At 35.6% G+C, this 72,089-nt stretch overlaps 4 protein-coding genes and 1 long non-coding RNA gene across 5 annotated transcripts; 2 read left to right on the top strand and 3 right to left on the bottom strand.

The window, feature by feature from the left end:
• Positions 1-1,409: 1,409 nt before the first annotated feature.
• LOC118644440 lies at positions 1,410-2,045 on the top strand. The gene has a single exon (XM_036283019.1). The coding sequence runs from the start codon at positions 1,410-1,412 to the stop codon at positions 2,043-2,045; it is 636 nt and encodes a 211-aa protein (XP_036138912.1).
• A 3,730-nt stretch (positions 2,046-5,775) lies between these two features.
• On the bottom strand, positions 5,776-7,242 carry LOC114255139 (retrovirus-related Pol polyprotein from transposon TNT 1-94). The gene has a single exon (XM_036283020.1). It carries the CDS (start codon positions 7,240-7,242, stop codon positions 5,776-5,778), a length of 1,467 nt encoding a protein of 488 aa, XP_036138913.1.
• Positions 7,243-17,228: 9,986 nt separating this feature from the next.
• Positions 17,229-19,785, bottom strand: LOC118644498. Its single transcript, XM_036283144.1, has 2 exons — positions 18,036-19,785; positions 17,229-17,944 (listed from the first exon to the last, which is right to left on the bottom strand). The coding sequence occupies exons 1-2, from the start codon at positions 18,080-18,082 to the stop codon at positions 17,362-17,364; spliced, it is 630 nt and encodes a 209-aa protein (XP_036139037.1). The 5' UTR covers positions 18,083-19,785; the 3' UTR covers positions 17,229-17,361.
• On the top strand, positions 19,082-21,395 carry LOC118644441. The gene is made up of 3 exons (XM_036283021.1): positions 19,082-19,571; positions 19,695-20,202; positions 20,279-21,395. Exons 1-3 carry the CDS (start codon positions 19,082-19,084, stop codon positions 21,291-21,293), a joined length of 2,013 nt encoding a protein of 670 aa, XP_036138914.1. The 3' UTR covers positions 21,294-21,395.
• Positions 21,396-53,764: 32,369 nt separating this feature from the next.
• LOC118644474 lies at positions 53,765-70,833 on the bottom strand. The gene is made up of 2 exons (XR_004962247.1): positions 70,349-70,833; positions 53,765-54,518 (listed from the first exon to the last, which is right to left on the bottom strand). It is a non-coding gene; the product is annotated as an uncharacterized LOC118644474 (long non-coding RNA).
• Between the last annotated feature and the right edge of the window lie 1,256 nt (positions 70,834-72,089).

A 72,089-nucleotide genomic window follows, 5' to 3' on the forward strand; every position in this document is an offset into this window, starting at 1 on the left:
CGAAGAAACATTAACACTACCCACAGGTGCGACGAACGTGCAATTGACGCAACTAGCAAAACGCGCGCGTATTCCATATTTCAGAGGTGTTTTTATGCGTAACGCGTTACCGACGAGTGGTGCGCGTCTAAACGAGAGTGGTATCGTAAATTTGGACGATACGACGAGCCCCGGTACTCACTGGGTGGCGTACGCAAAGAGGGGTAACCACGTCGCGTATTTCGATAGTTTCGGAAATCTTCGACCGCCTAGAGAACTAGTACGATACTTTGGGGACGGAGTGACAACGATTGAGTATAATCGAACGTTCTATCAAACGTACGATCAGAGCATTTGTGGACAACTCTGCCTGTAGTTTCTTCAACGCGTATAAATTTAAAAAGCTGAACTAGTACCGCAAAGACTCAATATTTCACCACCATCATGTCGCTGACGTTTACCCTGAGCGGCAAGAGCAGCGTTCTCGCGGCACACTATTCTCCGGCTATAGATTTGAGCGACGATGATTACGAGCTCGGTCTAGCGATTTTTGAAACCTATAACACGATACCGAACGTGAATGCCTCAAACAATACGTTTTACTTTGACAAGGATAACACGGAGATTACGATTCCCGAGGGATCGTACGAACTGCGAGCTATAAACGAATTTTTGAAACGCACAATTTCACGAAAACGTCCGCAACACGACGGAACTCATTCCGGTGACGTTACGCGTGGGGGCAACGATGATGATGATAATGATGGGGAGTATCCGATAACGCTTCGCGCCAACTACAATACAATGAGATGTGAGATCAAATGCGCCTACAGTATACATTTTGGTAAACCCAACAACATAGGATTGCTGCTAGGATTCTCACCGAAGCGTGGTGTACTGCTACCGCGAAAATAGCACGAATCGGACGTGTCGATCAACATAATGAACGTGAACATTATTCGCGTGGAATGCAACGTGACCGCGGGCGCGTACAGCAACAATAAGAGTGTACACACGATACATGAGTTTTCACCGAGCGTGCCACCAGGATATAAGATATCGGAAAGGCTCACACAAATCATTTATCTGCCAATCATCGTGCGGTGCATTACGGATCTGACAATACGCGCCGTCGATCAGAACGGACGATTACTTGATTTTCGAGGAGAAGAAATCACCGTCAGACTGCACGTGCGACGACGGTTGCAACAATAACGCGAACGTGAGATGCTCGTGCTAAACACATCGCAGCGCGCGAAAAATAACGTTATCTCCACACCAATGCCAACATTCCAACAGTCACCCGATACTCTTGCAACAACGTTTAATAATATTCAATCATCTTGTTGTCCCGAGAAAAAGAAGCTCAACGCGTCAAACGTTAAATTTTTACAATCTCTGGGATTCGCGGTGCGAAACGTCTGATAACGATGACTGACATTCTAAACATCGGAGACGAGCCGATCTTTGATGATCGCATCGTCAAGATCGAGACTCATACGTACAATCCGTTTGCCAACACAACGTTCGGGCACAGCGACGAAATACGAATACCCATACACCAACAGAATCTGTACACATTGCCGTTCGAAAGTTTTCTATACATCGAGGGAAAAGTGACAATAAAGAACCCAGCCGAGGGATTTTCGGTGGTACTGGGAAATAATTGTGTCGCGTTCATGTTCGATGAGATTCGATACGAACTCGACGGTGTAGAAATTGATCGCAACAGAAATGTTGGAATAACCAGCACACTGAAAAACTATGCAATGGTGTCGTCAGACAAAAACGTGATTCTGAGGAACGCCGGATGGATTTCGGGTTGGGACGTGAATGGATACTTTAATTATTGCGTACCACTCAACATGTTGTTGGGGTTTTGCGAGGATTACAGACGCGTGGTGATCAACGCTCGTCACGAGTTAATTTTAATACGCGCGCGTAACGATAACAACAGTCTGATGGGAAGTTCAGAGTTGGAACCCACGATTGATATATTCAAGATACAATGGCGCATGCCTCACGTACTGGGGTGCGTTCTGAATGAAAATTTTTCACCCAGATGAGAGTGTCCATGGGTAATATAACGTCACACGGTTGAACATTTTTATTCTGAACGAGTAGAGGTGTGATATGGTTTATACGGTGCGAGTAGCTGAATTTTCTGTTACGACACAAAGTATTATAATACATTGTATTAATATAATGGCATTAATTAATTGTTCAGATTATGAATTGGTTCTAACCATTGATAATACTTTGATCAAAGACGACAAAGGAAACGTATTACTTCAAAATAAAAAAGGTATGATTTGTATTGTAGGTTAGTTTTTTATTTAGTAATGTGATTTTTAATTACAGATCAATCAGTGACGTTTGTGGATTATTCAATAGCTGTTAAAGCTTTTAATTGTTTAAGAGAAGATACAGAATATGCACTGGAAACATCTGCATCACAAAATTCAACGTATGATTCATGTTCAGCATCGTCAATGCCTGACAAAGAAAACCGCAATCCTTGGACCCAAAAACGAAATATTACAACTTTTGTCGCTTTACAAGACTCATAATCATTTATTTAAAAGCATTACTATCAAAAACAATAAAGTATGGTCTATGATAAGTGCAAACTTAAAAAGCCATGCCACTGAACAGTGCCAAAATAAATTTAAATATTTAAAACAAAAATATATTGAGAAAAAAAATAATATGAGTACAAAAGCAAGTGGTGCCGCAAATATAAAATTTGAATATTTGAAATGGACAAAATATTTAAAAACGACGCAAACATAGTGCCTGTAAGCGTAGCCTCTTCTTCTAAAGGTGAACACAATTTAGATGATATTAAGGAAATTGCTGAATCAAATGAAGAGTCCGATTCCACAGATAATAGTAACAATGTAAAAGATGATCTATCCATGAAATCCCTAAAAAGAAAGAGCAAAGATGATCCACTCCTGAAATCTCTAAAGAAAAAAAAGACTGAAATAGAAAACAAATTGGATAAATTAGAGCAAAATTTTCAACAAAGAGAAGAATTAAAAAATCGGAGACACAGAGAATTGATAGAAAGACAAGATAGTGCCTTAAAATTACTCGAAAAGATGACGGATTGTTTTATTAACATTGCAAACAAAAAATAATAGGTATGTACATCATCATAAGTTTTTAATTACATTACTGATGCTTTATCAAATACTATATTTCATTTAGTTAAATAAACTAACTTTACTTTCAAAAAGTTTCCAAATATTGTCTCAAACTGTTGCTGAAAAACACTACATTTTATCTTATAGGTATTTTTCTTTCTTTCAGATGCAAAAACTTATCGGAGTTGTTAATGGTCGGATTTTGAATATTTTTGTTGTTGTTAGCGGTAGCCAATGAAACAGCAGCTTTCCAGCAAAAACTCCGTGCTTATTGGATATTGATAGCTAGTGGTATCGGAAAATAACATTTTTTTAAATCCGATCATAAGAAATTAAATGATTAACGCTAACCAACGTTGAAAAAAGTAGCCCTAAAGCGCATATCTAGATTGTACGCTTATGATCGATGCTGATGTGTAATGTTATTATCTTTGATTTTAGTTTTAAATATTATGTTTAATCTAAGTAAAGAAGTAAGATACTTATTTTTATTACAATTTTGTTACATATCAGTTTTAACATATCTTGAATTCTATTATATAAAAATATTTTATTATTAAAGATTACTTCTAAAAAGTATTTGTAGTTTATAGCGGATAATTAACATTAAGGGTGCTTTTTATTTACTGTCGACTTGTGTTACTAAATGGAAAGCACTCTAAGTAAAGATATAACTTTAGAACTGAAGGTGTTGAAATCCTTCAATTGTAAAAAAAATACTTTAAAATGATTTATGATAGCCTAGTATTCTCTTAAAATATCTGATAAAATTGGCTGTTGCAGACAATGTGATATTTTTTCTAAAAAATTGTATTTTTGCACAGAAAAAATACTTTTGTTTTTGTTTGTAGAAAATAGCTTTCCTATTTTTGTATAGAGAACATTTAATTTCTATTTTGTTTATGTTATAAAGTAACCAAAGTTAATATTTGTGCAATATATTAACAAGATCTCTATTAACTGTGATCAAAATTATTATACTTTAATATAAGGTAGATTTAAGTAATATTAAAATAGAAGATGCTTATCCAAAGATTGAATGTAAAACTATGTGTTCATCTGAATAAAGACTTTATTCAATATTTTAAATTTTCTTTATTAATGTTAATATAGCGTTATATAAGAATTACAAATTAACAAAAAATACCACACTTTAATAAAATTTTTTTGTGTTGCAAATAAACACTTGTGTATTTATTAAATCTTTCTTAATATTCGATCATGTAGCGTGTAAAAAATTACATATATTTATTTCTATTTATTATAAAAAATAATGTTTAGTTTTATTCTTTTTATTTATTAACATTTGTATACAAAAAGTTATAAACATAAATATCAATTGCATTTGCTATGTTTGTGTTTGGATACAATATGTTTATTCAAAAGTATTACACTCTTAATAATAATAATAATGAATGAAAGAAAACAGTTTATCTCAAAGTAAAGAAAGGTTGTGTGTATGTGTAACAAGGACTCTCTTAAGGGGATCCGGGAGTGACAGAGTTACCGACATTTTTTTGGGAACTTGGATTTTCGAATTGGAGTAACAGAATGCAAAATCCTTTTACAGGATTAAAGTACGCACAAAAATGAAGGGGGCGACGTACGATTTGTTCTGATAAATAAAAAAAAATTGTTATTTATTAGTCACCTAACGACAATATTTGCTTCATACAAAAAATCTATAGTTTATATGTATAAAATAATCACGTCGCCCCCTAGAAAAAACTCTCAGGAATAATATCGTGCAATTAGAAATAAGATTAGAATCCTAGAAAAAAAGATTCGCATTCCGCAAATTGGAAAATGAAAAAACGAAAATTTGGGTTATGTACACGTAAAAAGTCGATAAGTAGAGCAATATGAGAAAAATTTTTTTCGTTTTCAATATAAAATCCAATTTATAGATTAATATTAATATGTGTACTTTAATTCTGGAAAAGGATTTCTAAATCTATACAAGAAATACATATAAAATCTCATTAATGATGTGCACGAATGACTCTACCATATCGACCTCGATCAAATTTCAAAGGCACTCCTGGATCCCCTTAAGTAAGTGTTGTTGGTAACAGTGACCGCTCGAACAGCGCCTTCTCCAAGATGTCGCCATCCAGATTAAAAAGAAAGTTCCTAGATAAGAGTCACGAGCGCTCTTATATCCTTGACACTCCCACTCGTGAGTGACGTTAGACCATTCCAAGGTTGTTTTGGTTAGTTATAAATTTTTCCCGAGTTAATGATTTTGTGAAGATATCTGCAAGTTGGTCCTCACTTGCTACGTGCTGAATTTGATTTTCTCCTCCTTCATAGGCATGACGCACATAGTGAAATTTTACATCTATGTGTTTTGTGCGTCGATGGAATATAGTGTTTGTAATTAATTTTTCAGCTGCTGCATTGTCACAATTTAATATTGTCGGTAATTTTTGAGATATTCCAATCTCCTCAAGTAGACCACGAATCCACACGACCTCCTTTGTTGCGTCATGAGCTGCCACATATTCAGCATCTGTTGTAGACGTTGCTACAATTCCCTGTTTACGAGCCGACCAGATCACGGGTCCACCGTTTAGCATTAGCACAACGCCACTCACTGATTTGCGAGAGTCGACACATGTTGCAAAATCCGCATCTGAATATGCGATCAGAGTGTGAGACCCAGTTGGATTGTTCCTTGTAAATAGCGTAGTATTCGTTTTGCTGCTTTCCAATGCTCGAACGATGGATTGTCAAGAAATTGTGATAAATTGTTCACAGCGAACGCGATGTCTGGACGGGTGCCAACAGCAAGATACATTAATGATCCTATGATCTGACGATAAGGAACGTCTGCTGGTTCTTTTACGTTTCCATTCTCATCTTCATTTCGACGCAATACTATGTTTACTTCTGAAGGAGTTGATACTGGATTTGATTCATCCATCTTGAATCGTCGTAACAGATTGCGTATATAAGCCGACTGATGTATCCGAGTCTTCTTTGCTTCAATATCACGATCAATTTCAATCCCGAGATAACATTTGGCTTCAAAGTCAATAGTTTTGAATTTTTCCTTTAATTTCTCAAGCAGTTCAAATACTTTACTTTCGGATTGTCCAGCTATCAATCCGTCATCCACGTATAAAGCAAGTAGCAGAGAGCCATCGGGATTTGAATAGATGCATGGATCATACCTGGTTGATTTCATTCCAAACATTTTTAGTGCGTCGTCCAATTTTTGATACCATTGTCGTGGTGCCTGTTTTAATCTATAAAGACTTTTGCGTAGATGACACACACGACCGCTGCCATCATCGAAGCCTTCGGGTTGAACCATAAATATCGTTTCGTTGAGATCACCATGCAAAAAGGCAGCTTTGCTATCGAATTGTCGTATAACGAAATTCTTTGTTGTTGTAACAGACACTAATATTCGAATAGACTCGAAGCGTGCAACTGGAGCAAAAGTTTCCGCGTAGTCCATTCCGGGCTTCTGTGAACATCCCTTGATGACCAAGCGTGCCTTATATCTGTCTAACGTACCGTCAGACTTCAGCTTTTTGCGAAAGATCCATTTATTTTTTATTGCTTTTCTATGTTCTGGAAGATCAGTCAATTCCCAGGTATTATTTTCTTCAAGTGACGTGATCTCTTCTTTCATTGCTATTTCCCACTGTTTAGCATCGGATGATTGCTTCGCTTCTTTTAAGGTTTCTGGTATTCCTTCAGCGAGTAGGGCTGTTGCGATCATAGTAGACTGTGGTACTTTGCTTCTTGTTCGACTAGCAACCGAATCATCTATTGATTGATGTACTCGTACACCTTTTTGAACTCCCACTGATTTGTGGCTATTGTTATTTTGTTTCTCGGAATGTGATGTTTCACTTTCTTCAACGTATTCCGACTCAGTCTTTATGTCCACTGACTCTGTATCTTCAGTCCCGATAGGTTGCGGTAATTGTATTGATTGCTTAGGTAATGATTCAGCGATAATCACGTCTCTTGATACAATTACGTGTTTCGTACCGCGTTCCCACAAACGAAATCCTTTTTGACTAGGAGAATATCCTACGAGCACCATCTCTTTGCTTTTGTTGTCAAGTTTCTTTCGTTGAGTTTTATCAATGTGCATGTATGCGCGACTTCCAAAGATGCGTAGATACGAAACGTCCGGTTTTTTGCCTGACCAAATTTCGAATGGAGTCTTTCCGTTTAATCGAACAAGCGGAATTCGATTACGAATGTTCGTAAGTTCGCACTGCTTCACTCCACAGACTTCTAGGTAAATTTGCCGCTGCCAACATACTTCTAGCCATTTCCATAATGGTTCGATTTTGTCGCTCCACATGACCATTTTGTTCTGGGCAGTATGGTGTTGAGTATTCGTGAATAATATTATTTCGACGACATACATTCTGCATTGCTTCCGATAGAAATTCTTTTGCGTTATCAGACCGGATTCGACGTACCTCATGTCCACTGGATTTCGTAAGTGCTATTACTTCCTCCAATTTTTGAGTTATTTCTGACTTGTTACGTATTGGAAATACTATAACTATTCCGCTGCAATCGTCTACAAAAAGTGCCATTAATTTTGAGCCATCCAATGCTTCAATTGACATGGGACCGCATATGTCAAAATGAAATAACTCGCCTGATAACTTTGCTCTATTTGTTGAATCTTTGAAAGATTTACGTGCCATTTTTCCTAGTACACAGCCTTCACAAATTTGTTGACTTTCGTGGTCATTTGCCTCAAGAGTAGTTACCTTAATTCCTGTAACGGTGTCGCCGGATATCAACTCACGTATTGTCTTGAAATTAGTATGCCCAAGTCTCTCGTGCCATGTCCTGACAGATGCTTCATTGCTTGCAACATTTGCCTCGAAACATGGAACCGCCTTCATTTTGATGCGATATAAACCGCTTCCAGGTCGATATCCCTTTACAACCATGCGTCCGTTTTTCCTTAATGTCATGCTGTATTTATTAAATGTAGCGACTGCACCACGATCTGTTGATGAACCTATGCCAAATAAATTTTTACCCAAGTCTGGTACGTATAAAACGTCTGCAAGCGTTTGTTGTTTGGTGTAACCATCCAGATAAAAATTTGCATCAATCATGCCACGACCCTTAGCATAAATGACTTCCTCGTTGCCTACTGTGATTGGAAATGAATTGTCATTAATTGCAACAAAATTTCGAAACAATTCACGTCGTGGTGACATATGATGTGATGCCCCGGTGTCGGCAAACCATACATCAGAAACATCGTTGGTTTCATTCGCTTTTACCATTAATAAATCATTGTTGACCTTTAGAGAAGCTTCTCCAGCTGCCGCCTCGGACTTTGGTTTCTTGCATTCTGATTTGCGATGACCATGCTTACCACAATTGTAACATATGCCATTAAATTTCTTTGATTTTTGTTTAGTATTATTTTTCTTTGATTTTACCTTTGAATTATTATCAGAACTCTTTTTGTGAAGTAAAGCCGCCGGTGTTTTATCTTCGAGTGACATCTTTTGCGTAAATGACACTTCAAGAGCCTCTTCTTTGAGTAGACGTGATAACAGATTTGCCATTGTTTGCTGATTTTCTGGCATTGAGTCCCAGGCGGAGATAACATGACGATAATTAGACGGTAGACTATGTAATACCTTTGTAACGATTGCGACCTCCTCTTGCTTGTGGCCAAGATCCTCCAGTTTTCTGGCCATTTCCTCGATTTTTGCTATGTGTTGACCTATTGTCATGCCTTCTTCCATTCGATAATCGAAGAACTTTTGTAGCAGCAAGTGAATGGTCGTCTTATCACGTAATTCATATAGGGATGAGAGACATGTCCACATTTCATGTGCCGTTTGTAGATTCATGATCTGACGTATCCCAGGTAGCAAGGTGACGTTAATACGACGTCAATAATTCGTCATTTAAGGTCGCAGACGTCATGTTACCAAATTAAGACGTAATAGTAACGTCATTTTTTGACTTATTAATTACGTCAGTCATTTATCCATCCTATAACGTATTTCCGACGTCATATTCTTGACTAATTAATAACGTCAGTTAATTGATCATTTTACGACGTATTAATAAGATTTTATTAGTGACTAATTACTGACGTTAACTATAATTCTTTGTAATAATTGACGATTTGACCTCAAATGACAAATTATTGAGGTCTAGTGGACGACACCTTGCTACCTATAACTATCATTATTTAAAGATTGGTTAATAAACAACATTATTAAAATTAATATAATATTTTATATAATTAATACTATCAATATTTTAGAATCATCCCAGGCAGCACATAATATTTATGATAAATATTTATTAATATTTATTAATATATATTTTTTTAAAATATTATATAAATATTTTACACATATTTTATATATACGAAAAAAAAATCTTTATTCAACATATTAAAATATAAATTAAATATTTTATATAATATTTATGATAAATAAAAGATAAAGATTTGTATAAGTAATATTTTGTAAATATTTATAAATATTTCATAAATATTTTTATAATATTTATGATAAATTTTTATGATTTGTCAAATCTAAGACCACAAAAATATTTATAAAATATTTAGATAAATATTTATAAAATATTTAAATAAATATTAAAAATATTTTATAAATATTTTATAAATATTGCGTTTTGTCTGAGGTATAATTTAGCTTTATCAAAAGAACAGAGCAAAAACATATTTTTATAAGTTATTCCACATGTTATTTTGCATATGTAAAAATCAGAAAAAAAAACTGTAAATTTATATTTATTTATAAAAATATTAGTTAACTACAAGTTTCATGTTTCTCGCATCTATTGAACTGATCTATAACAAATATGTATTCATGATCATCAAGTGTTCATGGATCATCACAAAGGGCTAAGTAGCGTACGATCTTCGAAGTCAAGCAACGTCGACGGCGGTTCAGAGTTGGATGGGTGACCGCGGAAGTTAGGCAATTCCAAACGTGACTATGCACGTGGGTGGGTCGTGATGCTTGTTGAGAAACAACGTAGATTTTTTTTTACATAATAATTATGTTATTTCGATATTTTCATAATGCAAGTACTGCATATATAGGACATGTACCCGAAATATTTTCTAAAACGTCAAAATAACGGCTTTTACTATCTGGGATAGTCATAAAAATGACGTTAAAATGTCGTCTTTATTAAATGTAACCTAAAAACCTATGTTTTTTCATAAAAATAACAATAAAATACCGTCAAATGTACGATACTAGCTTCTTGAAAATGACGTCAATAATATGAAAATAATGACGTATTTTTGACGTCAATATATGACGTCGTTAAGATGAGACAAATGTACGTCAGTTTTACGACATTTAGACGTCATTTTATCTCGACATTATGACGTCTGGTTCGTCATAAAATGACCAAAAAATGCCGTCAATTAGACGTCACCTTGCTACCTGGGATAACATTTGCTTCAAGGGCACTTCCGATGATCAATCGAGCTTTTCTGTCGAGCTTATTCCACGCAGCTATTTCCTCTGCTTTATCTGGGCATTTCGCAGTGCCATCAACAACATCCAGAAGATCATGCACTGCTAAATACGACTCGATCTGAAATCGCCACACCGCGAAATCTTCACCGTTGAATTTCGGTAATACTAATTTCTCCATTTTTCGTTTCGAATAATTATAACACGAGACGAAATATCTTCTTGATTATTTCGTAGTGCGAACACAACCTCAAAAAAGGTACGTGTACTTGCTTCGAACGAACCTTGAGAGGAACACGCAGTGTGAGCTCAATTTTTGATTAGTTCTGGGCCCATAACCTGTTTGGATACAATATGTTTATTCAAAAGTATTACACTCTTAATAATAATAATAATGAATGAAAGAAAATAGTTTATCTCAAAGTAAAGAAAGGTTGTGTGTATGTGTAACAAGGACTCTCTTAAGTAAGTGTTGTTGGTAACAGTGACCGCTCGAACAGCGCCTTCTCCAAGATGTCGCCATCCAGATTAAAAAGAAAGTTCCTAGATAAGAGTCACGAGCGCCCTTATATCCTTGACAGTTTGTTTAATAAGTATATATATATATATATATATATATATATATATATATATATATATATATATTATTTGTCATAAATTTGATATATAACTAAATAAATATTTTTTTTTATTATAATAAACATATAATAATGCGTTTAATAAAAAATTTCTAAAAAAAATTGTAAAAAAGTACATTATATATTTTTATATAAAATCAGGAAATGTTAATTCAATAATATACTACAATAAAATATGCGAAAATTTTATACATAATTTATACATGTATAGTAACAATAAGAGAGTTTCTCATTTATAATAATAATATACTAAATTCTCTATTTTTGTAGCAGTATATTTTTAAATTAACATTTCTTAAAATTTCAAAAATCCTTTATTATTTTTTTTTACACCAAAAAGCAATTCCTTTTTGTACTATAAAAAAATCATAATAAATTCAAAAAAGTATCTCGATAAAGTTTTATTAGAATACTATTAAAAAATAATTTTAATTTCAATGCGAATTCTTATAGAACATAAAATGAACTTTATATGCATTACAAAAGGGGCTCAGAATTTGTAACATACAAAAGAACTTTTTTTGAACTCTTAAGAATTCTTTTGGTGCAGAAATGGGTTAGAAAAAGATTTCATTTCAAAATTTGGGTGTTCAAAAATAATTCTTTTCGAATTCGTTGTGCTATCTGGGAAGTCATCTTTTCGTCACTAAGTAGCAGATACTGGAGTCAATTTTTGGTCATACAAAAAATGCGTGACTATTTTGAATCAAAATAAAGTCATTTTGACTTTTTGTTGACTTTAGTGTGTTCCTTGGGAAGCAGAACATGAAGTCATGATGAAGTCATGAAAATGACATCATAATGCGTCAAAGCTTACGCAATTGTGGATTACCGTGCGCGCCTGCGCGCATAGGCAACCCGTCATACTGACCTATATGTTACTGCAATACTCTGTACATACCGACTCTTCCGGTTAATCTGAAATCGTTTTCTTCAAATTTCACAACGGTCTATTTTTTGTTAAAAGATGTAAAAGATAAAAAATATCAAAATGATTGTAAAAAGTAAAAGATAATAATATTGATTAATAGTGGTGCCATTCTGTAAATTTTACTTACTTGCCATTCTGTAAATTGTTCCATATTAAAAAAAAAAACTTAGTGTCTAGACTCTAAGTTAGTAACAATACTGCCAATTTTATTTTTACTTTAAATGTTACACTTTTGACGTTTCGGCCAGACGTTTTCTCGTCTTTATCAAGTGTATCTACAAAAGACACAAAAATACCAAAAGAATTCAAAAAACTACGATCGAAATTTTTATACAAAATTTTAAATAATATTATTACCTACTTGTATAAATCAAGTTAAATGCATTACAAAAATTAATCCATTATGCTTTCACAAAAGTACGTTGAGTGATGTAATGAGATACGTGTTAGACGGGTCTGTACTCCACAATTTTGTCATTGGAAAGAGAGGATCGTCGAAAGTGAAGATATCAAGTTTAACAACATTAGTTCGAGAAACAGTTAAAAATAACTAATCAGAAGTAACTACACTATTCTTACTCCGTTGAAAAGATGAGATGGAAATTCAGATGGTTATTCACATGTATGTGGATTCCTATGGATTTTAGATAGTTTTGTATGAATTCCGTACAAACCATCTAGATTTCCATCTTATCTTTTCAACAGGGTATAATTCTATCATACACTGCATTGAGATTCCCCGTGTCTTTTTGAAGATTAATATTATTGTTGAATTTTTTTATGTAAAACATTTCGGTGAATTCTCTCTTCCTTTATGTTTTTCTTTATACAAAATGTTAGGTTTTAACCAGTCAAATTCATGATTCATTGTTAATCGATGATTAGTGACTACATTGTGGCTGACAGACGAGCTTTTTATGTTGCGCTGGTGTTCTTTAATTCTATTCTCTAAATGTCGTTTTGTCTGTCCAATGTAGACCGAATCACAGTCGTAACAATTAGTTTTGTAGACAAATCAAGTTCGGTCTTCTTACAATTGTTTACTTTATCCTTTCCCCTTTTTATCACGCTATTGAATGTTTTAGGTACAATATACCGTACGTACATCTATAAATTTGTTAAGCATACGTCTCACATCTTCGCTAAATTTTTGACATATGGCAATGCTATTACTTTACTTATGTCTGTCTCTTTACTAAACAAATTATTATTCGTAGTATCTACATTTTCCTGGTTCATCAAAAAATTGAATCGTTTATTGATCTGTTTATTAATTATTTTGGTCGGATCTTTTCAAACTTAATTTTTATTTTAATTTAAGTTAAATTAATCTTAACGTAACTTTAACTGAATTAGTATTTTATTTATGTAAATTTTAACTTAAATGAATTAATTTTATAATCCATTAACTTCAATTTAATATTTAGTTAAAAAAATATATTAACTTACCTAACCATGGATATGTTTCAAGTATACCTTTAAAAAATTTTGTGAAAGAAAACTAACATTTTTATACCATGTTTGAAAAAATTACATTAATTGCACACAGGTGCAAATTCGTATCGATTTCAAAATTCAATAGTGATCTGCTCGAAGGCTTGGCTGAGAATTTTTAAACATGGAATATATAGTATAGAATGCTTACTTTTTTACGTAGATGGCTTTACATCATAGAATTAGTTCTTGAAATAGTTTTATAGTTTTAAAAAAAGTGCTGATGCAAATTTGCACCTATGGATAGGATGCCCTTCAATCATTATTAATGATAGATTAATTTTATATAATAAACATAAGAATTATTCTTAATTAAATAAGTCTTTTTATCAATCTACTTGCATGCAACGCAGCACAAAAGTACAATAAGTTTTTCATAGAATTTTGAGATTTTATTTAGCAGATTACGATATAAAGAGGGTGGAAGGATAGAATTAACTTATTTCTTTTGTTAACGGAGAAACAATCAATTAAAACGGGGAGAGCAAGAGACCAAGTGCTTGAACGGCAGAATGATAATGAGAGATAGACGCGGGCTCGACGAATGAGTCAGATGGTAAAAGAGTCAGATGGTAGGAGAAGCGCGGCGGAGCCAACGCGGAGGCGAGACTGTGCCGAGCAATGGGTCTCTGCGGGAGTCGCCTTACGTCGCTCACACATGTCACGTCGCGCTAATTGAATTTTAACAAGACAACAGTCATTTGCTTGACCACGATACACAGACGAATTCGAGAATCATTTAACGCATCTTTACCCACCAACGTTTCTTTCATAACTGCGCAAGAACGCGATTCGACGTGGATCTCTCTGGATCACATAATCCATACTAATAGTAATCAGTTTGAATCTTTGTGTGTGTGTGTGTGTGTGTGTGTGTGTGTGTGTGTGTACGCGCGCGCGCGTCGTGTATTAGTAGCAAATACTATATTTTTATTGTTTCTAAATCTTTTCTAGTATATAACATAATTATTATGGTTTTATTTCCAGCTGCCACCTATCGAAAAAATTAATTTCACATGAATTCGTTAGTATTACGTTAGTATTACAAGAGTTTAAGACTTTATTAAAATTTTTTAATTGAATTAAATAAGAGACGATATCTTTCTCGAGCAAAAGCCGCGAGAAACGGCGGACGGATTGAAAGGGGGGTGTCTAATTAAGAATTTGCGAACGCAGAAAGAACGAGCAGTTTAAGAGGGACAAATGGTCGATCGTTTTGAGTTAATAAGCTTAACGGACGAAACGACAAACCGCAGCCGCATTATTGGGCAAAGCGCTCGAGAAATTCCTTACCCGAATAGATAATGATAACGCGAATTGGAGTAATGCCGTGCATTACTCCAATTTCTGCATTTTATTTAAAAATGTGATTACGATATCGATGATATCACGATATTTTCTCTATTTTCAGTGTAAAATATCTATTTTCATTTCACGTTCATGTTTTATATTGTATTCGCGTATTACTATATTTGACTTGTATTTGTCAACTATTGACAATCGCGAACAAAACCCATACAGCACAGAGAGATTGCAAAAACATTACATAAATATTATAATGTAATAAATAATATACATTTTGAAATGTTACTGCAATATTGTTGCGACTTTACAGTAACATTAAAATGTCCTTGAGTACACTGAAAAAAAAATTGCTAGATACAAATAAATATTTTTTTGAATAGTGCTAAGAATATATTTTATAGAAAATCAATAATATTTATTTTAAACAAGTAATATTTCCTAAATTATAGAAAACTAGTACTTGTTTTAAATAAATATTATTGATTTTCTATAAAATATGTTCTTAGCACTATTCAAAGAAATATTTATTTGAATCTAGTTTCTTTTTTTCAGTGTAGCATTGCAATAACATACTAATTTCACAATAATCTTAAGACATATTTATAATAATGTTTTATACTATAATGCAGTGCTGTATTATTTCATAAGTTATCTTTCTAAAATATTCCTTTTTTGATGATTCTACCTTTATATTTTTTATGTAGAATAACGAAAGAAATTAATTAATAGTATTAATATATATTACAATTTTGCAAACTCCAATAATGTATAAAATCTAATTTTTAAGAATAAGTTTTTTTTACATTAATTTACTTACGCCGACGTGTGTGCGCATGAATAAATGTAGATATGTATAAGTTTAACTCTTAGTAATCATCTCTGAAAAATTCAATCAGTAATAATCACATAGGGTATTTTGACTCCCAACGACTTTGAACGCTTACCGCACCAAAAATATGCATCCTATCGACAATAAAAAATTCTTATTATTTTATAATTTTCTTTAATGTACAAATTATATTTATAATGCAATCCATTAAAAAAAATTATTTATAATTTAAATAATCAATTTTCATATTAAAGTATTAAAAAAAATTATTGAAAAAACGAAAAGGAAACTTTTTTACTAAAAAATGTATAATTTTTTAAATTTTTTATAATTTTATTTGAAAATTTAGGGTTTTACTTTTGAAATATGATACTTTGAAAAATCTCAGAAAATTTTTAACTAAAAGAGGGAGAGAGAGAAGCTAGTATTATTATGTTTTTGAAAAGAACTATAAGAATATGCAATAAAAAATAGGGGATTCTATTTAAAACATTCAAAGTGATTTTGTCCTGACTTTGTCTCAAGATCAAGTTCACATTTTTTTCATGTATCCTTCTTCAAATTAAGCAATTTTTGTCTAAAACAAAGAAAGTTTTCCGCTATGGAGTTGGTCAATAATGCCTTTCTATATGAAATAAACCACATTATGGGCCAGTAACAACTAGGCGCATCACATCAAGCTATTCGTGTATTATGACTGTTGGTCTAAAAAGATATTATTTCCAAATGGTATGCACGCACTTGAAATATATCCATATATTTCTATATTAATTTATTTTTTGTAAAATTTTTATTTGACAGGAAATAATAATTATATTAAGATGACGAAAAACAATTTAAAAAATCTTTTTTGTACTGGTTTTTTTACTAAAAGTTAATTATAAAGAATAAAAAAAATGCTCAAGTATAATAGTAGTTAATAATAAGACAGTTCTAACCCAGGTGCTCCGAGGGGGGTGCGGGTGTGCGGGGGGGTACCGGTAGGCGCGGGGGTATGACGTCACGCGGGGAGGGGAATCTCGCGGTTCGGAAATTGCTGACGCAGTATTTTCGGGTCCGCGACCCGGGAGCGGGAGAGGGGTGTGCGGGGGGGTACCGGTAGGCGCGGGGGTATGACGTCACGCGGGGAGGGGGATCTCGCGGTTCGGAAATTGCTGACGCGGTATTTTCGGTCCGCGGTCGCGGTGTGGAAATTGCTGACGCGGTATTTTCGGGTCCGCGACCCGGGAGCGGGAGAGGGGGAATCGGGGTCCGCGACCGCCGCCGCCGCCGCCGCCGCCGCTGTTGTAGCAGCCATCGCCGCTCGCTCTCCCTCTATTCCGAATCTGTCTCTCTCTCTCTCTCTCTCATCCGTACGCGATATTTCCAGCCATACAGTTTTATCATTCTCTCGCTCTTTCTCTTTCATTCTTTGCGTTCTTTCATATGCAGTTACATACATGGGTTCCCACCCATCTTATCTATGTACCTCCTACTCGGTTCTGCGCACGCCATTATACCGCAAAGGAATAGGGAAGAGAGAAAATAAGTTATAATAATTATTTATAATTTTTTTCATTTATTCTTTTTGTAACGCGTCGTATACAATATTGTCTGATGCATAAACCATCAGTTCGCAATCTACGAGCGAAGTTTTTACACATATTTCATTTAACAATTTGACTGCATCGCACTTGTTATGAATATTATTTCGCCGCAAACAGTTTACAAATTGATTATATCGTTCTTTTACTATATGCATATCATCCCATAACTTAAAATATGCATTATTGATAACATCTTCAAGATTTAGTAAAAATTGCACAGTCGATGGTTTCATGTACATAATTTTGTTATTTAAAGTGAATTTTATGATACTCTCGTTACGTATTTTAACGACTTCGATGAAAAGATCATTAATCCACAACGATGTAGCGGTTGTCGACTGCAGGAGTTGCTCGATATCTGTCCGTTTCTCAATCATTATTACCCAGGTATCACGTGACAGCGGTATCTCATTGCCCTTGTTGTCACCAAGAATCATCTCTACAAAAGGCTCAAGTCCCACACTGATTCCTATATCCAAATATTTGTAGAATGTAGTCGTCAAAGCAAATCTCCTCCCCAGAATGCGTGGAGTATGACGCGGCTGCGACATTGTTCTGTAAAGAAAAAAATGTTGCAAGATATAAAAAATAAAATCCAATTAAATATGTAACAAAATTTGATTTAATTAATTTAAAAAATACTTACGGTTTATCACTCGTTTCATTTTGCTGAATCGGAACGTAATAGTTCATTTTCAGGGGAAACTCCGACTTCTTTCGATTAACTAATGCAAGATTGGAACTTTACCGTCCGTATTCCGCTGATTAACTGATGTGATACCGTTTTCAGAACTCTTCTTATATTGCACACCCTTCACACATCTCAGTAGAGGGGATAATCACATATTTCTTCACACATCTCAGTAGAGGGGGGCAATCACATATTTCAAACTTTACACATTCAAGGATGACCAACGTTTCAGAGGTCAAGCACCGATGTACGGCTGCTGCGACAAAATATGTTTTAGGCATGTACATTTGATACTTACTAATGAGATCATACAAAAATCGCACATTCAAATAATGCAAATCTTGCAGAGGTCAAGCGCCGATGTACAGCTGCTGTGACAAAATATGTTTTAGACATGTACATTTGATACTGATGAGATCATACGAAAATCGTACATTCAAAAAATGTGAATCTTTGAGAGGTCAAGCGCCGATGTATGGCTGCTGTAATAAAATATGTTTTAGGCATGTACATTTGATACTTATTGATGAGATCATACGAAAATTGCACATTTAAATAATGCAAATCTTTGAGAGGTCAAGCGCCGATGTACGGCTGCTGTAACAAAAATATGTTTTAAGCACGTACATAAATCATTTGATACTAACTTGATGAGATCATTCAGAATCACACATTCAAATAATGCAAATCTTGCAGAGGTCAAGCACCGATGTTAAGACAAAGAAAATGAAGAGTTATAAAAAATATATAAGCGGTCGGGAAGCGCATAATATCGCATTTGATGCGAAGTTTAAGATCCGAGTGCAAGTTGAAACCGTCATCAATCCGGAGTAATAATTCAGTGCAATATTCGGTGTGAAAGACAAAGCAAGCTAATGCAGTTTGAAATTCAAGACAAATTTCGATTCTGCATTAGGTGCTACGAAAATACATGCGAGTGTCCTGTTGAAGATTGTATGGTGTTGTTTTAAAACAGTGATAAAAAGACAACAGTGATAAAAATGGAGAATAATTTCGAGCGAGTAGAACGCGAGCTGTTGGAGCAAGCAAATGGAGTCACTACTTTGAGCGAGTGTTTTATGTGGTTGCAGCGATGCGACGAGATTATACAACAGCTTGAGGAACATAGCCGCATAAAGCGTCCTCGGCTTGCCGTCGGACAAAGACAATCGTTGGTGGCGAGGATCGCGCGACTCGAAGGTGAAAAGACACAATTACAAAGACGTTTCGTGCATGTAGGGGGTAATTACGCGAGCACTAGTAATAACGCGAACAAACTCATGTGGCGAGAGATAGATACAGCGTTCGAGAATCGCATTCAGACAGGTGCAGTGATAAATACAAACTATATTGAACCGCGAACGTTTTTAGAAGACGCAGGCGGTATAGTGCTCAAGCGAGTGCGGGACGCTCTAGAGGAACACAACAGTGTAAAAGTGAATACAGCATTCAACAGCGTGTTTGTAACGGGTGATAAACATGCCAACAAAAGTATAAACACTAAAAATTGTGAACTATTCCAAACATCGGACTTGGACGAGTGGTATGAGCGACGCGTTATCGAGCCCACATTAGCATCACTCGAAGAGTTTCAAGAACGAGATAGCGGGTGAGCGCTATCGCGAATTCTTAATTTGATTCTAAATATAAATAAGTACAATCCTCTACACGCGGGGTGTTACGTGACATTACCGCGAAAAATAATGATGAAGCATGCAGTAGTGAACGTTAATTCAAAGGACAATGCATGCTTCGCGTGGTCAGTGGTCGCCGCGCTACACCCTGTCGAAAGACATAGTGATAGAGAGTCATCGTATCCGCATTATGCAACAGTCCTAAAGTTTGATGACATTGCGTTTCCCGTTACAGTAAAGGACATTGGAAAATTTGAGAGTCTTAACAATATATCGATCAACGTCTACGGGATAAAAAAGGAAATGGCAATGCTAAAGATTCTTCCGCTGCGGCTCTCCAATGACAAGAAAGAAAAGCATGTCAATTTATTATACGTACAAAATCCGCACGAAGACAGCGTGGGCCACTTTGTCTGGATAAAAAATCTGTCCCGCCTCATCAGCTCCCAACTGAGCAAACATGATGGAAAAAGATACATTTGCGATCGGTACGTATAATATATTAAAATAAATTTTATAATCTAGCAAAAAAAAAGTAAATAAAATTTTTTAAAATTTTTACAGGTGCTTGCACTATTTTTTATCATGCGAGAGGTTGCAATCACACACTGTAGACTGTCAGAGGATGAACGACTGCGCTATCACATTGCCTGCCGAAGACGACAAGTGGTTGAATTTCCGGAATATAAACCACAAGGAACGAGTGCCCTTTATCGTCTACGCGGACCTCGAGTGTGTGCTGCGGAAGACGCAACATGATACAGAGCAAGCGTCGTACACATATCAACAACATGAGGTATTCAGCATCGGGTATTACGTGCGATGCTCATACGACGACACGTTATCCACGTACCGGTTTCGTCGCGATAAAGATTGCGTCGCGTGGTTCACTAAACAACTAGAAGAATTAGCGTATAATGTTAAGACTCGTTTATCAACTAATATCCCCATGGAAACGTTATCGGTGGAACAATTGGAGGCATATCATAGCGCGACGCAGTGTCATATCTGCGATAAGCCATTCGCGCCGGATGATACGCGGGTGCGCGATCATTGTCATTTGACTGGTCGTTACCGCGGTCCTGCACATTTTCTCTGTAATTTAAATTATCGAAATGCATCATACATGCCAATTATTTTTCATAACTTATCTGGATACGATTCGCATTTCATTATTAAGGAAATCACAGCCTTCAAAGGGAAGACCGATGTACTTCCCATCACGAAAGAAAAGTATATTTCTTTTACAAAACATGTCGTAGACACAGCCGATAAATTAGATCCACACAATTACATAAAACTACGGTTCATAGATTCATATAAATTTTTAAATACTAGTCTCGAAAAATTGGCATCATTTCTAGGCAAAGAAAAATTAAAAATTGTACGTTCCGAATTTTTACACTTATCTAATGAGGATTTTGATTTATTGACACGAAAAGGTGTATTTCCGTATGAGTACGTTGACTGCGTGAACAAGCTGCAGGACACGTGTTTACCGCCGCGCGAATCATTTTTCAGTTCCCTGACCTCTGATACTGTATCCGAGAGCGATTACATGCACGCTGAGAATGTCTGAAAGCGATTCTCCGTTCAAACATTGGGTGAATACAGCGATCTATATTTGAAAACGGATGTGTTATTGTTAGCTGACATTTTTGAAAATTTTCGCGATAAATGCTTAGAAAGTTACGGTCTCGATCCAGCACATTATTACACTCTCCTCGGATACACGTGGGACGCTATGTTAAAATATACAAAAATTACTTTCGAAATGCTTACTGACATTGACATGGTAATGTTCATCGAACGCGGTATACGCGGCGGTCTCAGTCAATGTTCAGGCAGATATGCACAGGCTAACAACAAATACATGCAGACGTACGACCCATCAAAACCATCCTCATATCTTATGTACTTCGATGTTAATAATTTGTATCGCTGGGCAATGTGTCAGCCGTTGCCCTATGGAGAATTTCAATGGGTTGAAGACGTTTCAAATTTCGACATAAATGCGATCGCTGCTGATTCACCAACGGGATACATTCTCGAAGTTGATCTCGAGTATCCCCGAGACCTTCACGACGAGCACACTGACCTACCTTTCTGCCCAACACGTGATAAACGACCATGCAAGCGTGAATGTAAACTTCTCGCCACGCTGTATGATAAGAAACGTTACGTCATACATTACCGAGGGAGTATCCCGTTTGGACACGTAACGATTGGACACTGCATTATTGGACACCGCACGATTGGACACCGCACGATTGGACACCGCATTATTGGACACCGTACAATTGGACACACACGATTGGACACGCACGATTGGACACGGCTCGATTCACGTGTGTGTATGCAGATTTCTAATACAGTTTACATGGGTTAGCGACTTGGACGGGGTGGGTGCGGGAGGGGGGGCCGAAGGCCCCCCTTGCACCCCCCGTGTGTGTGTGTGTGTGCGTGCGAGCATTTTCTGCACCACATGCGTTTGAAACTTTCCACGCAAAACGAGATGCTCCTAAAAATACGTATATAGACATTTAAAATTCAATTTTTTTTCTGGCAAATCGAAGCTTTTTTCTGCCAGATGTTTCTAAGGTTAGATAATCTGTCATATGATATATAAATGTTATTCACTAGAAGACTGCGGTGTCCAATAATGCGGTGTCTAATCGTGCGGTGTCCAATAATGCGGTGTGCAATCGTGCGGTGTCCAATAATGCGGTGTCCAATAATGCGGTGTCCAATCGTGCGGTGTCCAATAATGCGGTGTCCAATCGTGCAGTGTCCAATCGTGCGGTGTCCAATCGTGCGGTGTCTAATCGTGCGGTGTCCAATCGAGCCGTGTCCAATCGTGCGTGTCCAATCGTGCGTGTCCAATCGAGCGTGTCCAATCGAGCGTGTCGAATCGAGCGGTGTCCAATCGTTACGTGTCCAAAAGGAGGTCACCCCATTACCGCAACCTGCAGCAGTGCATGCGTCACGGTCTTCGTATTGCGAAGATACACCGTATATTACAATTCGCACAATCTCCATGGCTCTGTAAATACATAGAGTTAAACGCACGATTCCGGACACTCGCCAAAAATGATTTTGAAAAAAACTTGTATAAATTAATGAATAATGCGGTGTTTGGTAAAACCATGGAGAATGTGCGCAATCATGTTGACGTTAAGTTGTTGACAACATGGGTGGGGCGGTATGGTGCGGAGACAATGATCGCGAAACCGAATTTTCATAGTCGAAGTATTTTTGCAGAAAATCTAATCGCCGTTGAACTTAGAAAACTCGAAGTGAAATTATATAAGCCGATTTACGTAGGCATGTGTATCCTAGATATTTCTAAGACGTATCTATATGAATTTCACCACGAGTACATGCTACCTCTGTATCGTGACAAATGTAGAGTCATGTATACCGACACCGACAGTCTCATATACCTCGTCGAGTGTGAGGATATTTACGAGACGATGAAACGTGATATCGCTAGGTTCGACACGAGCGATTATCCGGTTGACAACGCGTACGGTATGCCTCTCGAGAATAAAAAAGTTCCGGGCTTGATGAAAGATGAGAATAATGGCGTGATAATGACTGAGTTCGTTGGACTTAGAGCAAAGATGTATGCGTTAAAGATAGATGGAAAGAAGAACACTAAAAAGGCGAAAGGTGTCAAGAATAATGTAGTAGCGCGAACCATAACGTTCGATGATTATACCCAATGTTTGAGAGATGAGATCGAGTCGCCAATCATGCATAAGATCCAAGCTACATAAAGTATATACGGTGTCCGAAAAGAAAATCGCTCTAAGTCCATACGACGATAAGAGATACCTCATACCCGATTCGGTTGAAACGTTACCGTGGGGGCATTATCGAATACCATTATAATATATTTATATTATATTTTATATTTTATATTTTATAAACATCTTACATTATTTTTAAAATGTATATTAAAAGAATAATAATAAAGAAATTTCACATAATATGAAATTAATATAATGTATTTTATCTTTAATTATGGTTACATACTTTTATATAAATATAATAAAAAATTTTTTATGAATTAAATAACAATGTTTTTATGTATCCATGAATTATGTGATCTATCGAATCCCAGCCACTTGACATAAACCTCGTCTCTTTTCCTGCGTAATATTTTTTCAACGAGATACACGTCAAGATTTGCAACACGCTGCAGCTCATATTCGTAGAATCCTCCAGTGATAGGTTTTCCACAGGAATCCTCCAGTAGATATGTCACAGGATTAGTACGCTGTACTTTGATGATTTTAAATATCTCCGTAGTCCAATTTGGTGTATAGTCCTTCTCAAAAACAGTTTTGAATTTGCTGACGCGTACCGAGTCACCTACTTTAAATCGTGCGGGTGCCGCAATTTTTACGTGACTGTACACAGTGGTTAAGAGTTTTTTAGCGATTGCAGGCGTAACATCGATGGGTCGCATGCCGATAGTTCGATGCTTTCGTACATTGTAATCTGACACGAGACGTGGCAGCAGATCGAGCCATCTATAATTTCCATTGAGTGTAAATTGTTTCCACATAACGTTCTTTAATGTGCGGTTAAAGCATTCGACAACTGATGCTTTCATTATAGAGTACGTGGAATAATGATTGATATTATGTTTTTTCAATAGTTTCTGCACGTTTGCGTTATAAAATTCTTTTCCTTTGTCTGTTTGCAAATTTTTTGGACATCTTCCATCTCTCCGAATTATCTTTGCAATCGCAATAGCAACTTCGCTACCACTCTTGGTCTTGAGCGGCACAGCCCAAGCCTGCTTGCTCAGCACGTCGATAACGATGAGTATGTAGTGATAACCTCGGTTAAATCGCGTTTACGGACGCATCTCAACCACATCCGCTTGCCATAGGTCATCGTATCCATGAACTATGACGCGTTTTCAAGGAAAATTTCTTTTCGCCGGAGCATGCAACTCCTCAACCAGCAATTGTTTCTCAGACATGCTTGGAGTATAATATACAAATAATGGTATATATATTCGATGTATCGACTTTTTTACTCTGCACGATGGGTCACTGCGTCGAGCTGTCTTTGAATCTCGTTTAACATATGAGCTGTAATTTCAACCTTACTTTGAAGTGTCTCAATCTTCCTCTCGATTTCATCCTGTCGATCCTTTAAAATTTTCACGGTTTGTTGCACGTATCGTTTATTGACTGCATCACTATCGTCTACAGGCAGCGCCACACGTCGAATTTTGCGCGACTTTGCATCAAAATTAGTGGCAGCCATGCAAAGAGCGTTATCGCGCACGTAATTTCTGACTAATCCACTCCATTGATAGTATGGTTCCGCACCACCTCTTTCAAGCGATGTTCCAAACTTGTTGATTGACATTTCGATGTTGATGACATGACTAAATGATTTATTTCATGCAGTTTTAATTTATAATAAAACCAGCCTCGCGAAGTTCCTCAATAATTGATAGAATCTCGTTGTCGTGAGCATTGTGTCCTGCTTGGTGTGAGGCCTCGAGCAATCGAAGGCGATCCACAAACTCGTTGGGATCATCCCAATGAACGTAATCAATCTTGTTATCATTTAATGTAATAGCGCTCGGTAGACCTTGTCCAACTTTTGCGTCGGTTACTAAGGGCGCAATTATATTTTTATATTTAGACTCTTTGTTGCCCATTACTTGATTATGTGCAATATGCCCGCGTCTATATGCATTTGTTGCCAATAGAATGTTTTTATAATTTTGCAGGTCGTTATTCGTGTACATGTTGAGCATTTTCATGGAAATTAATTCATACAGATCAGGCGTTCCCACGTACATTTTACCATCTATGACTATGTTATCATTCTTATGTATGTCGATGCGTTTATCGCCGAGCATCGTTCCAAAGTCGGTGAAATAAACTCCGTAAACAGTATCTATTATGACTGGTTTTTTACCACTCAGAACAGCTCCCTTATATTTTTGACCTAATAAATATATCACACACCATAGTGTGTGTGCAACTTTTCACGTCCTTCTCGCGTTTCCAACTGTTGTCGAATAGACGTCACAAGCGGTTCATTGGCTGCGACTTCAAAAACGTCTTCGACAGAAGGTACATAACTGTATGATAAATCACTATCATGTAATATTTGCGATGTTTCATTCAAATTAGTTGGTACAGTTTTTGATCGTCTCATTTTTTAACAGGAGTAAAGGTCATTATAGAATTGTTAAGCGAAGCGTTTAATCGCTTTCGTTTCGGTTTTGGTTCTGAGTACTCGTCTTCCCCCGAAAAGAACGTTTCATTCTTAATCGGATCTGATACATTACCAACGGTGTTTTCAACAATCCCCAGCTAGCCAGGCCTATTAAAATCACATATCGTGAAAGCTTTACAGCAAAATTTGTTTCAATTTTGACAACAATTTTATGACAAGTAATTTTCTGTTGCTTTGTTTTCTAAAAGTTTCGAGCAAATTTACGGCAAAAGTTTTCATCACACGATGCTGCAAATAACAGAGAAAGGCTTGTACATAAATATTACGTATAGAAATTACAAGATTTGTTCCGACACGATAAAATGCAAAATTTAAGCAAATAACAGAACAAACCTTGCTACACGACATGACAATAAATTTATGGCAGAAACAGGAAATCTTGTTAAGCACAGAATAACGGCAAATTAGTAGCAAGAACAAAATAAAACTTGCCGAGCATACTTTCGCAATAAAAATTGCGACAAGGTGTGTCCATAAACAGCTTAGTTTTTGTTGGCAAGGCTTGTCGCAAATAGTATGACGCACATTTTATGCAAATAACAGGGTTGCATTATCGGGTTTTAAACTTTATTTCTGACTTTACTATCTATCTCGAGATGGCGCATTTCTTGTGAAAAAGATTACCTACTGGATTAATAAAAGGGGCTCGTTGAGAACAGAGAACCAAGTACGATTGCACCATTCACATTTGATATTGGACAGTCTAATATTTCAGTCTAATAATTATTTTTGTTGATCTAAATTTCAACAATACTGGTCCTGTTCTTGCCACAAATTTGCTATTATATTGTGCATAGCATGGTTTGCCTTGTTTTTGCCACAAATTTGCTATCATGCTATGTACAGCAAGGTTTACTCTATTCTTGCCACAAATTTGCTATCATATTGTGTACAGCAAGGTTTGCCTTGTTCTTGCTGCAAATTTGTTGTTATGCTTTACTAGTAAATTTTACCCTGTTATTTGCATAAAATATGCGTCATACTATTTACAACAAGCCTTGCCAGCAAAAGCTAAGCTTAATGCGGACACACCTTGTTGTAATTTTGTTGCAAAGGTTTGCTCGAGTTTGCGGCAAACTTCGCGCAAAGTTTGCGTCATTTTGCTAGCTGGGTCTGTTTTAATGGTTCGACAATAGGCTTAAAGTGTCTCTCCAACGCCATTTCTTCTTGCACTTTACCTGCTTTCAAAGCGCGATATTTTTTGCGAATTGAATCACTCGTTTTCGCAATCTCTTTCACAATCTTCTCACGATTCATACTGTTATCTGTGCTATCCATGTTGAGAAACGCTACTTGGTCAACGTATCGAAAACAACTGACTGCTTTATGGTATTGCGAAGTCATTAAATCCTTTTCGATATCGTCCATTAGCGAGCGCACTATCCTTATTTATCACTAAAAATCCATACTTTTGTTGCCAACAAGTATGACATAAATTGCTAAAATCCTCGTAAGACATGTCGGTATTTACATGATCGTTGTACGCGTGCTTTAGATTAGTACCATCCTGCTTGAATAAAATTAGCAAATTCGCATTGTCGCGTGTAAGATGTTTCGGTATCTTTGCATACGTCTGACAGAGATAGAAGCAGTCGACATCCACGTGTCGCCCCATTGCAAAGTAGTCTCTTATCGTATTTTGCTTATCACACGCCACGTCATCAAAGATAAAAATGGAATTCGGAAGCGCTTCACTCGGCTGAATATCACAGTTATTGGAGAATGCAAAATAATTAACTTCTTCAATCGGTGTCAATAAATTTTCCAAATATCGATATTTCGGTTGTTGTAATGATTTCGAGTACATATACACATTCTCAAAACGTACTCCATGCGGACTTTCCAACAAGCTTATTAATACGTTTGTCTTGCCACAATTTGACGGACCGCAAATTATACCGCGTATAGAACTCGGCAACATGTTTCCATGCCTCCATATCTTTCGTTCGGACATTATCTTGTCATCGAAATTTGTTATTTTAATTGCTGGTGAATGTTGTACGAACCGCATATTTTCCCCCTCTCATAAGAACTGATAAAAATTATAATAAAACCGATCTATTTATAGAGTCGCGCCGAGCAAAATTGCTCAGTATGTAAAATGTTTCTCATATTGTCACATCCCTCCGATATACTCGATTTGAGCGCCGAACAGTTAGAATTCGTGTCGAAACCTATTTTGCTACGCGTGTGTGGCAACTATATCGAACACGTGTGGGACAGGCTTCCGGAACACATAAAGGCTGATCCAGAGGTTCGAAGCTATCGTCGTTGCTACGAGCATTATAATCAATCGTGGCAGCTGACGCACATCGACGGCCCCGCACCGTTGATAAAGAATTGTCGCAAATGCCAGCGGTAGGTCGCGGCTTGTTAAATCGTGCGATAAATGCGCTTCTTTTTGAACTGCATATTTCTGGATATCAATTTTGCGGTCCGGGTACTAGACTGAAAAAGCGATTGGCCAGAGGCGATCCGTATTAATCCGTTGGACGCAGTGTGTCGCGAACACGACAATGCGTACTCCCAGAGCAACGAACTCACCGACAGACACGCAGCTGACAATATACTTGCAGCGGAAGCGCGAAAACGCATTACAGAGAACGATTCGACTTTCGGAGAAAGAGCTGCTGCAGCAACCGTTTGGGCAGCTATGAAAACTAAGACGAAAATCGGTATGGGCTTGAAAAAGAAAAAGAGATAAAAAAAAAGAGCGAGTAAACGAATACTTCCGGTAGCGAAATGCGGAGGTGTTTTACCCATTCTACCGCTATTGGGAATTCTCGGGTCGTTGGTCGGCGGAGCGGCGGGAGTTGCGAAAGTTGTGAATGATAACAAGGCAGCGCAGCGTCAGCTGAAAGAATTGAAACGTCATAATCACGTCATGGAAGGTCATGGAGTTTATTTCGCTCCATACAAGGAGTTTTGATGAAACGAAAAAAAAACGTCAAAAAGACGTTAAAAATGCCGAAAGGTGTAACTACCAACATACAATTATTACAGCTAGCAAAACGTATGCGCATTCCATACTTTAGAGGAATTTTTATGCATACGGCATTACCAACGGCTGGAGCATATCGAAACGAGAGTGGTATTGTAAATTTAGATAATGCTGAAGGATCGGGTACACACTGGGTGGCATACGCAAAGAGGAGAGATTGCGTTATATACTTTGATAGTTTCGGCAATCTTAGACCGCCGAAAGAACTGGTGCAATATTTAGATGTAAAGCGGATCGAGTACAATCACACGCCCTATCAACGTTACGATCAAAGCAACTGCGGTCAACTGTGTTTGCGTTTTCTCCAAACAGTTAATAATCAATTTAAAGGCTAACATTGTGCAATTTAACTCAGTATTCGTTTCAATATGTCACTGACGTTTACGCTAACCGGCAAGAGTAGCATCCTCGCGGTAAGCTATTTTCCAGCCGTAGATTTGAGCGATGGCGATTACGAGCTCGGCCTCACAGATTTTGAAACATATTATACCATACCTAATGTAAATTCGTCGAATAACAAATTTTACTATGACAAAGACGACAAGGAAATTATGATTCCCGAAGGATCGTATGAATTGCGTGATATAGATAGATATTTGAAACGCGCAATTTTACAATTTCATCCCGATGTTGCGGGAAAGAGGACGTTTCGCAAAGAAGATGAAGACGAGAGCGAATATCCGCTGGTGATTCGTGCTAACAATAATACAATGAAGAGCGAGATTCTGTGTGCTTATCGGATAAATTTCATTAAACCTAACAACATTGGATCGCTGTTGGGATTTTCATCGCGTCGTATTCTTGAATCGCGATTGTGGCATGAATCGGATGCACCTATAAATATCATAAACGTGAACATTATTCGCATAGAATGTAACGTGACTGCGGGTGCGTATAGCAACGACAAGTGCGTACACACGATACACGAATTTTCGCCGAGGGTGCCATATATATAAGATATCGGAAACCCCTGCACAGATCATTTACCTTCCAATCGTCGCACGGAGCATTACTGATTTGACGATTCGCATTGTGGACGGTCAATTACTCGATTTTCGCGGAGAGGAGATTATCGTTAGATTACACGTACGAAGACGATAACGTGAGATGCTCGTGTTGAATGAGCAGATGAAGGACACAATTTTTACACCAATCAAGAATATTCGATCGTGTGACATAAATTGTACGACAGTTAAAAATATTCGATCGTCTGATAAAAAGAAACTCTCCGCGTCAAACGATGAATTTTTAAAATCATTGGGATTCGTCGTACGAAATATCTAAGATGTCTAACATCTTGAACATGGAGGCGAGCCGATCTTTGACGACAGCATCGTCAAGATTAAGACTCATACGTACAATCCGTACGCCAACACCATTTTTGGATACAGCGATGAAATAAGGATACCCATACAACAGCAGGATTTATACACGTTACCATGTGAAAGTTTTCTCTACGTTGAAGGAAGATTGGTGATGAAGAAGAAAGATGATAAGGATAAGGATGAGATAAATCTCGGAAATAATTGCGTGGCGTTCATGTTTGATGAAATTCGATATGAACTCAACGGTGTGGAAATTGATCGCAACAGAAACGTTGGAATAACCAGCATTCTCAAGAACTATGTATCGTTATCATATGACAAAGCAGTAATTATGCAGAATGCAGGATGGGAATTTTCGTATAACCTATCGGAAGGATACTTCAACTTTTGCGTACCGCTTAGTGTATTATTGGGCTTTTGCGAAGATTACAAACGCGTGATTGTTAACGCTCGTCACGAATTGATTTTGATACGAGCGCGCAACGATAACAATTCTATGGTTGGAAATTCTACGGCTCAACCGGAAATTGAATTATTTAAAGTGCAGTGGCGAATGCCGCATGTTACGTTAAACGAAGTCAACAAATTATCTTTGCTGCGAGCTTTGCAGAGTGGCTAATGTCTAAGTATGAGTTTTTGCTCCTGGGATCTGTATGGGTACCCTTTGCTGCAGAGTACGACGAAACATTCATGGGCTGTTAAAACTGCAGTTCAGCTCGAGAAACCGCGCTTCGTTATCTTTGCACTGCAGACTGGTCGAAAAAATATCATGTCACAAGATGTTACAATCTTTGACGACTGTAATTTGACCAACGTAAAACTTTATCTAAACTCTGAATTTTATCCGTATGACGATGTGAATTTAGATTTTCATAAATCTAGATATGCAATTCTGTATGACATGTATCGACGTTTTGGTCAATCTTATTATGGATATGAGTGTGAAACGTAATCACATTCCTGGAAAAAGGGCCTCTTGCGGTCATTGACTGTTCGCGACAAAACGAGTCAAGAGTGCTACCGTAGATGTGTGCATAGAATTTGATTGCAAAGAAAATGTTCCCGCGAATACTACCACTTATTGTCTTATTTTACATGATTGTGTAATTGAATACTGTCCGTTGTCCAACGTAGTGCGCAAAATCATATAACATCAACTGATAAAAACTGAGATATTTGGTATTAAAGTACAGTCTTGAAGAGTTACTCATAATGATCGTACCGACATTTGTGGGTCTGCAAGAGTTTATTGTCAATAAAAAATTTGTCGTAAAGGAAGTAGCGGTACTGAGAAAAGGAGCCGTTCTCACGCATTACATTTTTGCTAGCCCCATGCCATGGCGTGTTCTTACAAAATCCGATAAGTCTTGCGCTTCTTGGTTGATTGCCTATCATCATGGATTGCGATGGAAGGATGGGATGATACCGTACAGCATGGCGAAACGTCTGATTACATCTGTTGTGTGTAATACGGATGACAGCAATACAGTTAAGGGACTTCAGAAACGAGAATGGTTGACGGACATGCTCGATATCGATGATGGGATATATGTATATCAAGACATTGGATACAGATTACGAAGACATTGAATCTTTGAATAATCTAGATGTTAGTAATACTATACGATGTCAAAAACATGTTAAGAATTGTGCTTTACAAAATGTATTTAAAATATATAACTGGTGGTCGCAACACCAAAATAATTGCGAAATTTTTTCAAAAGAAAGAAAAATAAAACGCAATAAAATATTTATTTCTACCTTTTCCTGTACATATAAGATATATAGATGTATGATGCAATTTGATAACGGTTCGATAGCTGTATGATGCAGTTTGATAGCTGTACAATACAGTTTGATAGCTGTATGATCCAGTTTGATAACGGTTAAATAGCTGTACAATGCAGTTTGATAGCTGTATGATCCAGTTTGATAACGGTTAAATAGTTATACAATGCAGTTTAATAGCTGTATGATGCAGTTTGATAGCGGATTGATAGCTGTATGATACGGTTTGATAACGGTTCAATAGTGGGTCGATAGTTGTATGATGTGGTTCGATAGTGGTTTAACTATGATTCGGCAACTGTATGAAGCAGTTTGATAACGGTTCTTTATCTGTACGATCCGGTTTGATAGCAGTTCTTTATTTCGATCGAGACATTGACCGAGGCGTTGACCGAGGCGTTGACCGAGGCGTTGACCGAGGCGTTGACCGAGGCGTTGACCGAGACATCATATAAAACGGTCTCGTTGATAAATCACATACGTTTTGTTAGACAATGGCGAGGGCAAATAAAAATTTTACGAAGCTGATGTGGCTGAGAATATGCTTTTCAAATTTTGTTTCTCAAGCGATGGTTTAATTGTGATTTGATAGATGTATTCGGCTGCTGTACGATGTGGTTTGATAACGGTTCAATTCTAGTGATGCAGTTCGATAGCTGTATGATGCCGTTCTATAGACGTATAATACGGTTTGATAGCGGTTCAATTCTGGTTCAACAGATGTACAATGTGGTTCGATGGTGCAGTTTGATGTATATGATTCAATATAATACATTTAATATGCTCTTTATGGTGTTGTTTTAAAACACTGCTTTACTTCGACAGAGACGTTGACCGAGACGTTGACCGAGACAGCATCATATAAGACAATCTTGTTGATAAATCGCATACGTTTTAGTTCTTGTTAGACAATGGTAAGCGCAGATAAAACAAATTCTACGAAGCTGACATGGCTAAGAATCTTTTTCAAATTTATTTCTCAAGTAAAAGCCACGTACATCTTCACTACCCAGATAGCACAAGGACATTCATTGTATGTCCAATGGATATCCGCTTCAGGATATTCGGACGTCCATTAAGAGTCCAAATAAGGTCCGTCGGACATTCGATGGACGTCCATAGGATATACGTTTGGCACAACTTTGTACGTTCATAGAAAGTCCTTTAATGGACGTCCATGGGATATACGTTTGTCACAATTTTGGACATTCATAGAAAGTCCAAAGTAAACCAAATTTTGGACCTATTATGGTTTGATTATTTCTTTTGGACCTTTTTCAATTAAAGGGCTTGTTGCAATAGTGGGTTAATCCACATTTTGTAAAAATCATCGACATAAAGCATGGACTGCGCATTTCCTGCAAAAAGCTCTTGAAAAGTGTCCGGCAGTAAGACAAAGAGGAGACATGGTCCGGGTCAATTTCTTTCTTTGTCTAGTGCCCATTATGCTACTGGTTAGACAGAGACAGTGCTTGACCCAGACCAATTGCCGTGTCCCTCTTTTGGTCGGAAAAAGAAACGAAAAAAAAAAAACGAAAAAGAAAACAAAGAAACGAAAATAAAAAAAACGAAACAATAAAAAACGAAAAAGAAACAATAATATATTATAACAAACATTTAAAAAAATACCAATAATCAATAATGTTAATAATAAATAAAAAAATAATACGTATTATTTCATATTATATTTAAAAGTAGAACAATTAAAACAAACCTTTTGAAAATTAAAAATAATATAATTTATTATTATTCATAAATTAATATTAATTAGAAATATTGTAAATAATATATATATATATATAATTTACAATATTTCTTTTAGATTATATAATAAAAATAATAAAGATAAATTATATAAAAGTAAGATCCAAATGCGGACATAAAGATCAGATATCCAGCATAGGACGTTCTGAATAGAACATCCGTTTTAATTCCAATAATGGACATCCTATAAATGTCTATTTTATATCCATGGACATGCGGACCTGAATTGGACTTAAAATGGACGTCCTTGGAACATCCAGTGCTATTTGGGTATATATTGGTGGGGGTCTGTTCCTCAACGTTAGTTTGGATCGCTCGTGTCGTTGTCGAATAAAAGCTCGTGTCGTTGTCGAATAAAAGCTTGTGTCGTTGTCGAATAAAAGTGCTAGCAACATGCCCAATTTTCAACATAGATTGCGTATTGAGTACCCGGTTGTGGGGATAAGTACAAAATCACTCTCAAATTGAAATATATTCAAATACATGCAATCGTTGTAGCAATATATTCTTTTTAAATTAAAAATATTATAGTTTTATTTCAATACTGCTAGTGTATTATTTTATATTATTTTTCTATTCGGCACTTTTTCCTTTTTTTTTTGTTTAAGAAAATTAAATAATAGAGTATAATTTTTGTTCGAGACTATAACAATTACTTTAGAGTTTTAACATTTCCTTTTTATTGGCTCTGTTTTATCCGCGAGTAGTGAGAGCTCCTGACAGCCATCGAGCTCCTTGTAGTTCATTTCTTCGATGCACCGAGTCGCGCGGCGCTGTCACTAGCTCCTCACGCGCGCGATTTTCGTTTGCTCGCATCGCCGGTAACTATGCATCTTGGTAACTACGCAAATAAACAAGCCCAAAAAAGGGCACGTCCAAATCCATGCCCAAATAAGTCTCGATATCGGTTCCCTACCGCCCCTTTTTTCGCCTCCGATCGTAATTGTTTTACAATGCAAAATTCGTCAGTCTCTCGCAGCCCGGCACCAAAATTAGATCGTCCAGCAGATCTCTCCCGTTTTCCGCCGATCCTAGCTGCGGGGATTCATTTCCGCTTCTTCCCTCTCAGTCGCGCCGTGATAGTGCGCGTGAATTAATTCTCCCGTCAACCAACATTGTTTAATCCTTCAGTTTTGTATTCGCGTGAATGTTGTGAGTGTATTACGTCCGTGCGCGGGTGGCCGTATCTTTCCCGCGAACGTCCTCTGCCTCGCGCACAAGATCTCCGTCGGATCGCGCGCAAGATTTCCGGATTCGCGAGGGCCACGATCTCGAGGCTCTGCAAGATTTCCGCGTCGATTAGGCAGCGTAATATCAGGGCGTATCAAAATATCCGACACTTTGTAAAAGATACGGTTCGCCCCTCGCTCCGAACGTCTGTTTGTGAATAAATAATTAAGTGTGAGTGATACCACCGCCTCCTCTTTATTCCTATCACCTCCCGTGAACCTCCCGCATTCCTGACCACTCACTTTGCGTCTCTATCGGGACGGATCCCGGCATTCCCTCCGAGCGATCGCGTTTATCCTGCGCACGCGCGAACAATTTTCTTGATTAAATTTTTTTAATATAAAATTTTAAAATAAATTTAATACAATATCAATTTTTTAAATTTTTTAGTACGTGTACGTTGGTGACGTCCCACATGGGCCGACCACAGCCGTTCATGGCCGAACGTTCGTAAGAGTGCCGCAGAGCTACACGTTGATTACACAGGCACACAAAAAAAAAGTGGTTGGTCCGGCGGACTAGACTAGTCAATCCTTATGTATTTTGATCCGCTGAATCCGAATCTAAGGTCAGAATTGCAAAGTTAGCTCGCATTTTCTAACCTTAAAAAAATTTTTTTTTTAAATATTGGTCCGGTGGGCCAGACTAGTCAATCCTTATGTATTTTGACCCGCTGAATCCGAATCCAAGGTCAGAATTGCAAAGTTAGCTCGCATTTTTTAACCTAAAAAAAAATTTTTTTTTTAAATGTTGGTCCGGCAAACCAGACTAGTTTATTCTTATGTATTTTGACCCGCTGAATCCAAATCCAAGGTTAGAATTGCTGAATTGGCTCATTTTTTTCTAACCTCAAAAAAAAATTTTTTTTAAATGTTGGTCCGGCGGACCAGACTAGTCTATCCTTATGTATTTTGACCCGCTGAATCCAAATCCAAGGTCAGAATTGCTGAATTAGCTCATTTTTTCCTCATCTCAAAAAAAAGGTTTTTTTTAGGTTAGGAAATGCGAGCTAACTTTGCAATTCTGACCTTGGATTCGGATTCAGCAGGTCAAAATACATAAGAATTGACTAGTCTGGACCACCAGACCAATATTTAAAAAAGAATTTTTTTGTGGTTTGAAAATGCGAGCTAACTTTGCAATTCTGACCTTAGATTCGGATTCAGCGGGTCGAAATACATAAGGATTGACTAATCTAGTCCGCCGGACCAACCACTTTTTTTTTGTGTGTGCCTGTGTGTTATTTGGCTCAACAATATTGTTTCCATACGTGGGCCCGTTGGTGAGTAGGTATGTAATATAGTATTTGTTTTGCACCTGCAAAATTTGTTTTTGGATACATGCAGCATGATTAAATTAAAAATGTTTTTTTTTCAGCCTCACTTCGGATTTGACGAAATTCCCACACAACACACGGATGTCCTTCGGATGTCTTATATGTGTCCTAAAAAGTCCTGTTTATGTCCTCGTATTTTGGATGTCCGCGAGATGTCCAAAGTATGTTATCCGGACGACACCATCCCAGCGAGAAACGATAATGAATTCGACACCAATTCGACGTCGAATCAACATCGAAATGATGATTTCGACGTCGAATCGATGTCGATTCGATGTACTATTTCTCGCTGGGATAGAGCTATGGAAGTTTAATGGATCCTTAATGGACGTCTGTCTAACTTCCATCATGGAAATAATGTTCCATAGAGCTATGGAAGTTTAGTGGATCCCTAATAGACGTCCATCTAACTTCCACTATGGAAGAAAACATCTAATGGAGCTATGGATGTTTAATGGATTCCTAATGGATGTCTATCTAACTTCCACCATAGAGGTAAACCTTCAATGGAGCCATGGAAGTTTACTGGATCCCTAATGGACGTCTAGCTAACTTCCGCCATGGAGGTAAACCTCCAATGGAGCTAAGGAAGTTTACTAGACCTCTAATGGACGTCCATCTGACTTCCACCATGGACATAGACGTCCCATGGATCTATGGAGGTTTAATGGACGTTTATTGGACATCCACTGGATGCCAATTTCTATGTGGGTCTATATTCTAGATGTCTTCAGGATCTGTATCGGGAATCCAAATTACATCCTAATTATGTCTGCGTGTTGTGTGGGTTCGTATATCCGGTTTTATGAACATTGCCGCAGCTCGGTGAAGGCGATATTTCCGCCAAGGGGACCAATGGCAAAACGATCAAAACAGGGAACCCGCATATGGATTACATAATCTTGACACCGACGTGTGGGACCTCAGGAGGTTGTTTAGCATGGAGCCACCGTCCAAAGATGGGGAAATCTGGGAGTGACATTATAATTACTTTTATTACTTTTTTTTAATAATTATTACACACTTTTATTATACTTTTATACTTTTTACATACTTTTTATACTTTTTTATAGTTTTTTATACTTTTAATACTTTTATACTTTTAATACTTTATATAATAATTTTTTATATAATAAATTAATATACATATATAATTGTTTGAAAGGGAGCGTCCCAGATGCGCACAGTAATAAACGGACACAGCAAGCTGAGTAAAACAGACACAGTAACAAACGGACACAGACCAAACAGACACAGTAATAAACGGACACAGTAACAAACGGACACAGTAACAAACGGACACAGACCAAATGCGCACGGACCAAATGCACACGGACCAAATGCGCACACTGCACATGCGCACACTGCACGTGCGCACGGACCAAATGCAATCCATGTACATTGCAAGCAGAGTAAAGTCCACATAGGTTAGCGACTTGGACGGGGTGGGTGCGGGAGGGGGGCCGAAGGCCCCCCTTGCACCCCCCCCCGTGTGTGTGCGTGCAAAGCATTCACTGCATCACATGGGTTTGCGACTTTCCGTGTATGCATTTGGTCTGTGCGCATGTGCAGTGTGCGCATTTGGTCTGTGTCCGTTTCGCACTGTGTCCGTTTCGCTCTGTGCGCATTTGGTCTGTGTCCGTTTGTTACTGTGTCCGTTTCGCACTGTGTCCATTTGTTACTGTGTCCTTTTCGCACTGTGTCCGTTTTTTACTGTGTCCGTTTGGTCTGTGTCCGTTTGTTACTGTGTCCGTTTCACTCAGCTTGCTGTGTCCGTTTATTACTGTGCGCATCTGGGACTCACTCGTTTGAAATTGTTTATTTCCCCTCTTGTTCCCTTAAAATATTACAGTCCCTCTCTATCACTCTCTGTTCTACCAATCTTATTGTTAGTACAGTATTAAATTTCATTCAATTTTTATCACATTGTTTGATAACCTAATTTTTTTAAATAATTAAAGTTTTAAATATTAAAGTTTGCCAAACTAAAATTTTTTAAACTAATTTATACTATTTTATTAAATAAATTATTTTATATATAAATTATTTTATTAAATAAATATTATAATAATCATGCGTACGAACGGATAATTACAGTTAAATTTGCAAATGTTATCATATTGTTCATTTTCTTTAAGTAGTTGATAAACGAACCGAAAAGGTGCGATGGGTGGGAACGTATGTGGTCGCGTATGAAAGAACGGACAAAAGAGAAAAAGATAAGATTGCATGGTTGGAGATATCACGTACGGGTGAGAGAGACAGATTCACAATAGAGGGAGAAAGCAAGCACCGCGGCGGCAGCGGCGGGCGGCGGCAGTCGCGGACCCCGTTTCCCCCTCTACGGTCGCGGACCCGAAAATCCTGCGTCAGCAATTCCGCACCGCGGCCGCGGACTCGAAAATCCTGCGTCAGCAATTACCGCACCGCGAGATCCCCCTTCCCGCGTGACGTCATACCCTCGCGCCTACGGGTACCCCCCCCCCCCCGCACACGCGCTCCCCTCGAAGCCCCGTAGTTAGAATCGGCTTAGTGGCTTAGTTTACATCGTGCATTTGATACGCGTATCAGGTACCATATTCGTATCAAATTCGTACTAAATATTTAGTACGCACGATGTAAACGCTGCCGGATCAATTTGGTACGAGCGTATCAAGTAGAAGTATCGTACTAAACTGATACGCGTATTAAGTGATACAAATGTCGATGTAAACGCATAAAACGCATTTTAGAGAGAATTTAGCAATTGAGCATAACCTCAGTGCTAAAATCTAAAAACCGGTGTGAAAATGTCTTAATAGGAGATATCAACATGAATTAAATTTGTATTATATTTTTCACAGTACATGCTTAGTACATTCGATGTAAACGCGCCCGTACTAAGGCTTTGGTGCGCACCAAACTTAATACGCGTACTAAGATTTTGACGATGTAAACTAAGCCAGTATTAACTACTAAAATATATGAGAATATATTCATGGCTTAGTTTACATCGTGCATTTGATACGCGTATCAGGTACCATATTCGTATCAAATTCGTATTAAATATTTAGTACGCACGATGTAAACGCTGCCGGATCAATTTGGTACGAGCGTATCAAGTAGGAGTATCGTACTAAACTGATACGCGTACCAAGTGATACAAATGTCGATGTAAACGCATAAAACGCATTTTAGAGAGAATTTAGCAATTGAGCATAACCTCAGTGCTAAAATCTAAAAACCGGTATGAAAATGTCTTAGTAGGAGACATCAACATGAATTAAATTTGTATTATATTTTTCACAGTACATGCTTAGTACATTCGATGTAAACGCGCCCGTACTAAGGCTTTGGTGCGCACCAAACTTAATACGCGTACTAAGGTTTTGACGATGTAAACTAAGCCCATGTCTCTATCGATTCTCCCCGCGCGGACTCCGGCATATAGCAATGGCCCCTCCATTAATACAAGTTCTATGTTCTTCATATATCTTTTCTCTTTCTTTTCGTATGCATCAACGCTTATACAACGAAATGCTCGGTCTATACTTACTGGGTGTGTTCGAAAATAGCTTTCGCTGGTGCTGGGAGAAAAAGTTAAATTGGTAGTTTTGAGAATTTCCAACGCTGCGTTCGTTTTCTCCCAGTTGGGAGCTGGGAGTAGTTGGAGCCCGATCAAATGGGTGCATTTAGTGCAAATAGCAATGAAATATTATGTCAGGCGCGATAACGTATGCATATATGTTTTATATAACCAAAATTTATCAGTCAATTCAAGGTAATGTTTTTTCTTTGTTTAATAGTACTTAAATATAAAATAAAATTTAAAATTTATTATTCTCCGTCGTATCTTCATGTCTGAAGAGTTGTGACATCATGACTGTGTATGCCATTAGATTGATTGATTTTTGTCTTGTCTGCATTGCCTTTGTATCTTTCTGCTCAGATTCCTGTACATGCTGTCGTCTTCTTCTGTTAGTATTCCCTTGCTCTTTATTTCCTTTCGTTCTCTTATTGTATCGAGGGTCCTTTGCGTGATCCAATGTTTGTTTGTTTGGAATGTTGACTCGTGCCGTAGTCGTTCTATATTCTCCTTGATGATGTCTTTTAACATTTCCCATTTCTCATCATTTAGGATCCTAGTTGTTCATGATCCGCATTTTTTCCTCCATTAGCTCTCTCTGCATTCCTTCTCTGAACTTTTCTTTCCTGGAATCCGGAATGTTGATCGGTTTTTTCTGTGTAAGTTTTATTTTCTTCAGGCGTACTTTGAACTGCATTACCCGCAACTGATGAACCGAACTGCAGTCAGCACCTGGGTATGTTTTGCAACTCCTGATGGACGATTTCCAGTGTGATTTGACCATGATGTAATCAATCTGGTTTCTGTATCTATCTCCTGGCGATTTCCATGTATATAAGCGTCTGTTGTGATTCTGAAAAACCGTATTGGCGACTGCGAGGTTTTGTTCTTGGCAGAATTGAAGCATTCGTTCTCCTCTTACATTTTTTGTACACAAGCCAAATGGACCAATTATCTGTTTGAGACTATCTTCCGTCATTGTCGCTTGTCCAAATTTTTGCATTCATGTTCCCTAGTATGATGTGTATTTCCTGTTTTGGAAGTGCATTTATTGTCCTGCTCAATTTGTCATAGAAAGCCTCTATTTCCTCCTCGTTCGATTCTGCCGTTGGAGCGTATATCTGTATTACATTGATGTTGATAGGACGTGACTTGATCTTTATCGTTATTATGCGGACATTCACTGCCTGGTATCTTAGGACTGCTTTAGCCGTAGGTCTACTGACCATTAATGCCACTCCGTTACGAGTCACTCCTGGAGAAATATACTGTGTTTCCTGTTTTAATTCTAAAATGTCCTTCACCCCTTCAGTGCGTCTCCGCTATACCCAACACATCCAAACCCCCAGCCAAGGCCTCCCGTTCCACAGTATGCAGTTTCCCGGTTTGGCGGAGTCCTCGAGTGTTCCAAGTTCCAATCCGTGTGTCTTTACGTGCATTTAATGCTCTCTGCATGGCACTGTCCAGGGCCGCCCCCCCCTCCCCGGAGATTCGATTGGAGGGCTATTTATACCTCCGGAATATTTTGCATTGAACAAAGCCATGATGTTTTCTTGGGACTAGAATAATGAAGGTGGTTTCCCGTTGCCTTCCTTCATGGTTAGGGATTGGGAAGGAGTTATGGTTCAGATAGGAATAGGGTTAGGACATGATGTTCCCCGTCAAGGAGGTAGGAGTCATCAAGTGCATCGCGTGGGCAGGGTTGCCAAGCCCTGTGGCAGATCTGCTCTCACCCGGGATCGGCGAGAGGATCCACCCGCTACCCAAACATTTATATTAATAAATAAAAAGCAAAGAATGAAAGAAACATTAAATTTTATTAATATTTTTTATTATTGCCGTCTATGCCCAGGTAGCAAAAATAGAAAGTACAACCGTATGCGAATAATAGTTCGATAATAAACTTAATTGCTACAATGTGTTCCAAATAATTTTTTATTTTTGGTACGTTTCTCTTTTCATCTATGTTATTACTGAACAAGATATTTTGTAATTCTTCATCGTCGTCATCACTGTTATTAGACGATAAACTATACTAGAAGAATCAAACATGTTTTTGAGTAAAATATTCTTCAATAAGAACTTTTCCATAATAATAATAATGTTGATTAAATTTGTATATTTTTTTTATTGACTTTCGTTTCTTGTTCAACAATATGAAAAGAAAGAGCCTGTAAATACATTATATTAAATAATTATTTATATATTCAGTAATTTTTTATATTGATTAGTTAATTTATAAAAAGTAATAATTTATGAATTTGCATTAAGAAAATATTTTATTTTAAGTAATTTGTTAAATTGTATGTATGCGTCACAATCACACATAACAATAAAAGATATTAAGAAAATTTTAATGTTCCTCTTATTTCTTGCTTTTTATTTATTAATAATGTTATTTTACATTTACTCTATTTTACATTTAAGTGTTATTAAACAAAGAAAAAGGATTACCTTGAATTTGCTAAATTCCAACAATCGTAGGTATAAGTTAATTATATAAAACACGTGCGTACGTTATCGCTCGTTAAGATATTTCGTTGCCATTTGCACTAAAATGCACCTATTCGATCGATCTCCAACTACTTCCAGCTGGGAGAAAACGAACACAGCGTTGGGAATTCTCAATATTACCAACTTAACCTTTTTTCTCAACACCAGCTAAAGCTATTTTCGAACGCAGGCACTATGTCTATTGCCTAGTTTATACCGAGCACTTGGTACGCGTATCAAATAGTAAATAACTAGTGAATGTGTTTAATCATTGGCTGATCAGCTTAAATTCACTACTTGATACGCGTACCAGAGAGGAACCTGGAGAGCGGCCACCGCGGCTTTTTTCGTGCGATCAATATTTGACTAGCATCAGCGCCAAACGTGGATGTAAAGCCCGTTCTACGTTAATTGCAGTCGCCAGTTGCAATTTGCAACACCCAATAAATGTCGAGCTTTAACTAGAAACTAAGCGCCTATTGGATGTCGCAACTAGCTGCTTGCGATTAATGTAAAACAGACTTTACATTCACGTTTGGCGCTGATGCTAGTCAAATATCGGTCGCACGAAAAAGGCTGCGGTGGCCGCTCTCAGGGTGCGGTCCCATGGAGCGAATTATGCGGAAGCGGAACAAGCGGATCACCAATCGCGGGATCATTCTAATAAAACTCTTTCAAAGATTCCGTCGAAACGGTCCTGTGATTGGTAATCCGCTCGTTCCGCTTCCGCATAATCCGCTTCATGGGACCGTACCCTGAGGCTAAAATCACATGGTGCGGAATAGAGCTGCGGAATAGAACGTGCGTCATAGAAGCAGCCAATCAGAGCTTTGCTACATCAGAATGCGTTGATGCGGCAAAGCTCTGATTGGCTGCTTCTATGACGCACGTTCTATTTCGCAGCTCTATTCCGCACCATGTGATTTCAGCCTTAGGGTGCAGTCCCATTAACCACGGATCGGAATGACGGAACGAATTCTGCTAGAGACTTCTAGTGAATTCTTGATCCGGCTGTTCCGTCCGATCGGAACGTGTATATTTCAATTCCGGACGGATCGGGCGAGTGTTTTGACCGTACAAGTTTTTAAACACCATTGTATTGGAAAAACATCATTAGTCGACCTATTCTGTAACTCTTAACGACAGTTCGGTATCGGTTATATTGTTATAACGATACAAATACGATACGATACGATACGTGTCGTTATATTGTTATGTTGAATACAGCTTTCCAACACCGATACAGCATGCCAAGTTGGCAAATTCTTCACCGTTTGCAGTTTTTTTAACATAATTAATAAGATTGTTTTTTCATCCATCGTTATGTGTTTCAAAATACTATGTATTTTCATACAAGCTCCAGCAAGCTAATATTCAGCAATGTCCAGATATAAATGTAGAATTGTCCAGACAATACGACTTCGACAAAAATACGTAGTTGAAATCACAAACTCGGGTCTAAGAAACACGTGCGCAGTCCCACGTTAAAATTAAACCTGTCTCCCTTAGGCCGGATCGACAATAGTGTAATAAACCTTATGCCATAAAGAATTAACCAATTATATTCGATTATTCTTCTCATATTTGAATATAATTGGTCAGTTTCTTATGGCATAAGGCTTACTACACCTATTGTAGATCCGGGCTTACGGAAAAAACACTTTAATTTTGAGAGTTTACACTCAAAATTGAGTGTTAATTAATACTCGATTTTGGGAGTTACACCTAAATTTAGGTGTATACGCTCAAATCTTGAGTATTTACACTAAAGATTGAGCGTTTATACTCGAACATTAAGTGTGTACACCGAATGATTGAGTGTTCATACCAAAGTTTGGATTTAAATACTAAATATTTGAAGGTATACTCTCAACATTTGGATATGACACTCAATAAATGAGTGTATACTTCCGACATAAAGTGTGAACACTGAAACGTTGGGGATGTACACTCAACATCTATCGGTTGAAGGTATACACTTAATATTGAGTGTGCACTCTCAAACATTGGATTAGAAAATGTTAAATAAAAACAAAAGCAAGAAAAGCAAGTTGAACCGAGATTAAAATTAATCTGCATTGAAAGAAATGGACATAAAACGAATATCTAAAATAAAAATTCAACTATGGAGTGTTCAACTAGCTTTGAGTATTAATTTGAGTATTACTTTCAACTTGGATGTTTGCCATCAAATTGAATTTCAGTGTTATTTTTAAATTTAGGATTAACATTGAAATTAACACTCAATTAGATAGCAAACATTCAAGTTGAGAGTAATAACACTCTAATTAAAGGTAAATTAAAGAACAAACACTCAAGTTGACTGTTTACACTGAATTGAGTGTTTACCCCTTGTCCCAAATTATACTCAACTTGAGTATTTTTTAAAGTGTTATTTTTAGTGTTTTTTCCGTAAGGGTTACTTTCAACTTGGACGTTTGCCATTCTAATTGAATGTTAATTTCAGTGTTATTCTTAACCCAGACAACACGCTTGTCAGAATGAAAACTTTAAAAGAACTTTTTTAAGAAAACATTTAGATATCTTGGAAATGATGTCAAAATGGTAACATTTACCAGAGACGTCTACTAAGAGAGTGGCACCTGTTTGGCCACGGTCCCAATTGGCCACGTCAATATTGGCCACGTCAATATTGGCCACGTCAATATTGACCACGTCAATGTTGACCACGTCAATATTGCCACGTCAATATTGACCACGGGGTGGATTGGCCACGTCAATATTGGCCATGTCAATATTGCCCACGTTAATAATGGCCACGCGTCAATATTGGTCACGTCAATAATGACTACGTCAATATTAGCTACGCGTCATTATTGGCCAGGTCATTATTGGCCACGCGTCAATATTGACCACGTCAATATTGGCCACGTCAATATTGGCCACGCGTGATATTGCCCACGTCAATAATGGCCACGTCAATATTGGCCACGCGTCAACATTGACCACGTCATTATGGCCCACGTCACTATTGGCCACGCGTGATATTGCCCACGTCAATAATGGCCACGTCAATATTGGCCACGCGTCAACATTGACCACGTCATTATGGCCCACGTCACTATTGGCCACGCGTCATTATTGCCCACGCGTCATTATTGCCCACGTCATTATTGCCCGCGTCAATATTAATTAAATTTTTTTTGTTTAGCGTGGAAAGTCGCAAACCCATGTGGTGTAGAGAAATGCTTTGCGCGCGCGCGCGCACACACACACACACGGAAAGTGTAAGGGGGGCCTTCGGCCCCCCTCACGCACCTACCCCGTCCAAGTCGCAAACCCATATACAGCAATGACGTGGCCAATAGTGACGCGTGGCCAATCCAACCCGTGGTTAATCGGGATCGTGGTCAATATTAACGTGGCTAATATTGACATGGCCAATTAGGACCGTGGCCAATATTGACGTGGGCAAACTGGACGGGAGCGTCCCAGATGCGCACAGTAATAAACGGACACAGCAGGCTGAGTGAAACGGACACAGTAACAAACGGACACAGACCAAACGGACACAGTAATAAACGGACACAATAACAAACGGACACAGTAATAAACGGACACAGACCAAATGCGCACAGAGCGAAACGGACACAGTAACAAACGGACACAGACCAAATGCGCACAGAGCGAAACGGACACAGACCAAATGCGCACGGACCAAATGCACACGGACCAAATGCGCACACTGCACATGCGCACACTGCACGTGCGCACGGACCAAATGCAATCCATGTACATTGCAAGCAGAGTAAAGTCCACATAGGTTAGCGACTTGGACGGGGTGGGTGCGGGAAAGGGGCCGAAGGCCCCCCTTGCACCCACCGTGTGTGTGTGTGTGTGCGTGCGAAGCATTCACTGCACCACATGGGTTTGCGACTTTCCGTGTATGCATTTGGTCCGTGCGCATGTGCAGTGTGCGCATTTGGTCTGTGTCCGTTTCGCACTGTGTCCGTCTCGCTCTGTGCGCATTTGGTCTGTGTCCGTTTGTTACTGTGTCCGTTTCACTTAGCTTGCTGTGTCCGTTTATTACTGTGCGCATCTGGGACTCACTCAACTGGACGCTCCCTACTAAGAGAGGTCTTTAAGATATCTCATTGAAGAGTCTTACTTAAGTTTCTTGAAAATGTTATCCTTATGACATCAGTTAAATGATATCCGCTTGATATCTCATAAAAGATCACAATGCTGTTCGATTTTTGAGCCGTCCATGCGCGTCGTAGTTGACTCAGAAATCAGACAACATTAAAAGGTCTTTGAAATATCTGATTGAAGAGTCGCATTTAAGTTTCTTGAAAATGTTATCCTTATAACATCAGCTAAATGATATCAGCTTGATGTCTCATAAAAGATATCACAATGCTGTCCGATTTTTGAGCCGTCCATGCGCGTTGTAGTTGACTCATAAATTAGGTAACATTATAATATCTTGAATAAAAAATCCATTTGATATTATTTAAAATTATCATAAAGATAATGTTTTCAAAAATAACGGTTTGCCTACAATTACTGTGCACAAAAAATGCACAAAATCTAAATTTATCATGTACTGAACAAAAACACAATAATAAACACCATCTAATTAACCATTTGAACGCTTCAAAATATTAATGCTAAAAATAGATCGCAATTTCCATCAAATTATTAAGGTTATGGAAAAAGATAAATTTAACAATATGAAATTAATAAGTAAATAAATTAATACTATTTATTTCTAATGTTTTGCAAAATTTAATTGCTTTCATGAAAAATAATATAATTGCGTCAGTTTATAACATATTGGTATTATTATATAAGACAATAACAAGTACCCATATCGATAAGTCAAATTGGCGTAGCAGATAGAGTACAAGATTCGTCATCCTAAGGTTCCGGGTTCAAACCTACCAGCGGCAAGTAAGAATAAAATTAAATAATTTAATTTAAATTTAATTAATCAATAAAAATTTGTCCTAAATTTAGTATGTATTGTTGACAAAAATAATTTAAAAAAAATGAAATTTTTATTTTATTTTTTTATCTTTAGTTGCAGTTTAAAAAAATCCGATTTAAGAAATCTTTTAGATATCCGATTTAAGAAATTTTTTAGATATCCGATTTAAGAAATCTTTTAGATATCAGTTTTATGATATCTTTCTGTTCTCAAAAAACGACGCATTGGTTAACATTCTGACATCATTATGTTATCTTTTAAAAGTCTCTTTATGTTATCATTTTCAGAAACAAGTTATCTTTTAGAGATCTTTTTGACAACATACTGTTCACTGGGAAATTTAGGATTAACATTGAAATTAACACTCAATTAGATGGCGAATATTCAAGTTAAGAGTAATAACACTCTAATTAAAAGTACATTAAAGAGCGAACACTCAAGTTGAGTGTTTACACTGAATTGAGTGTTTACTCCTTGTCCCAAAAAATACTCAATTTGAGTGTTTTTTTAAGTGTTATTTTTAGTGTTTTTTTCGTAAGGGCTAATACCCAGATAGCACAAGGACATTCATTGTATGTCCAATGGATATCTCCTTCTGGACATTCGGACATCCATTAAAAGTCCAAATAAGGTCCGTCGGACATTCGATGGACGTCCATAGGATATACGTTTGGCACAACTTTGTAGGCACAACTTCATAGAAAGTCCTTTAATGGACGTCCATGGGATATACGTTTGTCGCAATTTCGGACATTCATAGAAAGTTTGAAATAAACCAAATTTTGGACCTATTATGGTTTGATTATTTCTTTTGGGCCTTTTTCAATTAAAGAGCTTGTTGCAATAGTGGGTTAATCCAAAATTTGTAAAAATCATCGACATAAAGCATAAACTGCGCATTTCCTGCAAAAAGCTCTTGAAAAGTGTCCGGCAGAAAGGACACATGGTCCGGGTCAATTTCTTTCTCTGTCTAGCGCCCGTTATGCTACTGGTTAGACAGCCCTAATTTACACCGAGCACTTGGTACGCGTATCAAGTAGTGAATTTAAGCTGATCAGCCAATGATTAAACACATTCATTAGTTATTTACTATTTGATACGCGTACCAAGTGCTCGGTGTAAACTAGGTCAGAGACAGCGCTTGACTCAGACCAATTGCTGTATCCCTCTTTTGGTCGGAAAAAGAAACGACAAAAAAACGAAAAAGAAAAAGAAAAAAAAGAAAAAAAAACGAAAATTAAAAAACGAAACAATAAAAAACGAAAAAGAAACAATAATATATTATAACAAACATTTAAAAAAATATCAATAATTAATAATGTTAATAATAAATTAAAAAATAATACGTATTATTTCATATTACATATTTCATATTATATCTAAAAGTAAAACAATTAAAATAAACCTTTTGAAAATTAAAGATAATATAATTTATTATTATTTATAAATTAATGTTAATTAGAAATATTGTAAATAATATATATATATATATATAATTTACACTATTTCTTTTAGATTACATAATAAAAATAATAAAGATAGATTATATAAAAGTAAGATCCAAGTGCGGATATAAATCAGATATCGAGCATAGGACGTTCTGAATAGAACATCCGTTTTAATTCCAATAATGGATATCCTATGAATGTCCATTTTATGTCCATGGACATGCGGACCTGAATTGGATTTAAAATGGACGTCCTTGGAACATCCAGTGCTATTTGGGATATTACAAAGTATTGTTTACGTTTCTTTCATTTTCTTCTCTCAACGCAACCACGCATGTTTGTTCCGTTCCGTAAAAAATTTCTTTACCCGTCCCATCCCACACAACACACGGACGTCCTTCGGATGTCTTATATGTGTCCTGAAAAGTCCTGTTTATGTCCTCGTATTTTGGATGTCCGAAGTATGTTATCCGGACGTCTCGTTAAATCACAACAACAATAGAACGTCCGAAAGACATTCCGGATGTCCTGAAATATCGGATATATATTATCGTAAAGATAACAATGCTAATATAATTTGTATTCTATATCGTAATAATCAATAAAATTTATACAAGATATATTTTTAATTATTTCAAAATAAGAAAAAATATTGTTTATACATTTTTTAATTGTTCAAATATTTTCAACTAATAATGTTACGAGTTAAACATAAAAAACTAAACATTTTTGTTAATTATAGTTGTATAAAATTGTTTGAAACGAGAAAATAATTTAAAACATATTATAATATTAAGTAAAATTTGGGTATAGCCCATTACAAATAACGTGTTTTAAGCTACAGGGATACAGCATTTAATATACAAATTATTGTAAGAAAATTAAAATGTTGAACGTTATTTGTAATGGACTATGACCAACTTTTATTTAACACAATGTTAATATTTATTTTGAATAATTTTTTCGGTCTTAATAATTTTTACGTCCATATAAATTAACTAAAATGTTTAGTTTTTTATATTAACTAAAAATTACTCATTGAAATTATTTAAACAATTAATTAAAAATTATAAAAATTATTCTTTTTTTATTTTGAAATAATAAATATAATAGAGATAGAATTAGACATAATTAATTGGTTCCGCCATGCCTCCAAAAGGATTCCAAAAAAAGCAGATAATATTGAAATAGTGCAAAATCATTAGTGTTTTTTTTTCAATATTTAACATGGCTGTTTTTCTTTTAAAAAATACAAAAATTTGCAATATTGGTAGCATTATTAGTTAGTATTAATATTGTAGAAAGACGTCTATAAACTGTGATGTCTAAACAAATAATACTGAAATATTGTAAAATTATTAATGTTTTTCTTCAATATTTAACTCGACTGTTTTTCTTTTAAAAATGCACAAATTTGCAATATTAGTAACAGTATCAGTTAGTTTTAATATTATAAAAAAGACCGCGTTTATACTGTAATGCGAACGTGGAAAATAGCACATCGATAACATATATTGAAATATATTGCGATTAAAATATTGTTTATAAAGTCATATATTTTATAATATATATAAATTAACTAAATAATAAATAAAATAATTATTGACAATTGCAATATATATACAGCAGTGGTTAAAAATTAATACTTGATCTCTTTTTTGCAACACCACTTACAATAAAAATGCACTCCTTAATCTCTGTTTAAGCTATGCTATTCAAAATGACAATATATTTTATAACGCTCATTGAAAACTTGTAGTGATAAATAATTTCAATAGTTTTAATGAGTATTATGCAAATTTTTTTAAATAGTATTTTTTATGTAAGGTTCGTATATGTAATACTTGTATATTACTAGTCTTCCATTTGAAACGTTAGTTAGAATGATGCAGTCATGGCAAAAACATTACGGTGCAGATATATATACTATTGTCCTTCTTCCGCGGATAACGTGGCGCAGCGTTGTGCGCATTTAAAACAAACTCTTTTAACATTCGTTTAAACATTTCTAAACGATTACAATGTTTAATTTCGGGTGGTAATGCGTTATACATTAACACACCCTCATAAAATAAACTTCTTTGCGCGCTTCTTGTTTTTCGAAATTCAACAACTACCCAATGAGAAATAGTACATCGAATCGACATCGATTCGACGTCGAAATCATCATTTCGATGTCAATTCGACGTTGAATTGATGTCGAATTCATTATCGTTTCTCACTGGGTATATCCCCTGTCTGCCTAGTTTCGCGTTCTCCCTCTACTATTCTAAGTCTATTACTAAATTGCTCCGGCATCATATTATTTAGGATCTTAAAAATAAATATGCACATATTGTAGTACAGCCTTTGTCTTATGGTCATAAATTGCAACGCTTGGTGCATACATTTAACTTTGGTACGTCTATCACATTGCAATATAACTCTCACAGCTCTATTTTGCGCTTTTTGGAGCCTATTTAACTGTGTATCTCCCATATCTATTTGTAGCGTCGCACAATACTCAAAGTGAGGTGCTATAATTGTTTTATATATCGTACATCTGGTGTAAGCCGAGAGATAAAGTTCCCTATTCTATTAAAAAAACTTATTTTCTTCCCTTATTTTCTTTAGCATGTAATCACAGTGACCGCTGAATCTAAGTCTATCATCAATAATTATACCCAACCCAGTGAGAAACGATAATGAATTCGACATCAATTTGACGTCGAATCGACATCGAAATGATGATTTCGACGTCGAATCGATGTCGATTCGATGATTTCGACGTCGAATCGATGTCGATTCGATGTACTATTTCTCACTGGGAAGTACTTTATTATTTCTACGCGTTCAATCTCATTTCCATCCAAACATCTCACAATAGTATTGCCTCTCAGTTCTTTTTTTATACCTCTAACTAATATATATTTTGTTTTCCCCACATTCATCTTTAGTTTATTAATATTCGTCCATTCCTCCACTACGTTAAATGCAATATTCAATTTTCTCTCTACCTCCGCACTACTCTCACCTGTTACATATATTAAGGTATCGTCCGCAAACCTTTTTATACTACACACATCCGAGCAAACGTTAACAATATCATTCATATATATTATAAACAACAATGGGTCCAATATCGAACCCTCTGACACTCCGTATTCCCTAGTCAGTATCTTAGACCATCTATCATTAAATTGAACTTGTTGCATTCTATCTTTTAAATATGACCTAAACCATTCTAGAACTGTTCCTGTAATACCGTACTGGTATAATTTCTCTAATAATCTTCCTCTATCAATTGTCTCGCATGCCCGTTTAAGATCTACAAAAATAACTCCTACTATTTGTCTCTCACTAATAATCAATTTCCATTCATCTATAACTGTTTGAATTGCTGTTTCACACGAATAATTTTTCCTGAAGCCCGACTGATGTTCCGTTATTACTTTCTAGGTAAATTTCAATTTGTTTTTTAACTATTATCTCTAATACTTTTTCATATATTGATAATATATTAATAGGCCTATAATCACTTGCTTTCTTAGGTTTCTCTATTTTTGGTATTGGAATTATCATGGATGTTTTCCACTCTTTCAAAAAACAACCCTCACTCAATGACTTATTTATTATATCACAATATTCCTCTTCTATGACACAAAACACCATTTTTAATAAATCGCTAGTTACCCCTTCTTCTGTACCTTTCTTTTTGGGTAATTTCTTAATGATTATTTTTACCTGTTCTGTCGTAATTGACTCAAATTTTTCTAACTCTCCCTTCTTTTCAATACAATAAATAGTTCTTTTATTTGTGCTCGTTGAATAATTCTCATCTATAGATTTTATTATGTCTTTAATACTTTGTATATAAGTTAAATTTATCAGCTATATCACACTCTATATTATTGTCTAATATTTTAAAATCTATTTTTTCTACAACTTTCGCGCCTATTGGTCCTCCTCTAATAATTTTTTTAAATAATTTCCACATAGTTGTGGGATTGTTACTATTATGATCAATCATGTTTTTATAATATTCTTTTTTCTTTGTTCTAATTAAATTAACTACTGCATTTCTTTCTATTTTAAATTGTTGCCAGTTTTGTTCCGTGCTATCGTACAGTGCTTTTCTATAAGCCTCATCTCTTCTAGTCGCTAGCTCTTCTATTTCCTTTGAATACTCTTTTTTCCCTTCCCATATTTTTGGTATTCTAAAAATTTTCTTCGTGCTGAGATGTCTAGCGCATCTACAATACTATTAATTAAATTCTTTGCCCTTACATTAATATCTAAATTATTAATATATGAGTTTTCCTTTTTCTAAGTTACTCTCCACTAACTTAACAAACTCATCCGCATTATATCTATTATAATTCTTGCCACTGAATTTTTTATATTTATTTACAATCTTGTTCGTATTTATCACGACTTTTATCTACGCATGATCCGTTATCTTAGATTCTTGACTTCTACATTTATATCTTTATTCGCAAAAACTAGATCTATAATTGTTTTACTGTTACGTGTTAAAAAGAGCTCACACGGTCCTGAGAGTGCGAGCGGCGGCAGCTCAGCCGGGTATAGGCGCCATGCGAGCGAAATCGCGGGCGTTGGGTGAGCGCGCGTCGATGTTGTTGATTTTGCTTGACAACAGCGGTGTGGCTTGGCTGATGTCTGTTTCTTGAGTATTGAAGATCGTTTTTCTCAGCTGGAGTGCGAGTGAGAAGTTCCCAGAAATTTGAGTTGCTCATCGGTGATCTACGGATTTATCCAACGTTCAGGGATAGAATCGGAGGATTTCTCTACCCTTGCGTCGACGAGATCTCAGGGCGCCCGTTTGCAATCCCTTTCCCCTTCCGAAGAGCGCGAGTTTTTTGGTTTGGCCACACGGTTGAGAGAGTCACCACCTCATTTTCAGGTACCTTCCTATTCCTTACCTCTTTTCATTTACACAAAGTCATGTCAGGTAAATGCGGGTACGATCGCAGGGCGCGTTCAGACTGTTGGACGGCCATTTTTGCGCACGTCTTGGTACGTTCCTTGAGAGCAGTAACATGAGCACGATTAGTTGTTCCCGGGATTCAATTCGAGTCATTTCTTACATTCTTTCTAGAAATTTATTAATTAATAACCCTCCGAGAATAAAAATAAAACGCAATAACTAAAATACTAGCTCGGGTCTCGGTGATCCTCGCATCACCCTCGAGGTTACAGTATTGACGATACTCTTCCCTGACGTATACTAGCTCGGATCGACAATTCTGTCACCCTCGAGATAACAGTATACATGCAAACAATTCAGATACTAACTCGGGTCGACTAATAACATCCTCGAGGTTACAGTATCATGATCCACCATCTCGAGGTATACTAACTCAGGTCGAACACTCGATTCACCTTCGAGGTTACAGTATACGCTCCCTGGTAGTCTTTACCTCCCCTTTTTTTTGTTTTCTAATTTCAACAGGCAAAGCCGATAGCAACTGAGGAACAACGCAACCAGAAGGAGGATCCCTGCAATATAGTATCCGATTCATCCCAAGGAGTATACCAGCTGAAATCCTTTTCTTTCATCATCGACACGCCACTTCCCCTCCTACCATTAAGAACGTCACCTCCTTTTCCTGAACGACGAGCACAATCTACGAAGATTTATACAAATTCGTTAATGTTATTTTAAAATTAACTTTTGTTAACCAAGTTCAAAAACACAAACATACAAATACATTTACTATTTTCGGTAACTCTCGTTGGTTTATCAACATATTGCTTCATACCTAGACTTTGCATAGTCGTTAGCAGTTTATTTGTATAATAAGAGTCTGTCATACAATCTATACCCAGATAGCACAGGACGTCCTCAGGATCATCCTGAATATGTCCCGGGATGTCCCGGGATCTTCTCAGGATATAATAGTTGTATTATTGTAAATATTTTATATAAATATTTTATGTATAAATTAAACTTCTAAAGTAAGTTTTACAATGTTAGATTCTGTAATAGTATTAATATAAATTAAAATTTTACTCATGTCTTGAAGACATCCTTGGGATGTCCTGAGGATATATGTATTCTAGTTGAAAACGTTATTCTTAAAATATTGTATAAAGAGTTTCATTAGCTACAAAATGTCTAAAGATAAACTTAAATATAATGACTCTATAAATACCAAACATTTTAGATAGCACAGAACATTCTAAGAATATGATGTCCTAAAAATTCTCAGGACATCCTAAGACAGTCCTCAGGACATTCTAAGACAGTCCTCAGGACATCCTAAGACAGTCCTTATGACGTCCTAAGAGAGTCCTCAGGACATCCTACAAAAGTCCTCAGGACATCCTAAAATATTAGTATTGAGGGATATCCTGGACGTATAGTAATTTTTGAAAAAGACGGGTAAATTAATATAGCAAGTGAGAAATCTTTGAATATCTCGTACGTATTTCTAAAATGTATTGCAAAATCAAATGTGTAAAAATGTTGACTTCAAAGTCAGATTGAATATCTATACTTTTTGAAACAATATGGCATATTAACAAATTATAAAAGATGACATTAAATAATTTTTTTATTTTATTTTATACGAACGGCGCAAAAACAGTTTTTTTAATATGTTATTCTACATGCTATTTCGCACGCATATGTAGAAATGATTTTTAAAAACTGTAAAACTTTATATTTATTTATAAAAATATAAGTTAATTATATATGTTTCATCCTTCTGACAACATCTATTGTAATGATCTATAACAAATATGTATGCATAAACAAAAAATACTCATGGATCATCACAAAGCGTTAGGATGTGTATGGTCTTCGAAGTCAAGCAACGTCGGCGATGATTGATACTTGGTTGGGTGACCGTTTTCTCGGGTACAGAGATTAAGCATGCTTTAACAGGTACAACTGTCGCTGAAACATGTATAGTCTTCTTCCTCTTACAAAATTATCGTAGAAATAATTTGAACTTTTAATTTTTTAATTTTAATTTTAATTTTTTGTTAAAGTTTTTTTCCAATTCTCAAAAACTGTTAAAAATACTTAGAAATATTAAAAAATTTTCTAAATTAATCGGAATTTTTTATTTTTTAAATTTTTCTGAGAAATGTTTCAACTCTTATTAAAAATCGATACATTTATCAAAAATCCTAAAAAAATCTAAAAAAGCTGACAAAAAGTGGTCATTGTTTGCTATTCCTGAGGATGTCCTGAGGAAATCCTATGGTATCCTGAGGACGTCCGGTGGACTGTCCTCAGGATGTCCTGAAGACTAAAAAGTGGCGCTCGTTTGCTATTCCTTAGGATGTCCTAAGGACGTCCCGAGATAAAATCAGGACGTCCTCAGGATATCCGCGAAGTCCGTCCTGAACGTCTTGAGGACGTCCTAAGGACGTCCGTGTGTTATCTGGGTATTAAAGTCTCCTAATATTATACACTCTTCTTTTATCGTTAATTCTTCTACTATCTCCTCTAAGAATCCTATAAACTTTCCATGTGACGCACTCGGTGAATGATATATTACTATTAACACTCCTTTAAACAATTTCTCTTTTACTTCTATTGCAACGCACCACACAATCCTTTCTAATTTTTTCAATACTACTATTTCATACTTGATATCATCTCTTACATACAGAGCAATCCCCCCTGTATTTCTATTTTTCGCGTCGCATCTAACCACACTGTATTCCGGTACACTTATTTCACTGTCTTCAATTTCCGCAATCAGTCTCGACTCCGACAATGCAATAACTGCCGGATTTAATTTCTTCATAATCTGGTGCTGTATCTCGTCCTTGTGTGCCATTAAACTTTGCGCATTTGTATATATTATCTGTTCCTCTTCTTTCTGTAATTGCTATTTTTTGGCTTCCCATCCACCTCTCCTCTTCTCCTCTTCGATAGCCCTTTTATATGTCGGACATTCCAGAGTCCGGATCCAGAGTCTAACGGTGCAATTATCATGATCGTCTTTTATTTTTAAATTATATGTTTTTATTTTAAACATACAATTTACACATTTGTTACACATTTGTTACACAGTTGCTTCTCTTTACATTCACTTGCTTTATGCTTTCCTGTACATTTATGACACGTTTTATCTCTCGTACAGTTTTTTGCAATGTGGTGGAATCCAGCACTTGAAACATCTCTTTATGCTGAAGTGATTGAACACAGGACATTTTCTCCAGCCTACATTCAACTTTTCTTTTTTAACATCAATTCATGTGTTATTTCATCTACTTCAATTATTAAAGATCTACCTTCTTTTCCTTTCCTTCTAGGCTGACTATCATCCATATTTTTTTTTTCGGGATTTTTTTAACTATGCTTATACGAGATTCACCAATACTATTCTGTTTCTTGATTGTATCTATTAGCTCATCACCATCCAACTCTATTTCTTCCTCACTAATATTAACAATTTTTATTTTCTGCTTCTTTTGTAGTGATTCTGTAACATTATAATTGTCACCTAGCTTAGACTGTACTACATCTTTTAATTTATCTATTTCTTCTCCGGTCTCACATCCTAGAATTACTGTTCCTTCTTTTCCTTTTCATATCTTTGTTATCCCCATTGGCATATTCTTAATATTAACCTTTTTTTTATTATTTTTTTAGTGGTCTCACTTTTTTGCTGAGTCTTTGGTTTGATGATTATGATGTTTTTCTTCTTTTTCTTCGTAGCCTCACTATAACTGCCGCGCACATTATCCGCTGACGCCTGCATTCCTCCTCGTATTACTTTTCGTAGGTCTTCCATTTCTTATTTAATAGCTTTTATTTCCTCTTGCACTGTTTCCTTAATCAGCATTTTTATTTCTCGTTTGCATGCCATTTCATCTTTCATCTCTCTCGTAGTTCTTACTAGCCAATCAATTTTCGTATCCATGTCCACATTGACACCTATCGCTCTGCTTCCGCCACTTCCTGTCAATCCTGTAGGACTTAGTCTTTCTCTTCCGCTTCCCGTCTGTATTGGTGTTTTTTTCACATCTATATCATTTTCACTGTCTACTGTAAACTTCTCATATAGGCTAGGACAAGATACATATTCTCGATTTCTGTCATACACCTTATGTTTACTTGCACATCCTGGATGAAAAAAAAGTTTAACACATGACTTACATGTCACGACCTGACTTTTTACTTCCTTCTTACATGCGGCACATCTATATTCTGTATATTCATCCACTATATTAGTAGGTATCGGTTGATGCCGATCCTATCGGTACGGGCGCCCACTCACGTACGTAACTGTAATTAATATACACGTCACTATCAATGTCTACCTGTCGCGATATGTATGACCCGCATGGAAAATACACTGATTTTCCGCATAGATCCACGCACTCTCGCTAGAAAATTTTGGTCCTATTTGGTTCTTACGCGTATTCTTACAACCACGACACCTTTTTATAATTTTTTTTCACTTCTTGATCACTTTAAATGCACTGCATTTGCGGAGCAATTTTCGACACGTCCATCTCGCAGCAGAGAGAGAGAGAGAGAGAGAGAGAGAGAGAGAGAGAGAGAGAGAGAGAGAGAGAGAGAGAGAGAGAGAGAGAGAGAGAGAGAGAGGAGAGAGAGAGAGAGAGGGGGAGGAGGGATGGGGAGAGGAGAGAGAGAGAAAGAGAGAGAAGACGAGAGAAGAGAGAGAGAGACGCAAGAGAGAGAGAAAGGGAATATTATTCGTGGGGAAAAAGACATATTGCCTGTACCGTGATGTTTTTGCCGATTGTCGGGACCGTTAGCAATATAGAAGTATTACATATATGAAGCTATTATGTGTCCAAATAATGTCCGTTTTACGTCCGGTTCGGACATTCTAAGGATGTACTTAGTATGTCCTTGGGACGAATATAGAACATCCTAAATACTTCCATCGGATGTAAACAGGACATCCGTCGGATGTCCTCAGGATTTGTATCGGACATCTAAATTACATCCTAATTATGTCTGCGTATTGTGTGGGATGTAGCAAAAACAGAACGGAATCTGGTTACAAAATATATTTTATTCTTACAATTCAGTATTTCAGAGTACTCACATCAATGTTATTCGCAAGATAATTGCACAAATTATGTATGTTATCGCTTCAGTCGCATCAAAATAACGAAATATCGATGAATTAAGCATATTAACCTGCGACCGATGTGACATTTCGTTCCGTTTTTGCTACATGGGACTGGTAGAACAAACTTTTACGGAACGGACTGCTCAATTCTAGTGAGAAATCCGATCCGTCATTCCGATACGTGCTTAATGGGGTTATTAAGGCACTATAAAAGCATAGAGCTTGTATTAATGGAAAGGCCATTGCTATGGGTGATATTCATAGTCGAATCTTATTTAAAGATCGTCTCAAGCAATGTCTTAAGATGCTAATACGGCTCTGTGATTGGCTGATGGCATCTTAAGACGGTACTTAAGATGATCTTAAATATAAGACCCGACTATGAATACCGGCCTATATGCCGGAGTCCGCGCGGGGAGAATCGACAGAGACATGCATATATTCTCATATATTTTGTCTCTTTTCGTGTTGGACATCCCCACCACTCCGTTTTCTAGAAGGAAAGAAGCGCCACACATACGAGCAGTACGACAGGTACGAGCCTATTTACTTGGTGTGTACTTGAGCCTTGGGCTGTTACAATTAAATTTTTACATACGAAAGTAATACTGTGCATTCATTGATTGGCATGCATCTTTTAGATTCTAAATTATGTACCACTTAATGAATGCACAGTGTTATCTTTGTAAGCAATTTTTTTTCGTACGAGTTTGAGAATCGGTCCTTGTATAGTTACGAACCTGTTCCCACACGAAAAGACAGAATATATCCACTTCTCTGTCGATTCTCCCCGCGCGCGTCGCGATGCACCAAGGCCCCTCCATTAATACAAGCTCTAGCTATGTATAAAAGTGAGTATTGTTACGTGCAGGACGAGCACGCGGCCAATTATAAAATCGCGGCTACTGCCCTGCACTCTGATGGGATTATGGGTCTCTTCGCGTCACATGCCCCAACATGGTCCTATTCACCCCATAGCACTCCAATATGTTGATTCCGATGATGCCAACCTATTAGAATGCGTTGGAACCCACACAGCACACTTTATCCTAGAGATGTCCCTGGGATGTCATTTTGGGATATCGCAATAACGTTGGATATCCGTGGACCGTCTACGATATCCGAGGGATATCCAAGGGATGCACAAATGTCCATCGATTTGATATCCTGTAGATATCTCAAACGATATCCAGAGGATGTCCAAGGGATTTCCTAAGATATCGTAATATATCTTAGTAAAAAAATTTGTCAGAATTAAAAAAATTTTTTTCAGGATTTCTGATAAATGTTTCGATTTTTTATAATTGAAACGTTTCTCGGAAAAATTTTAAAAATAAAAAATTTTGATTAATTAAAAAAATTTTTGAATATTTTTAAGTATTTTTGAGAGTTTCTAAGAATTGAAAAAAACTTGAACAAAAAATAAAAAATTCTAATTATTTTTACGGCAATTTTGTAAGAGAAAGAAGACTATAATATAACATGTTTCAGCCAAGCCGTCGTACCTGTTAAAGCATGTTTAATAGTTTAATATCTCTATACCTGAAAAAACGGTCACCCATCCAAGTGTCAACCCTCGCCGATGTCGCTTGACTTTGAAGACCGTACGCATTCTAACGCTTCGTGGTGATCCATAAACACTTCTTGTTTATGGATTCATATTTGTTATATGTAGATCATTACAATAGATGTTGTCAGAAGGATAAAACATGTATAGTTAACTTATATTTTTATAAATAAATATGAAGTTTTACCATTTTTTTTTACTTTTTTTATTATTTTTATATATGCGCGCAAAATAGTATGTAGACTAACTTATTAAAAAATCTGTTTTTGCTCTGTTTGTATAAAATAAAAAATTTTTTTAATCTCATTTTTTATAATTTTTTAGTATATGTAGCATATTATTAATATGCCACATTGTTTCCATAAGTGTATTTTCTTTATGTTCTGACGTTTTACTCTACGTTTCTTAAAGATTTAATTTACGCTTCTGTCACTCTTTTGTTACATTATAATTAACTTTCTCTTTACACTTGATTTATGCTCCATTAATTGTAGAGATAAAAAAGATATGATGAGATATTATTTGGATGTAATAGAATATCGTAAGATATTAATGAATATCTTACAATATTTTATAATATTTTAAGATATTTTTTGGGGATATCGAAATATATTAATAAGATATCATATGATATCTTAAGATATTTTACGATATTTTAAGATATTTTTGTAGGATATCCCGGGAGCTACTCATTGAGATATCCGTGGGATCGCCTTCGTCTGTCTGGGATAATTTGGGATATCCTCAGGATAAAGTGTGCTGTGTGGGAATGAGTAGGAGCATATCGGAGCATGGCGACGCGAACAAATCATATGACTCGTGAAACTGAACAAATTTACAAAATTAACAGACCGGATCTTCAGAGATCGCGACGATAGTAGCTTCGGTAAAGTCAGTTGGAAGATCGTCGCTCTGTTCAAGATAACGCAGGAATCCCTCAAATATGCTGATACAGGCGCGACACTCGTGTAAGATACTACGGGTGGCTAATGGTATTGCACACAAATTTGCATAAGCGCATAAGCATATACATAAAAAAATTGATTGGTCTACAAGCACTTACATAAGAAAATAGACCAATCGAATTCCTTATGCATATGCTTATGCGTTTATGCAAGTTTGTATGGATATACCATAATCCCACACAGCACACTTTATCCTAGGGATGTCCCTGGGATGTCATTTTGGGATATGGCAATATCGTTGGATATCCGTGGACCATCTGCGATATCCAAGAGATATCCAAGGGATGCCCAAATGTCCACCGATTTGACATCCTGTAGATATCTTAAATGATATCCAGAGGATGTCCAAGGGATTTCCTGAGATATCGTAATATATCTAGTGAAAAAATTTGTCAGAATTAAAAAAATTTTTTTCAGGATTTCTGATAAATATTCCGATTTTTTATAAGAATTGCAACGTTTCTCGGAAAAACTTTAAAAATAAAAAATTTTGATTAATTTAGAAAATTTTTGAATATTTCTAAGTATTTTTGAGAGTTTCTAAGAATTGAAAAAAACTTGAACAAAAAATAAAAAATTCTAATTATTTTTACGGTAATCTTGTAAGAGGAAGAATAACAATATGTTTCAGTCAAGTCATAGTGGTATCCGTTAAAGCATGTTTAATCTTTATATCTGAAAAAACGGTCACTCATCCAAGTGTCAACCATCGCCGACGTTGCTTGACTTCGAAGACTGTACGCATCCTAACGCCACATGATAATCCATGAACACTTCTTGTCTATGCATACATATTTGTTATAGATCATTACAATAGATGTTATAAGAAGGATGAAATATGTATAGTTAACTTATATTTTTATGAATAAATATAAAGTTTTAGTTTTTTATTCATTTTTACATATGCGTGCAAAATAGCATGTGGAATAATTTATTAAAAAGTTTGGTTTTGCTCTGTTTGTATAAAGTCAAAAAAATTTTTTAATGTCATTTTTTATAATTTTTTAATATAATTAATATATACCACATTGTTTCGATAAGTGTACTTTCTTTATGTTCTGTTTTAATTTACGTTTCTTAGAGATTTAATTAATGCTTTTGTCACTTTTTTATTACATTATAATTCACTTTTCCTTTACACTTGATTTACGCTCTATTAATTGTAGAGATAAAAGATATGATATCTGAATATTATCTGGATGTAATAGGATATCGTAAGATATTATAGAATATCTTACAATATTTTATAATATTTTAAGATATTTTTTGGGATATCGAAATAGAGTGAGTCCCAGATGCGCACAGTAATAAACGGACACAGCAAGCTGAGTGAAACGGACACGGTAACAAACGGACACAGACCAAACGGACACAGTTATAAACGGACACAGTGCGAAACGGATACAGTAACAAACGGACACAGTGCGAAACGGACACAGTAACAAACGGACACAGACCAAATGCGCACAGAGCGAAACGGACACAGTGCGAAACGGACACAGACCAAATGCGCACAGAGCGAAACGGACACAGTGCGAAACGGACACAGACCAAATGCGCACACTGCACATGCGCACAGACCAAATGCATACACGGAAAGTCGCAAATCCACGTAATGCAGTGAATGCTTTGCACGCACGCACACACACACACACACACACGGGGGGGGGGAGTGGAAGGGGGGCCTTTGGCCCCCCTCCCGCACCCACCCCGTCCAAGTCGCTAACCTATGTGGACTTTACTCTGCTTGCAATGTACATGGATTGCATTTGGTCCGTGCGCACGTGCAGTGTGCGCATGTGCAGTGTGCGCATTTGGTCCGTGTGCATTTGGTCCGTGCGCATTTGGTCTGTGTCCGTTTCGCACTGTGTCCGTTTCGCTCTGTGCGCATTTGGTCTGTGTCCGTTTCGCACTGTGTCCGTTTCAATCTGTGCGCATTTGGTCTGTGTCCGTTTGTTACTGTGTCCGTTTGTTACTGTGTCCGTTTATTACTGTGTCCGTTTGGTCTGTGTCCGTTTGTTACTGTGTCCGTTTCACTCAGCCTGCTGTGTCCGTTTATTACTGTGCGCATCTGGGACGCTCCCTCGAAATATATTAATGGGATATCATATGATATCTTAAGATATTTTACAATATTTTAAGATATTTTTGTAGGATAGGGAGTTACTCATTGAGATATCCGTGGGATCGCCTTCGTCTGTCTGAGATAATTTGGGATATCCTCAGGATAAAGTGTGCTGTGTGGGAATATTGTTAAGACACAAATTTAATACCATTAAAATAATTTTTAATATCAAGAATGTTAATGTTTTAATGATAAATTAAATCTATCTTGCGCCTATTTAAAAAATTGAAGAGATTTAAAATAAAAAGATATATTTAAACGTATATAATTTAATAATAAATAACATTTTTTAACAAATGGAACAGATGAAAGATAATTTATTTGATAACGTTATAGATTTATTGGAAAATTGCAGTACCAGCAGTGATGATGATAATACTGATAGCAGTAGTACTAGTTCATCAGATGATAGTAGCAGTGCTAGTTCATCAGATGATAGCAAATAATATATATAATCTACTTTTGAAAAACAACATTTATGAAGAAGATTTATTGTTTCCTCTTCTTTATTTTTTAAATAACGGTCGTAGACGACAACGCGTTGAAAATTTTCTTCAAGTAGTACATGCAAAAAATAATGAAGAATTTAGGGAGGATTTTAAATTAACTCGCCCAATTGTATATCTATTATTAGGTAATTGTTAATATTATATTAATATCATAATATAATATTAATATCATAATAAATGCTATATTATGATAAACTAACCCAGACAGCACATGTAGATTATGAGAACGATAGTAGGATATTGCGAAAGTATATTGCAATATTCGTATAATATTGGAGATACATCTGTAATATGCCAAGTATATACTTATAATGTACTATGTCCGCGTTGCCTTATCTCATAGAATTTCGCTGGCAGTTTGTGAAAATATACCGAATATATCTCAAGAATGTTATACGTATGTCTAAAGTATATCTTCAGTATATTCACAATATGCCCAGCTAGCAAAATGATGCAAACTTTGCGCGAAGTTTGCCGCAAACTCGAGCAAACCTTTGCAACAAAATTACGACAAGGTGTGTCCGCATTAAGCTTAGCTTTTGCTGGCAAGGCTTGTTGTAAATAGTATGACGCATATTTTATGCAAATAACAGGGTAAAATTTACTAGTAAAGCATAACAACAAATTTACAGCAAGAACAAGGCAAACCTTGCTGTACACAATATGATAGCAAATTTGTGGCAAGAATAGAGTAAACCTTGCTGTACATAGCATGATAGCAAATTTGTGGCAAAAACAAGGCAAACCTTGCTATGTACAATATGATAGCAAATTTGTGGCAAGAACAGTCAACCAAATATTGTCGAAATTTAGATCAACAAAAATGATTATTAGACTGAAATATTAGACTGATTAGTCCAATATCAAATGTGAATGGTGCAATCGTACTTGGTTCTCTGTTCTCGACGAGCCCCTTTTATTAATCCAGTAGTTAATCTTTTTCACGAGAAATGCGCCATCTCGAGATAGATAGTAAAGTCAGAAGAAGTCATAGAAATAAAGTTTAAAACCCGATAATGCAACCCTGTTATTTGCATAAAATGTGCGTCATACTATTTGCGACAAGCCTTGCCAACAAAAACTAAGCTGTTTATGGACACACCTTGTCGCAATTTTTATTGCGAAAGTATGCTCGGCAAGTTTTATTTTGTTCTTGCTACTAATTTGCCGTTATTCTGTGCTTAACAAGATTTCCTGTTTCTGCCATAAAGTTATTGTCATGTCGTGTAGCAAGGTTTGTTCTGTTATTTGCTTAAATTTTGCATTTTATCGTGTCGGAACAAATCTTGTAATTTCTATACGTAATATTTATGTACAAGTCTTTCTCTGTTATTTGCAGCATCGTGTGATGAAAACTTTTGCCGTAAATTTGCTGGAAACTTTTAGAAAACAAAGCAACAGACAATTACTTGTCATAAAATTGTTGTCAAAATTGAAACAATCCTTGCTGTAAAGCTTTCACGATATGTGATTTTAACAGGCCTGGCTAGCTGGGTGTCTACAGAGTATGTTCGCATTATATGGGCTCATGCATAATGAGAGGAATAAGGAACAAGGAATTAAACATACAGAATTAGCAAGAAGAAAGAAGAAGAGAAATTAATCATTTCGCACATCAGGAAGCTATCGCGAGAAATGAAGTGTAATATCTGTTAAATACGCTGTGGTGCTTTGGGAAATTATGCTCAGATAATTGTAGGTTATAACCTAAATAATATATATATATGTATATTATTATAGTTTACGTTACTATATTATATATATCTTATGTGCATACCAGAGTTATCTGGGCGTAATTCTTGAGAAAACCACGTTGTTCGTGAGTTCGTGTTCGCACGTTCACACCTTACACTTTACCACGTGTCTGCGTCACACGGCAGACGAAAATGCGTAACGTTACAGATCACAGATAGCGTTGACATGATTCACTTTCGATATTACGCGGATATTTTGGAAATATGTAATAGATATACACGAGATATATCATAGGATATTTTACGGACGTTTTGAGTATATTAGATATAATCTCAGTACATTCAGTAGGAGTTGCGAAGTTCAGTCACTACTCAGGTAGCAAGGTGACGTTAATACGACGTCAATAATTCGTCATGTAAGGTCGCAGACGTCATGTTACCAAATTAAGACGTAATAGTAACGTCATTTTTTGACCTATTAATTACGTCAGTCATTTATCCATTCTACAACATTTTTCCGACGTCATATTCTTGACTAAGTTAGTTATTAATTGATCATTTTACGACGTATTAATAAGGTTTTATTAGTGACTAATTACTGACGTTAATTATAATTCTTTGTAATAATTGACGATTTAACCTTAAATGACGAATTATTGAGGTCTAGTGGACGACACCTTGCTACCTATAACTATTAATCATTATTTAAAGATTGGTCAATAAACAACATTATTAAAATTAATACAATATTTTATATAATTAATACTATTAATAGTTTAGAATCATCCCAGACAGCACATAATATTTATGATAAATATTTATTAATATTTATTAATATTTATTTTTTCAAAATATTATATAAATATTTTACACATATTTTATATACACGAAAAAAAAAATCTTTATTCAACATATTATTAAAATATAGACTAAATATTTTATATAATATTTATGGTAAATAAAAGATAAAGATTTGTATAAGTAATGTTATATAAATATTTATAAATATTTCATAAATATTTTTATAATATTTATGATAAATCTCTATGATTTGTCAAATCTAAGACCACAAAAATATTTATAAAATATTTGGATAAATATTTATAAAATATTTAAATAAATATTATAAATATTTTATAAATATTTTATAAATATTTTATAAATATTGCGTTCTGTCTGAGATATAATTTAGTTTTATCAAAAGAACAGAGCAAAAACATATTTTTATAAGTTATTCCACATGTTATTTCGCATATGTAAAAATCAGGAAAAAACCTGTAAATTTATATTTATTTATAAAAATATTAGTTAACTACAAGTTTCATGTTTCCCGCATCTATTGAACTGATCTATAACAAATATGTATTCATGAGCATCAAGTGTTCATGAATCATCACAAAGTGCTAGGTAGCGTACGATCTTCGAAGTCAAGCAACGTCGACGGCGGTTCAGAGTTGGATGGGTGACCGCGGAAGTTAGGCAATCCCAAATGTGACTATGGTATGGTGGGTCACGATTCTTGTTGAGAAACAACGTAAATTTTTTTTTACATTATAATTATGTTATTTCGATATTTTCATAATGCAAGTACTGCATATATAGGACATGTACCCGAAATAGTTTCTAAAACGTCAAAATAACGGCTTTTACTACCTGGGATAGTCATAAAAATGACGTTAAAGTGTTGTCTTTATTAAATGTAATCTAAAAACCTATGTTTTGTCATAAAAATAACAATAAAATACCGTCAAATGTACGATACTAGCTTCTTGAAAATGACGTCAATAATATGAAAATAATGACGTATTTTTGACGTCAATATATGACATCGTTAAGATAAGACAAATGTACGTCAGTTTTACGACATTTAGACGTCATTTTATCTCGACATTATGACGTCTGGTTCGTCGTAAAATGACCAAAAAATGCCGTCAATTAGACGACACCTTGCTACCTGGGTATATTCTAAGTTTATCTTGAGGATATACCAAAATGACCTTCTACTGAGACGTTATATGAATGTTTTACGTATATTCGGTACGATCATAGTACATTCCGTATGAGAGTAGAATATTCGCACGATATCCAATGCTGTCTGGGAATGTAAAATTAATTACATATATTTGTTTTACAGAATCTTTAGAAACAAGTAGATTTATACCATTACATAATTATGGAAAAAAAAAGAAATCTGCGGAGTTATGTTTATTGATGAGTCTTTGGTTCCTCAATAATAAAAAACCACATCGAACATTAGCCAATCTTTTTAACATATCATTATCATCTGTATTTCGCATTATACGTCGAATTATTAATTGGCTAGTTACTTTAGTGCCTGAAGTTGTTACATGGTCCGAAGGAAATAATATAACTGAAGTATCTGGCAAATTTCAAGAAATAGCTGGTATTCGTAGCTGTATTGGAGCCATAGATGGCTCGCATATCTATATTAATAAGCCTGAAGAAAATGGTAGGCAATATTTTAATAGGAAGCAATATTGTTACTCTATTCTCTTACAAGCTGTTACCGATAATAACATGAAATTTATTAATATATATTGCGGTGATCCAGGATCTTTTCACGACGTTCGTATGTTGAAAAGATCAGGGGCTCAATTCTTGAATTCATTTGCAAGAGAAACGTATTCGCAAATTCTGTTCTTACAGAAAAGTTGAAAATTTATTGGCTATCGTATGGCTTTCAACCAATAAACTTGCAACTTTTCTGTTAGAGCGGGTATTTGCGCATACGTTTTCTTGCAAATGAATTCAAGAATCAAGCCCCAGAGCTATTTCGCGTTGCTGAACTGGAAAGAGAACACATTTTTCCAAATAATACTTTTTTATTAGGAGATAAAGGTTACAATATAGGGTAGCAAAGAAATGGATTGTCTCTCCCTTTAAAGATAATGGTAATCTTACGATAGAACAAATAGAGTTTAATAGAAAAGTTTCAGCAACTCGAGTAGTAGTTGAGAGAGCTTTCGGTATTTTAAAAGGTCGATTTTGACAATTACAAAAGCTACCGTTACGTGATACTTATTTTATGACTCGAATTATAATAGCATGTTGTGTGCTTTACAATATATGCTTAAATAACGGTGATAATGGTGAAGATTTCTATATTGAAGAAAACTTAGAACAAAATGAGTTAGAAAACTATGACGAGCAAAGAGACGAAAATGCACACGCAGGAAACCTGGACCGTCGAATATTATTATTTCAGGAAATGTATCCTTGTAATAATTAATCATGTAATAATCTAAATTCCCACCAAACACCAAGTTACATGTAACGTACCTGTTAGTTGTAATTTCCCACTCAACAATGTAATTGTAATATAACACGTGTGTTATATTGCAATTATATTATTAAGTGGAAAATTACAACTAACAAGCACGTTACATGTAACTTTGTGTTTGCTGGGTTATGACGTTTATGTAAAACAAATAGACTTATACTCATAATTGATGTACAGATATCTGTATATATTATTTAAATAAAAGTTTTAATAATTAAATATAATATTTAATAATAATATAGAATAAAAGAACAGGAAGAAAGAAATAAAATAATTATCAATACTTATATTAATCGTTTTTATTTTATTCACATTTTACTTATTTAATAAACATAATGTAATATTATTTTAAATTTTAAAAATAAGCATGTAATATCACATAATTTCAGTCTAGTTTTTTAGCCTAAACACAATCTAGTTTAATTGATAAAATATATTTTTTTACTTTTAAAAATAAATGACTTAGAAAATGTTAATATAGAAAAATTAAATTACTGAACACATTTCATATCACTTTATATATAATGTTCTCTCTTTAACTAAATTTGAAAAAGTTATAATATAAACAGAAATATTTTAAACTTTAAACTTTTATTAAATAAAAACCTTAAACTTTAAAAATAAAAAATAAATCAAAAATAATATTTGTTATTAAATATTCTAATTAAAAATACTTCTGAGTTGAATCATATTTCTTAATAAATCACATTTTTCTTTTTCAATCGAAACTTTTTCTCGCTCTATCATTTTGTTGAATTTTATTTCTTGTATTACTTTCTTTTTTTTTTAATTTAGTTTTTCCCTTTTCAATTCTAGTTCTTCTATTTTTCTGTTATGTTTATTTCCATCATGACTACTTCTATCTTCATATTTTTGATGTATGATTTTTAAATGTTCTAACCACTGTTTCTCCAATTCTAATTTTGTACGAGCAACTTTAGAGCCTGTTCCATGTACACTATGTTTTTTTACTTGGTTTATTTTTATATTATTCTGTCCACTATTTATTGCTTCTTCAATATCAATATTCTCTGAGTCTGTTTCAGGTATGTCATGCTTCCTCATTTGATTTATTTTTATATTGTTCTGAATATCATTAATTTTTTTTTCTATATCAACATTTTCTAACAATATTATATTTTGTTCTTGTGATTGATTCAATGAAGTTTGCTTTAATAATGGTGAATTGAAAGAATTTTTTTTAATAGCATCACCACTTTTATCACCTGAAATTTCTTTAATTGGTTCTTCAAATTTATCAAGAGCCTTTGGAGCATTTCCACTAGTACGATTATGATCCCTTTTTTTATTATATAACTTCTTTAACGCGCTAAATTTCCATCTTATTTGATTACCATGCAGTTAACTGTAATTAGAAAGGTAAGAAAATATGATGTATAATACTGTTAATATAAATATATAAAATGTATATAAAATAAAAATACGAATATATTAACAATGTAATTTATATATATATAACCCTCTGCCTACACACCTTATTTTTCTCCCGATTCCTACACACAAGGGTTACACTAACCCCAAAATTTCGTTGACTTGTATCTTCAAATGTATTTAATCAATTTTCACTTCTTTTTTTTTAATCGAAAGGAAAAAATCTCAGAATTATGATGGTCTTGGCTGAAAAATCGAAGATATTAAAAGAAAAGAGATTTTTTGAAAAGAATGAGAAAAGAACGAAAAATTTTTGTAAAAATTTGTTTTTTTTTTAAACGCCCATATTTATTAGAAAAAAATAGATAAAGTAATTAAAATGGTGATCAATGGAAAGGGGAAGAGTTGTACTTTAAGAATCTATTGTCAGTTTTTTTATTCTATTCAAAAAATATATTTATTTTATAATGTGAATCCTCTTATCCTCTTATAAAATAGCCATGTAACCCTAAAGTTGCCTGCTAATCGCGATTGCATGGTTGCCGCTTTATTCCGATCGCGATTGGCTGTCTCGCGCTTGACTCGCTTCGTGTGCGAGAGTTGTGATTTGACAGTTTAGTCTGAATTTTGAGAGTAGCTGTCAAATTTGATGAAAAGAGTCGATCAAGTAAGTTGTAATTTATATAATCCAATATTTATTACACAATGCTAAGTTTTTTCAGAGATAAATACAGAGAGAAATACAGAGAGAAATAAAGAGAGAGAAAGGAAAAGAAAGAAGAAAGAAAAACAAATACAAAATCAGGTAATGATATAAAAAAATGCATAGCTGTTTTTACAAAATTTGTATAAAAATCATTTATATAAAAAATATATTTATAATATAATACTTAATACACATCATGTTTTGTTGTAAAAAGAGTGGTTTTTTTATAATATTAAAATAAAATGATGAAAAATAAATATTTTACGAAATATTTAATAATTTATATAAAATGTTTCCTTTTTGCAAAAAATGAAACTATGAAATATTTTGTAAAATGTTCACTTTTTATGATTTTATTTTAATAATGTGCACAAAATAAGAGAAAGAATCAATTGGTATAAGAAAACCACGTAAGTGTTCTAACAAGAAAAAAACCATGATGTTTTGTGCATATAAATATTACATAATATTACCCAGCAAACACAAAGTTACATGTAACGTGCCTGTTAGTTATAATTTCCCACTCAACAATGTAATTGTAATATAACACGTGTGTTATATTACAATTACATTGTTGAGTGAGAAATTATAACTAACAGGCACGTTACATGTAACTTTGTGTTTGCTGGGTATGTTTTTTTGTAAAAACAGTTATGTGGTTTTTTTATACCAATTGATCCTTTCTCTTATTTTGTGCATAATATTATTAAAATAAAATGATAAAAAATAAATATTTTACAAAACACTTTATAATTTGTATGAAATATTTCCTGTTATGCAAAAAAAAACTATGAAAAAACTATGAAATATTTTGTAAAATATTCATTTTATTTTAATAATATTATGCATAAAATAAGAAAAAAAATCAA

The sequence above is a fragment of the Monomorium pharaonis genome, chromosome 2, assembly GCF_013373865.1.
Source record: "Monomorium pharaonis isolate MP-MQ-018 chromosome 2, ASM1337386v2, whole genome shotgun sequence".
Taxonomy (NCBI): Eukaryota; Metazoa; Arthropoda; class Insecta; order Hymenoptera; family Formicidae; genus Monomorium; species Monomorium pharaonis.

Excerpts from the sequence above, each read along its gene's own strand:
- LOC118644440 (XM_036283019.1), top strand. The coding sequence starts at position 1,410 with ATGACTGACATTCTAAACATCGGAGACGAGCCGATCTTTGATGATCGC.
- LOC114255139 (XM_036283020.1), bottom strand. The coding sequence starts at position 7,242 with ATGCACATTGATAAAACTCAACGAAAGAAACTTGACAACAAAAGCAAA.
- LOC118644441 (XM_036283021.1), top strand. The coding sequence starts at position 19,082 with ATGGAGAATAATTTCGAGCGAGTAGAACGCGAGCTGTTGGAGCAAGCA. Across the intron at positions 19,572-19,694 it reads TGATAAACATGCCAACAAAA|CGCTATCGCGAATTCTTAAT; the intron begins GTATAAACACTA and ends ATAGCGGGTGAG. Across the intron at positions 20,203-20,278 it reads AAAAGATACATTTGCGATCG|GTGCTTGCACTATTTTTTAT; the intron begins GTACGTATAATA and ends AAATTTTTACAG.
- LOC118644498 (XM_036283144.1), bottom strand. The coding sequence starts at position 18,082 with ATGAACTATTACGTTCCGATTCAGCAAAATGAAACGAGTGATAAACC. Across the intron at positions 17,945-18,035 it reads AATGAAACGAGTGATAAACC|AACAATGTCGCAGCCGCGTC; the intron begins GTAAGTATTTTT and ends TTTTCTTTACAG.